The following is a 72089-nucleotide window of genomic DNA, read 5'->3' as shown; positions in this document are numbered from 1 at the left end:
TTTATTCCCATCCCTAATTGCCCTTGAGAATTGTGAGCTGCCTTCTTGAACTGCTGTAGTCCCTGTGGTGTAGGTATACCCACAGCACTGTTAGGGTGGGAGTTCCAGGTGTAGGGATGCCCTCTCTTAGCCTCGTGATCTTCTTATCCCTCTTTCTAAGCTGTGATTGGTTGGAGGGTGGGTGCTGGGTGCTGGTGGGGCAGGGCCTCAGGCATCTCCTGCGACCTGGAGGGACTTTCTGCTTCTTCCTGGGGCAAGGAAGTTTGCATCAGCGTCCAAGTCACATATTCCTTTTGCCCAGCCACCATCCACTTGGTGAGCTGACTGTCTCAGGCCACCTTCATTTGAGCAGAATTTCACTTCTAAAGGCATTTAGAATGTCATAGCGATCACATGCTTTCATTTTAGCTCCCAACGACTATTTCCAAATAAGAATCAAGATATCTAGAGAACATTTAGCTGATCACATTTGCATCCTCCAGTGTCCTCTTTGCTCACATTAGGTCCATGCCAGGGGACACTGTCACTGCTGCTGCCAACACCAATGGCATCAGTGGTGTTGATAACCCTTGGCACGCTTGTCTCTCACACCTTTACCAGACTTTGATCTCCTGAGAGCAAAACATAGGGAAATCACGTTTGGGGAGGCGGTGGCGTAGTGGTATTATCACTGGACTAGCAATGCAGAGACCCAGGGCAATGCTCTGGGACCTGGGTTTGAATCCCATCACGGCAGATGGTGAAATTTGAATTCAATAAAAATCTGTTGACTGTGAAACTATTGTTGATTTTCATAAAAACCCCTCTGGTTCACTAATGTCCTTTCGGGAAGGAAATCTGCCTTCCTTACGTGGTCTGCCCTACATGTGACTCCAGACCCACAGCAATGTGATTGACTCTTAAATGCCCTCAGAGATAGTCTAGCAAGCCACTGAGTTGTATCAACCTTCTAGAAATTCTAAAAGGAATGAAATCAGATGGACCACCTGGCATTGACTTAGGCAATAGGAATGACAATGGCAAACTCTGTCCTGTGGACCCTGTAAAGCCCTCCTTACTAACTTGAATAGATACTTTGCGTCAGTCTTCACGGTGGAAGACACGAGTAACATCCCCAAAGTTCAAGAGAGTCAGGGGGCAGAGGTAAGTATGGTGGCCATAGCCAAGGAGAAGGTGCTAGGAAAACTGGATAAATGACCTGGACCAGCTGGATTACAATCCAGAGTTCTGAAGGATTTAGCTGAAGAGATAGTGGAGGCATTAGTGGTGATCTTTCAGGAATCACGGGAGTCAGGGAGGGTCCCAGAGGACTGGAAAATTGAGAATGTAACCCCCCTGTTTAAGAAGGGAGTGAGGCAAAAGACTGGAAATTACAGGCCAATTAGCTTGACCTCGGTCGTTGGTAAGATTTTAGAGTCCATTATTAAGGATGAAATTTCAGAATACTTGGAAGTGCATGGTAAAATAGGCCAAAGTCAGCATGGTTTCATCAAGGGGAGGTCATGCCTGACAAATCTGTTAGAATTCTTTGAGGAGATAACGAGTAGGTTAGACAAAGGAGAGCCAATGGATGTTATCTACTTGAAGTTCCAGAAGGCCTTTGACAAGGTGCCGCACAGGAGGCTGCTCAGTAAGATAAGAGCCCATAGTGTTAGAGGCAAGATACTAGCATGGATAGAAGATTGGTTGTCTGTCAGGAGGCAGAGGTTGGGGATAAGGGGGTCCTTCTCAGGATGGTGGCCGGTGACTAGTGGAGTTCCGCAGGTGTCAGTGTTGGGACCACAACTTTTCACTTTATACATTAATGATCTAGATGAAGGAACTGAGGGTGTTCTGGCTAAGTTTGCAGAGGATACAAAGATAGGTGGAGGGACAGGTAGTATTGAGGAGGCGGGGAGGCTGCAGAAGGATTTGGACAGGTTAGGAGAATGGGCAAAGAAGTGGCAGATGGAATACAACGTGGGGAAGTGTGAGGTCATGCACTTTGGTAGGAAGAATAGAGGCATAGACTATTTTCTAAATGGGGAGAGAACTCAGAAATCTAAAGTGCAAAGGGACTTGGGAGTCCTAGTCCAGGATTCTCTGAAGGTTAACTTGCAGGTTGATGAGGTAGTTAGGAAGGCAAATGAAACGTTGGCATTTATTTTGAGAGGTCTAGAATATAAAAGCAGGGATGTGCTGCTGAGGCTTTATAAGCTCTGGTCAGACCACATTTAGAATATTGTGAGCAATTTTGGGCCCTGTATCTCAGGAAGGATGTTCTGGCCCTGGAGACAGTCCAGAGGAGGTTCACGAGAATGATCCCAGGAATGAAAGGCTTAACGTATGAGGAAGGTTTGAGGACCCTGGGTCTATACTTGATGGAGTTTAGAAGGTTGAGGGGGATTTGATTGAAACTTACAGAATACTGAAAGGCCTGGATAGAGTGGATATGGGAAAGATGTTTCTATTAGTAGGAGAGACCAGGACCCGAGGGCACAGCCTCAGAGTAAAGGGAAGACCTTTTAAAACAGAGATGAGGAGAAACTTCTTTAGCCAGAGAGTGGTGAATCTATGGAATTCATTGCCACAGAAGGCTGTGAAGGCCAGGTCACTGAGTGTATCTAAGACCGAGTTAGATAGGTTCTTGATTGGTAAGGGGATCAAAGGTTACGGGGAGAAGGCGGGAGAATGGGGTTGAGAAACATATCAGCCATGATTGAATGGCGGAGCAGACTCGATGGGCCGAATGGCCTAATTTCTGCTCCTATGTCTTATGGTCTTATGGTCTAACATCTGGGGTGTAGTGCCAAAAGTGGGAGAGCTGTCTCACAAACTAGTTAAGCAACAGCTTGACATAGTCATGCTCACAGAAACATACCTTACAGACAATGTCCCAGACATCACCATCACCATCATCAACAGAGGTGGCGGCACAGTGCTATACATGTGGGAGGGAGTTATCCTCGGAGTCCTCAACATAGACTCTGGGCCCCATGAAGTTTCATGGCATCAGCTCAAACATGGGCAAGGATACCTCCTGCTGATTACCATGTACCGCACCACCCCGCCCACCGCGCCCCCCCCCCCCCCCCAACCCCCAATTGATGAATCAGTGCTCCTCCATGTTGAACACTACTTGGAGGAAACACTGAGAGTGGCAAGGCTGTGAACGTACTCTGAGTGAGGGAATTCAACCTCCATCACCAAAAGTGGCTCGGCAGCACCACTATTGACCGAGCTGGCCGAGTCCTAAAGGACATAACAGCTAGTCTGTGTCCACACCAGGCAGTGGGAGAACCAACAAGAGGGAAAAACATACTTGACTTCATCTTCACCAACCTTACTGCCACAGATATATCTGTCCATGATAATATTGGTAGGTGTGACCATTGCACAGTCCTAATGGAGACAAAGTCCTGCCTTCACATTTAGGATACCCTCCATCATGTTGTGTGTCACTACCACCGTGCTAAATGGGATAGATTTCGAACACATCCAGCAGCTCAAGACTGGGCATCCAAGTGGGCCATCAGCAACACCAGAATTGTACTCAACTACAATCTGTAAGCTCATGGCCTGGCATATTCCCCATTCTACCATTACCATCAAGCCAGGGGATCAACCCTGGTTCAATGAAGAGTGCAGGAATGCATGCACCAGGCATCCCTAAAAATGAAGTGTCGACCTGGTGAAGCTACAACACAGGACTACTTGCGTGCCAAACAGCATAAGCAGCAAATGATAGACAGAGCTAGGCGATTCCACAATGAACGGATCAGATCTAAGCTCTGCAGTCCTGCCATATTCAGTTGTGAATGGTGGTGGTCAATTAAACAATTCACTGGAGGAGGAGGAGGCTCTACAAATATCCCCAACCTCAATGATGGGGGAGTCCAGCACATCAGTGCAAAGGTTAAGGCTGAAGCATTTTCAACAATCTTCAGCCAGAAGTGCCGAATTGATGATACATCTCAGCCTCCTCCAGAGGTTCCCAACATCATAGATGCCAGTCTTCAGCCAATTCGATTCACTCCACATGATATCAAGAAATGGCTGAAGGCACTGGATACTGCAAAGGCTATGGGCCCTGACAATATTCTGGAAATAGTACTGAGGACTTGTGCTCCAGAACTTGTCAGACCTGGCCAAGCAGTTCCAGTATAGCTACAACACTGGCATTTCCCCAGCAATGTGGAAAATTGCTGAGGTATATCCTGTATACATAAAGCAGGACAAATCCAACCCAGCAATTACCACCCCATCAGCCTACTCTACATCATCAATAAAGTGGTGGAAGGGGTGATCAACAGTGCTATGAAGCAGCATTTGCTTAGTAATAACTTGCTCACTGACACTCAGCTTGGGTTCCACCAGGGCCACTCAGCTCCTCATCTTATTACAGCCTTGGTTCAAACATGGACAAAACAGCTGAGTTCCAGAGGTGAGGTGAGGTGAGAGTGACTTCCCTTGACATCAAGGCAGCATATGATTGAGTGTAGCATCAAGGCACCCTAGCAAGACTGGAGTCAATGGGAATCCGGGGAAAATTCTCCGCTGGTTAGAGTCATACAAAATACGATGGTTGTGATTGTTGGAGGTCAATCATCTCAGTTCCAGGACATCACTGCAGGAGTTCCTCAGCGTAGTTTACTAGGCCCAACCATTTCAGCTTCTTCATGAATGACCTTCCTTCCATCATGAGGTCAGAAGTGGGGATGTTCACTGATGTTTGCATAATGTTCAGCATCATTTGTGACTCCTTAGATACTGAAGCAGTCCATGTCCAAATGCAGCAGGACCTGGACAATATCCAGGCTTCGGCTGACATTTTGGCAAGTAACATTCGTGCCACACAAGTGCCAGGCCATGACCATCTCCAACAAGAGAGAATCTAACTATTGCCCCATGACATTCAATGGCATTACCATCATTGAAACTACCATCAACATCCTGGGGGTTACAATTGACCAGAAACTGAACTGGAAAAGCCATATAAATCTGTGGTTACAAGAGCAGGTCAGAGGCTAGAAATCCTGCAGTGAGTAACTCACCTCCTGACCCCCTAAAGCCTGTCCACCATCCATAAGGCACAAGTCGGGAGCATGATGGAATACTCTTCATCTGCCTGGTTGAGTGCAGCTCCAACAATATTCAAGAAGCTTGACACCATCTAGGATAAAGCAGCCTGCTTGATTGGGACCACATCCACAAATATGCAGTCCCTCCACCATCAATGTGCATTGGCAGCAGTGTGTGCCACCTGCAAGATTCACTGCAGGAACTCACCAAGCCTCCTTAGACAGCATGTTCCAAATCCACGACCACAGTAATCTAGAAGGACAAGGGCAGCAGATACATGGGGACATCACCACCTGCAAGTTCTCCTCCAAGTCACTCACCATCATGACTTTGAAATATATCACCATTCCTTCACTGTCACTGCCTGAAAATCCTGGAACTCCCTCCCTAACAGCACTGTGGATGTACCTACACCATATGGACTGCAGTGGTTCAAGAAGGCAGCTCACCACCACATTCTCAAGGGCAACTAGGGATGGGCAATAAATCCTGGCCCAGCCAACAATGCCCCATCCATGAATGAGTTTTTTTTTTAAATTCAGTTTTACAGACTGTATTTTAGATTAGTTCAGAGCATCACATTTCAAGACACATGCTTTCAATTTAAGAACAAATGCTGAGATTTTAAAACACTATCCCTTTCGGGAAAGAATCTCATGTTTGGTATTAAGCTGTGATTTATATCTATACTTCAAGCTTTGTCCTCGAAACAGAGAGAGAGAAGGGGAAAGAGAGAGAGGGGGGGAAATAAAGAATTGGGGGAGAGAAAGAGGGGGAGAAATTCAGAGGAGAGAGATGGGGAAAAGAGAGAGGGGAGAGAGAGAGGGGGGAAGAGGGGAGAGAGAGTGGAGAGGGAGAGGGAGAGAGATGCAAAACCTTGGCCCCTGCACAAGATAAAGGCAGGTGTCTCAGTCCAGGGCCTCTTCTCTGTGCTTTGTGCAACCTCCCCAGCACACTGATGGTGCGTCTTCACAGTCACTGACATGTCCTTCACGTCTGAAGGTGATGGTGTTTATCATTGCTGCCAGAATGTTCTTGGCCGGCGGCACAGAGCTCCATCACGCTCTCTGTGTGCTCCCAACACTTTTGAGGTGTGGCTGGCCTCCCATCTCACCAGCATCAGTGTCCGATGACAGTGTGGGCCTTGAGGGTTCAGTTCATGAAGGATCAGGAGATGTTAAAGTTTCCCCACTTATCTCCATGATAAGACCCTGTTCACAAAGCACAAGTGAACTGCCATCAGACAGATGGGAATCAGCCACTGCCATAAGCTATATGAGGATCTATGGAATGTCTCCACTGCATCATCCTCCTGGAATGTAGGGACTGTGGGCATCCACTTCACCTCCATAACAAGGGTCTTATCATAGAGGGTATGTGCACTGCCATTAGTCAAACATTCACAGATGTAATGTGAGGATCTAAGGTGTCTCCTCACTGCATGTCGTCATTATCCTCCACAAATCTAGCAGTTATGAGGGCCTCCCAAGTGTGCCTGCCTCATTTGGCCTGTGTGATGACCCCATTGCCATCATCCTCACCTTTGAGGACCTCCTCACCCTCACCCCCATCAATATTCTCCTCCTCCGAGGAGAACTCCAGCTCCTCCACCTCCTCTCCCCGTTGCAGCGCCAGGTTGTAAAGGGCACAGTAAGTGATGACAATGTGTGACACCCTCTGTGAACTGTATTACAGGGCTCCAGCAGACCAGTGCAGGCACTGGAGCCTCATTTTCAGCATCCCAATGGTTTGCTCCACTAAGTTGCGAGTTGCAGCATGAGCATTGTTGTACCTTCACACTCTGAGGCTACTGCACGGGTGTCATCAGCCATGTTCTCTGTGGGTAGCACTTGTCCCTGAGGAACCAACCCTGCAGCCTCTGTAGACCCTGGAAGACATCAGGGATCTGAGACCTACTAAGAATGTAGGAGCTGTGGACACTTCCTGGAAACCATGCGCAGACCTGCAGGATGCACTTGTGGTGGTCGCACACCAGCTGAGCATTCAGTGAGTGAAAGCCCTCCTGGCTAACATAGTTGACTGTTGCCAGGGAGATCTGAGCACCATGTGCGTGCAGTCGATGGCACCCTGCACCTGTGGGAAACCTAAGATCTGGGCAAATCTGATTGCTTTTGTCTCCTGGCTTTCCTGATCCCAGGGAAATGCACCAAGTTGTGTGCCTTCACGAAGCTGGCATCCTGTCCTCATGGATGCATTTGTGGGTGGAGGCTTGTGAGATCCCACACAGGTCACCCGTGGAACTCTGAAAGGAGCCACTGGTGTAAATATTGAATGCCTTAGTTATTCGCGTGGCCAATGGCAGTGGATGTCCTCCATGTCCCCAAGGCACCAAACCCTGTAGTGGGTAGCAGATGTGACCAACCAGTTTCCTAGACATGCGCAATCTTCGACAACACTGGTTCTTGGTCATCTCCAGGAATGACGAGCGCCATCTATTGATCCTGGGTCCAGCTAAGCACCTACAAGCAATAGATCACTGTGGCTCTTCAGTGGCGTGTGCAGGAGCCTCAGCCACCCTTGCTTCCTAAGGGTGCTCTCCCTCTGCCCAGCCGGGCGCCTCCATCACATTCTTTTCCTCCGTCTCTGCTCTCTGTAAGCCATGAGGCATACAGCTAGGTCACCAGGCTCCATGCTCCTGATGTACCCCTCCTGCAGGATGAAAGAGAGAGATGCATGGGTTAGCTTGGGTATACTGAGAACCTCTCTTGGTTAAGTCTGAATGCCCCTTAACACATGCCGGAAAGTGCTGGCCACCAGAGTTCAGTGCGCTGTGTGGCTGCCCGAAACCCCACCTACCTCTGCCCCACTCCACCTGACCAACTGGCGGCAGCTCTGTCCACTACACTGCATGCTCTGCTCTCAGCTCAGGTGCTGGCATTCTCCTAAGCCGCACTGCAAGGCTGTACTGTTATCTTGAACCATGGGGAGACTGCTCCAAACCGAGATGCTGACATTGCAAGGGGCTGTGAGCACCTCCACCAGTGACTGTTCCATGGCCAGCTTTAGTAAGGAGATAGTACAGCATGCCCAGTTGTTCAACTGTTCTGAAGTCCACTAAAATGCCCAAGGAGTGAAAAGCTCTGGAGCACTTGGTGGCACTTTCAGGCTTTGAATGGGCAGACAAGCTAGAGACCTGACTCTAAGCACATCAATGTGGCTGCACCTGAACTGTCCAGGTGGGAGGAATACTCACTTCATACAAGGGTTCCCTAATGTGTGATTACTTCCCTCCCAACCCCATTCCCCGCACGTACTTGTGTACTACCATCAACTGCGGCGCAGCCCTTGCCTCCCCTAACTCACCCTAACTGTGGTATTGCTTTTGCCCCCCCAACTCACCTCAACCGCAGGGCAACTCTTGCCCTCCCAATTCACCTCAACTGCAGTGCAGACCTTGCTCCTCCAACTTGCCTCAATCGCAGTGCAGCCTTTGCCCCTCCAACTCACCTCAACCGTACAGTAGCCCTTGCCACGGTGCTGCACTATCTGCCAGCCAGGAAATTGCAAATTGCCTCTGCCCTCGCCTGAATGCATGGTGCCTCAACCGTGAGGCCCAACAGGCCACCCTCAGGAGTGCTGTACAGCCTTACTATGCACTCACCTCTGAATTTATCTCGAAATGCAGCTTGCCAAGTGTAAACCTTATAAATGCTGTTGTGAAACACTTTAATGTTAGACTCAAATGTTCTAGCATTGTTGGGGGGGGAGGGGGGGCGGGGTGGGGTGATTCTGGCGAGCTGGGCTTGTAATGATATGCAAATGTATTACAATAAAGTTTTTGACGTCCGGCGATGGGAAACGTGGCCTACCAATGATAGGCAGAGCAGACGATTGCAAAGATGTTTCACGATGGCGTGAAACCAATTTTTGGCCTTCCCGCCATATTGTCCACTCATGCCTGTCATGACACCCAACGCCAGCGACACAGGGAGTAGTACATAGGGTCTACTTGTCCCTGGTGTTGCAAAGAATGGGTCTAGCCACACTGCTGCGGAACACTCCAAGCAGCTGGACTGTGCCGAATCACCTGTTCCTCATGAAAAAGTTTGTGCAGAGAAACACTTTGACCACAAGTCCATCAGACAGTTGTCTGGCACATTATGTCCTCGAGGCTCTGTTGGAAAAGGACTCAGTCAATCCTATCGGATGGTTCCCTAAGCGGACAGTCAAAATCATTTTGCAGAATGCCTCGTCACCAGAACTTTCAAACAAGCACCAAAATCTTGCTTAACTGTGGTGAGAAGTGCTCTCTGTCAGATCCTTCATGCACGCCCAAAATCTCCGTGCCATCATTTGCTGCCCTCAAAGCAGCTGCGGTGGGGAAGAGACAATCGCACATCCCTTTTTAGAATGTGCCTTTGCAAAGCAGACATGGAGAGAGATGTAGTGGTTTTTGTCGAGGTTCATCCTGAGCAGAGCTGTGACTCAGGACTTTGTTCTGTCTGGTCTGTTCCCAGAGACACACACCGAGACAAACATCAACTGCAGCTGGAGGATCATTAACTCGGTGAAGGACACTTTTTGGTCTGTCCGAAACTGGCTGGCCTTCCAGTGCAGAGTTGTCCCTGACCAAGTGTTGCAGACTGGCGCCTTCCAAGTCCAAGAGTATGTGCTGAAGGATGCACTCAAGCTTGGCACAGCCACCACAAAGGCACAATGGGGAAAGACCAGTGTGTAAGGCCTTTAAGCTATAGTACACCGAGGGGCTGGTATCAGTATAGAGCCCCTTGAGACGTAAGCTTGTCCTTGAATGTATGTCATTCATACAATTGTTTTAAGTCACCTCAAAGTGCAACATGCTCTGTGGAAAAAATTGAATGTTTATTGCACTTCCTGTTACGACCGTTTGAAATGTATTTTATAATGTTCTTTTGGATATTTCTTTTTGAATAAAGTATATTTTTGCAAAAAAAAACTCAGCCTACCTTGCCTATCTATGCTGGTTTTCTGAAAGAGGTGTCCAATTTCGTCCCAAACTCCGGCTTTCTCCCCATAGCACTACAAATTAGTTCTCTTCAAGACACATGTCCAACTGCCATTTAAAAGTTCCTATGCAATTTGCTCTCACCATCCTTTCAGGTAATGTATTCCAGACCTCAACCACCTTCTCTGAAAACATTTCTCCTCTCGTTCTTTTAGGTGATTTTAAATCATGACCTCGGTTGTCAGTTTTCCAGAGGAAATAATTTATCCCAATTTGCTTTAACAAAACCTCTCATAATTTTGAGCACATCTATTAAATCTCCCCCTAACCTTCTCTGGTCTAAGGAAAACAATCTCAGCTTCTCCAATCTTTTCACCTAACTGAGTTTCCTCATCCCTGACATAATCCTGGTAAACCTCCATTGTAAATTGCCATGCCCAGAATTGTACTCAGCTCTCCAGCTGAGCAGTCATTTGTAAAGGTTTAGCATTACTTCCTTGTTGTTGTACTCAATACCCCTATTTTCAAAGTCAAGTAGCCCATATGCTTTCTTAGTCACCTTATCAACTTGTTTTGCCACCTTCAAAGAATTGTAAATATGTAACCGCAGGTCCAACTGCCCTTGCAGCTCCTTCAAAATGTATCATTTAAATTATATTGGCTCTCCATTTTGTTCCTCTGAAAGCGTATCACTTTACACTTATCTGCATTAATTTCCAGCTGCTGTCTGCTCATTTCATCAGTTTACCTACATCCTCATTAGGTCTATTACTATTGTATTTACTAGTCACTAATTTGCAGTCTTGGTATCATACACAAACTTCCTATACCCAAGCCCAGGTCATTTATATAAAACAGGAAAAGTTCCAGTACTGACCCCTGAGAAGCTGTGGGCTTCTCTCCAGTGAGATAAACAACAGTTTACCACCACCCTAGATTCCTTAATGAATTCTGCACAAATATAACCATTGTCTCTTTAATACTATGCTCTTCTATTTTTTGAAGAAGTTTGTTAAGTGGTATTCAACTAAATGACTTTTTAACACTATACCTTCAACATCTTCATCAACCCTCTCCTAATTCACTGACAAATTCAATTAAGTTTGTCAAACACAATTTTCCTTTAACATGTGCATGCTCGTTGTCCCTTATTAACCGATGCTTCTCCATGTGAGAATTAAGTTATCCCTTGATAAGGGGGCTGATTACCTTAGATGGCTAGTGCATGGTTCAGAATAATGCCAGCAGTGCTGGTTTGATTCCTGTTCTGGCTGGGGTAGACCTGACTCTTCACCCTGCTCCTGAATGTGAGAAGCAATAGCAAACTACTCACTGCCAAAATAATAGTTCAGGAAGAAGCATCAGTAGACCATGAACCAAAGATCTGTAAAAACTCAGCAGGTCTGGCAGCATCGGCGGAGAAGAAAAGAGTTGACGTTTCGAGTCCTCATGACCCTTCGACAGACCCTTCTGTCGACGGGTCATGAGGACTCGAAACGTCAACTCTTTTCTTCTCCGCCGATGCTGCCAGACCTGCTGAGTTTTTCCAGGTAATTCTGTTTTTGTTTTGGATTTCCAGCATCCGCAGTTTTTTTGTTTTTACCAAAGATCTGTCTTTGGCCAGAGCATTTGTGAATGAATGAACAGTCTTTAATGGTTCTCCCACCACTGGTGTTAAACTGATTGGCTGTCGTCACCAGGTTTCTGCATCTCTTTTTTGAAATGGGGTATAACATTTGCAATCCTCCAGTCCTCCAGCACAGCTCTCATATTCAAGGAGAACTGAAAGATTGTGGTCAGAGTTCTGTTATCTCCTCTTATCCTCTTCTTTTATTCTCTTTACCATTATCAACATTACCCTCTTCTTCTTTGAAGACAGAAGCAAAGCACCTCAATCAAGATTAACTTCCTTCCTTTTGTCCCTAATCATTCCTAATCCCTTTAACTGCCCTTTACTTGTTATATGTTTGTAGAAGATTTGGGTTAACATCTCAATTAAAATAGGTGACAAAAAAATTTCACTGGAATGTGGATGCAAGCCAATTTGCGAAGAGCCTAATTTCAAAGTATCATATTGTTTTGTAGAAGCCAATATTGGGATCGCTTATACTTTGTTTGGATGCCAGGATTTTTTTGTTTGCATCCATCATGTTCTGATGACACTCTCACTAATTGCCAAAGTCATTGCGTTAGCTCACTTATTAAGATAACCACATGCCCCCGTTTATCTTTCAGAAATCATTGTAAAGAAATTGGGCTGAGTTTTCATTCGGTTGAAAAGGCAGGATCAGAGGTGGGCGCGCAGACAACTTCATGCTCCTGGCCGGCGTGCTGGTCTGCCAGTATATCCGCACCGTATTTTCATGGAGGCTGCTTCAGGGTTGTGATGGCTACCTACCTTTCAGAGGCTAATTAAAGTGCCTTTGAAGCCACTCATCAGACACAGTCCAGAATTTTCCAGTTGGCAGACTGGCACCATGTTGAGGCTGAAGCCTGGTCAATCAATGGAGGCCACATCACCTGATGGCACACCAGGGGGTGAGTGATGCCTAGTTTATGCAATTGCCAGCAGGCCACAGATGTGACTTTGGCCATTGTGGAGGGGCAGCTCCCTCATAATGATGGCCTCCGCAGAAGCTGAAGCTAGTTTTAATTTTTGAGTTTTTTCCAATACTGACCAACCCGTGAACTGAAGTTAGTTGCTTGAAAAGGAACTCTGGAAAAATACATCATCAGAATTATCATTACCCAAGGGAGAAAGGATTGACAGAAGTGTGCCTTGCTGATGACAATCATACCCGTGAAACTCAGAGGTGTAAGCTGCTGTCGGATAGGGCTCCTGATCTACCCTGCATGAATAAAGAGCAGCATACTGTGGAACTATGCAGCTAAAGAGTGCCACGATTGTGCAGGGATAGGTACAAATGCTTGTGATTGCATTAGGTGTATCTTTGTTGTATTAACTATTTCAAGTGAAATTTACCTTTTTACTTGAAGTATCACTTGCCTGTAACTTTTTGGGCAGAATTTTACATTCTCCCACCTTTCCACTCACCCCGGCCTCTCCATAATTTTATGCTGGGTCGGACGAGGCCTTAGGCTGGCCCGCCTGCCCTTTCCACAGTTGAGGTCCTTAAGCGACCAATTATTCACCACTTAGGGGCCATTTCCCAATTTTCAGGCTGGCAGGAGGAGTTCCGGGGTAGGGGGAAGCCCTGTAGGGGCACCTTGCCTCCCACCCTGTCTATTTACCAATGTTCCACCGCCCCCCCACCACCCCCCCCCCCCATCCCTGTCTATACCCCCCAGACCTCACCTACCCTCCCGTCCCTGAAACCCCAAAAACTTACCTGGTCCTGGATTCCCAGGATGAAGGCTCTGGGACTGCTTGCAGTTCCAGTCCTGTCCACTGAAGCTTCTGGAACTGCAGGGACTAGAGAGCTGCCAGCTAATCAGGTTGGTTGGCAGCTCTCTGAGGAGGGACTTCATCCCAACGGAGAGGGCGGATATCCTGTCCCCAACCAATCATGCTCATTGGAGCATGAAATGGCTGTGGGGCAGGCAGTTTGGGTGGGGCTGTGTTTGCCGCCAACTCCTTGGACTGTGGGAAGGAAAATTCCACCATCCAAAATCTCCTGGCCTATGTTTAATTTACATTGATTCAGATTTGCATTAAAGTAAAAGTTGCAAAAAGTGTAATTTCTTCTTTGGGGTCATTTAGTAAATTTGGTTATTTTGGTTTATGTGATATTAACAATGTGAATTATGAGTTGATGTATGAAGTATGCTTGATGGAGATTATTAGTAGGTGATGAGGGGGGGTGTGGTATATTGTGTGGTGGCTGAGGCTAGTAAGGATATGACCTAGATGACTCCTGTGAGGTCATTAAACTTCTTTTGCATCCAGGTCCTCAGGACTACAATGCTGGCATTGACCATGGCAACTATTTGTTCTGTCGAAGGGTCATGAGGACTCGAAACGTCAACTCTTTTCTTCTCCGCCGATGCTGCCAGACCTGCTGAGTTTTTCCAGGTAATTCTGTTTTTGATTTGTTCCCACTGACTTTGCAGTGAGTTTGTACCCTGTAAATGGTGGATCCCTCCTCTGTCCTCCTCCTGCACCAAGGCCTTCAGTGCTGCATTTGTGAACCTTAATTGGAACATTGTTTCTTCCCTATTGTACCAATAGTTAGTGTTCTAGTGTTCTTCCTGCCCAGATGCCCTGCAGCCACTTTTAACCCCTGCTGCTGCCAGGATATACTTTCCCTTTAAGAAGCACAGGCTGGATTTAAGCAGTGCGGGTTAGCTTTAAGTGGTGCTCACCTTGCATGAACTTGGGCCCCTGCAGAGGCATACAACAGCTCAGTAGTGTGTTCAGTGCTGGGCTGCAGGCTACTACCACATAAATTACTAGGCAGCAGAAAGTTTGTGTGCAGCCTGCACCGAAAGCATTGGTTAATTGTGTACCTCGCAACCCCCATGTCTGTTTTCCAGTCTTATCCATTTTTTCCCCACTGTGTTCGCAGCCTCAACTAAATTAACAAGGAATAATGGGTGCTTCCTAAGTAAGAGAGAGGGACAATCAAAAGGGAAAAAACACTTATATTAGTGGCTTCTCCAGCTCATCTTCAGAAGCAGTATGAGAGAATGCCAAAGCTAATTTTACCCTTGTGGTCAGTTTGTGCAAATCACAAAGAAGGGAGAAGAAGAGAGCTGTATTATGCTCTAAAAAAAGTCTCATCCTAAAAATAATACTGCATGACTTGTGGGCAATTATTGACATAACTAGATTGTTCATGCTTTTGTTGCTAGAGAATGTGAAAAATTCATAAAATTTAGCTTGTGATGTTAGGTTTGGCTGCATGATAGGAATATCTTTGTTCAGGGAAATCACAAGAGGATATAAAGTTAGATAATCTATTACAGGAATGCGTTTGTACTCATGGTGTTCGGAAATGCTGACTCACTCTGCTTCATCTCAGAGAGTCATATGAGATGTTTGTTATGATCACATGCTCCAATCACCATGGTGGTGGCATTGTCAATGTCATCTTGGGAATACGCACTTTGACTATGCTTGCAGTTTAAGTACTGTGAAATCATGGGCTTTTGTAAACAACTGTTATTAAGTTAACTACTTGAGTCCCAAATTTTCTCCAAATTTTATGGTAGGAAGACTCACTTTAACCACTTTACATCTACAAATAAAATTACCTTTGACTACTGCAGGGAAGAAATATCAAATCACCAGAATAGCACTATTATTTTGCAGAAACAAACTTGAATCAAGCATGTTATGCTAATATGAGCTTTTACTACATTAAGATGTGTAAAGCCTTCCGTGTGTCATTTGTCTTGATAAATGTAAGAGATGATAATTATGGTTAATAACAGGGAAGACTATAATGAAATTCTTTTTGCATAGAGAAAAGTAATTAAACTGATTCAGAAAATTAGTGTTAATGGTACAGGATGCAACACTGCTGTGTCAATATGTTGTGAAACCATTTTATAAACAAACAATCATGCTATCAAAAAAATCAAATGTTCTTGCATTTAAAAGGATCCTTGCCGGGTATTTTTAAACTTTCACTATGCTGCTGTTTCCTAAACTATTCAAAAAGCAAATTATAAGGCAGCAAGTATGATAAGGAGAATTGCTAAGTCATTTATCTTTTAACAAGAAGGCTGTAAATGAAAAGCTTATACCATTAGTTTGAAAGACCATTGTATATCCATGAATTTTGTGCTTAAAGGTTGTTCTATTTATTGGGTGCCATTTAAGAAAACCTCACTCCAAGTAAGAATGCATAAGTTAAAAGGAAAAGTGTTATGTAGCAACATGCTTTGTAAAGAAACACAACCTGTGGCTAAATCTAGCCTTCAATATTGTATTGATCTGAGCATTGCTGCTGCCAATACCTGCCAATTAGAGATCAGTACGATAAATATCAATCAAATAAATTATTGTTATGTTTCATCAATTCTGCCTAGGCAATATGTCGTGGCTAGTAAGCACCAAAACATGTCTCTTCGTGGGCTTGTGGTGGAACGCAGTAATGGGTTGTGTTTTTATCATATCATTTGTTCATGCTGTGATACCTTTGGAAACATTTTCAGAGTTTTTACAGTGCTAAGGGCTGAATGGTACCACCCAGTTGTTCCTGAAAGCTTTCTGGTTTCTCAACAAGGAAAACTGCCAAAAGTTGTCAGACCAATTGACAATGGTCAAAAGATCGTTTGCACTTATTATTTTGTGTCTTAGCTTTGTTTTAATTTAGACCACCCATATTACCAGTGTAAATCTGAAGTCCCAAATTGGAAAATGAGTCTTAGTTCTGTTCCATAAAAACTTCAGCCATTTTAGTGCCGCTACATTTTTTCACTATTTTTTCCAATGTTAGAGAAGGTGTCAAATCAGGATGTTGTGGGTGGAAATTGAGCATCCAACCCAGACGCAAACCCATCCATTTCCACCAGCCAGTTAGGTTGAAATCAGGTTTATAGCTTCTATCATATATTATTAATAAATTATTTTCCATCCATTCTAACAACTGGTGGGACTTCAATATTTTTAAATATTCCCAAATGTCATGATTTTCTGCCCAAGTGAGATTTACTCCAATTTATTGGAGGGACAGAATAGGTTTACCAAACTGATGTAATATCAAAGGGTTGTGAAGGGTATATTTGAAGAGTTCTTATCACTTCTCTGTTAATTTCATTTTGCTTTGAATTCCCTGACAACACTGACCCTCTGCCCTCAATTGACACAAAGAACCACAGGGCTTGTAAGTCAGCACTCAGCTGAGAATATTATACCAGGCAAAGACTGAAAATCTGACAGGACAGATACCAGCAACCAAAACATTCCAGCCAGAGCCACTCATTTAGTCATTTACATTATTGCATAATGGTCAAGTTTATGTCATTGTTGAAATCAGATTCTCAATAACTTCTCACAGTTCAGCAGAACAAAATAAAAAACTGTAAGTAGTGCCATGCTATATCACATCACATATAAACAATAAGAAAATAAAGAGACAAAATCATAATTTACCTGTCCGGAATAAAAAAAGGATAATTGCAAATAAAGTGAGCACATTTGTACAGTCGAGACATTTAAACTGTCTGAATTGTGTCACCTGTTGAGGTGAAACTGTAAATGAATAAATCAAAGTTTAAGGGGTTTAGCAATGTCATTTTGGTCTCAATGTGCTGTAATGGCTTGAAGCAGATTCCAGAATGTGCAAATTTTGCTCTTCTTTTGTCTTGCCTCCATTAAAAGTGGATTGGGGTTTTAAAATCTCACCTGACCACAACCCAACTGTTTTTGGGGAGTTAAATTCAGCCCATTTTGTCTTTTTTTAAGTCTAATCTCCTTGCTTGTCCATGTTTCACTACAGCTACATGTGCTTCTTGTCAGAAGTTAATAATTATAGAACTTCAGACTATATTGAATGCCTTTATCTGTGGAGGAAACAAGATATAATACATCAGATGGGCCAAACCCCATCACAGTCAACCCTCTTGTCTGTTTAAAAAGGCTTTATTATTTTCAATGTGTTTTGAACATAGATTAAGGGAATTAAATAGATGAAGGGGAAAAAATCCTCAAAATATACTCTGCAGAGAATGGCAGAAACTATTTATTATGTTTACTCATAATAGTTCATATATCTCCACGTGCACTGAGCAGGCTTCATTAACTCACATGACTGAATACTTACCTATTGTTATGTAAATCTCCAGATGGTTAAACAACATTATAGCAGCAAACTGAAATATTTTACAAGTCAACCACAGCAGTTATTATTTTGCCTGCAATATAACAAATCAATTTTTGAAAGAGAGGTGACATTTTATAATCATTCTTACTTTTTTTCTTGAAAGGTAGATGGTGGAGGTCAACATTTTAATGTTCTACATTTATTAATAAACCATTTAAATAGTTATGAATTACTTATGTCCTGGCACAGACAGCACACTGGCTAGAAAGTTCCTCAGTGATTATCCTGCTAAACCATAAGTAACTTTGGCAGGAACACATTTAATACACTTCTGCTAAAGTTACAGCAAAGAATAGGAGGGGCCCCAGGAAATTATGGGCATAATGTTCATAACATTGGAGAGAATATTAATACTTTAAAGGTGTCTTGCTAGAAGCTAGATACGCTGTGGTCACTTTTCATGTCCATTTGTTATGGCACAGCCGATGGTAAATGCTGAGCTGCTCAAATCCCAGCAGGAAACTTGAAACAATTGCCACAACTGCTTTGCAATTTCTATAAATTTTGAGATGCGTTCCTTGAATTTAATAGTAATAAGACTATGGCGTCTTATAGGTCTCTTACAAAACTAAATTAAACCTTTATTAATAGAAGAAATGATTTAAAATACGTACATAAATTTACAAATTACTACTATGGGGCAGAAACTTTTGCTCGGCATGCAGGTCGGTGCCCGACCCGCTCGAGTATGAAATGATGCACGTTGATGTCGGCCAAGCGTGCTGCCATCAATGCGCAGTTATGCCAGCAGCACACCCGCCGGCAATTAAAATGCCTGTTAAGGCCATTAAGTTATCAATTAATGTAAAGCTTTTGCTGCCTGTCCAACCTAACAGCAATTAAAAATAAAATAAAAATTTTAATTTTACATTAATAACATGTGTCTGACAGAGTCACATGAGGGGAAATGTTTTATTACATTTTTATTTGAAAATATTTTTCATAGCTCTTCATCTCCCTGAAGCAGCACTGTGCTCAGCCTGCTTGCCCTCCTCCCCTCCCCTCCTCAGTGCTGCCACTCACATTTCACACTGGACGGCCCTTAACTGGCCCGCCAGCATGAAATCGTGGTGCGGTGCCGATCGCGCACGACGGTCGGCTTTCCGACCGCTTCTGCCCGCCCTTGCCGAGCACCCCTGCCAAGGGAAAAATTCTGCCCATGATATCTTCTTCTAAATCCCCTAGTTAATCTAACTCCCATTTATACTTTCATTAAGGCAACAGTAAGACATAGATTTTCAAAGACTCAGGCAAAGTAACACACAATATCCTGAAACAACGGATTCAAGTCAGTTTCCTAAACTTCAGTTCTTTGTAGTCAGCAGCTTGAGGCTTAGATGCTGACGGTTTTTCCACACTTGTTAGATATTAGAATGCCTTAGAATGCCTATCATTACACTCAGCCTTCACTCCTTTATAGATATTTTCCCCTTTGAATGCAAATTCCTTAGCAAAGATTAAACTTCTACACGTACATCATTGATAGCTAAATCTGTTCTCCCCAATTTATTTCCACAAATGGATTTATGTAACTGCAATAGCTTTTCCAAATCACTTTGACACTTGTCTGGAAGGTAACTCAATATTACATTTAAGTTTTCAAGTACCCCCTCATTAGCCAATCTGATTAGAGGAAAATCAATTTCAGAATCCTGCATTTCTATCTCTTTCTCATTATCTACGACCACGAATACATTTTTTTGGTCCTCTTCCCTGCCAAAGTGCTTTTTAAGCATATGTGCAAGACATAACTGCTTCTTTTTTTCTATCTGGAGTACTTATTAAATAATTTACTTCACTCAGTTTCTTTTCAATCCTATAAAGCCCACTAAACCTTGCCCTTAACAAGTCGCCCAGTACCAGTAACAGAACTAGCGCTGTCTGCCTTCACTTTCATCACTTGCTGTGAGATCTTTACATGTTCCCCAGCCAACTCACATGCACTGTCTAATCTTTCTCTGAAATCTGATACATTATCCAGGAGAGTAGTTTCTGCATTTTGACCCACCAATTTCTCATGAATAAATTTCAATGGTCCCTTCATCTCATGGCCATAAACTAGTTTAAAAGGACTAAAATCAATCACTGCATTAGGAGTGTCCCTAATAGCAAATAACAGGAATGAAATTCCCCCAACTCAATCCTGTGGATAATCCTGACTATACACCCTCATCATAGGTTTTAGACTTCATGCCATTTTTCCAAAGCCCCTTGTGATTCAAAATGGTAAACTATTGACTTAAGTTGTTTTATCCCCAAATTGTTCATTTCTTCCTTAAGCAACTGTGACATGAAATTTGAACTCTGATCTGATTATATTTCTTCAGGTAAACCATATCTTGTAAAAAAATTGGTTAACTCTTCCACAATTTTCTTTGTTGTAATATTTCTCAAAAGGTATTGCTACAGGAAACCTGGTAGACACATCCATTATTGTTACTAAGTATGGATTTCCATTTTTAGTCTTAGGAAGGGGACCTACACAATCCATCATGACCCTAGTAAAAGGTTCTTCAAATGCTGGAATAGGAACTAAAGCTTCGGCTTAATCACTGCTTGTGGTTTCCCTATCACCTGGCATGTGTGACATGTTCTACAGAACTTGACTATATCCCTATGCAATGCAAACCAAAAAAATTGTTTTTGTATCTTCATCTGCGTCTTTCTAATTCCTAAATTTCCCCCCAATGGATTTTCACGAGCAATCCTCAGAATCTCATTTCTATATCCAAATGGTATAACAACATGATGTACCTCCACCCCACCCCCCACCCCCCACCGCAGCTTTCATTTGCTGAAGCATGATAAGGCCTCAATTTTCTCATTAAAATATTACCCTTAACATAATAACATGCTGGAATACATTTTGTCTCTGTTTCTGAGTAAGCCATCTGATATAAATGTTTTATATGTGAATCTTTGCTCTGTAACTCCACTAACTGCCTTGAGTTAAATAATTCAGCTGAACTGTCCTCTGTCCTATCCTCCTGAACAATGTTGTCAAATACAGTGTCAGCCAATTGAACTTCCACATCTTCCCTCTGCCTTTTGAGCTCCTTGTTCTTCGTGTTTCAACTTATAAGCCTATGATGTTGTTATCACACAATCTGGAAACAATCCAGGATTCTCTCTCTGCAACAATTCTGTTGAAAACGCTTCTACAGGCTGATCAACTACCATAGGCATCAATCACATCTGTGATCCAGCTATATCATTGCACAACATAAATTGAACCCCTGCAATGCACAATTTTTCCATTACTCCAACAATCACTTCACTTATTTTACACTTGCTCTTTACATTTACCTTCCACAATGGAATACATGAACCCCACTTATTATCACCTACTCCTGCAATACTCCCTCTAAACAAGAAATGTCACTACCCCACAACATTAAGTATTGACCAGCCCCAGTGTCTCTTAAAATTTTAACATCTTTACCTACTCCACCCTGTATACATGGAAAGACTTTCCCTTCAGACACAAAATCTTTAAATGTTTCTGCTCCTCAGAATTCTCTTGGGTAAATTGTGAACACATTCCTACTTCTTCACTTATCACTGATTCTTCCTGTTTTACCTGTACACAAACCATTGGTTTTTCCTGTGCCTGACTCTCAGAACCCTCAGTACTTTTACTTCTAGAACGTTTCAGCACCCCTATAATTCCAGCAGATTTTCCCTGCAACTTCCAATACACAGACTTCATGTGTCCAACTGATTACAATGAAAAAGCCTCAATTTTCGAACGTAATTTCTACCCTCAGCACCTTCCTTTTTATTCTGAGAAAAAAACTTCCTGGGAATTTCCACCTATTCCTCTTCGCTGACTATCCACCTTCATTTTACCTTTCCACTTTCTATCCTTCTCTGATTTAACAGGGTGACAAAAAAAGTTTAGTTCTATGAATGAACTCATAATCATCAGCTACCTCTGCTGCTTGTCTTACCATTTCAACCCTTTGTTCTCCCACATGAGTTATCACTACCAAAGGAATTGAATCTTTAAATTCTTCCAAAAGAATTACCTCTCTAAGAGGTGCATATGTTGTCTCTATTTTTAATGCCCGTATCCACCAGTCAAAAATACTTTGTTTTACTTTCTCAAAATCAATATAAGTTTGCCCAGGTTGTTTTCTCATATTCCTAAATTTCTGCCTATATGCCTCAGGAACCAACTAACATGCACTCAAAATAATATTTTTTACCACATCATAGTTCACTGACATTTCTTGTAACAGTGAAGCATAAGCCCACCAACCTGGATTGTAACAACAATGTCCAGTTTTCCTGTGACCATTTCATCTATTTAGCTATCTTCTCAAATAAAATGAAGAATGCTTCAACATCTCTTTCCTCAAAATTTGGAAGTGTTGTACAAATTTAAACATCTCTCTACTGGGTTCTGATCTGGAAATAAGTCCTTCCTCATCGATTGGTATCTTTTTATTAAATGCCTACATTTTAAACTAGAATATTCTCTCTCTCTCTCTTTTTCTCCTTCCTCCTTTTCTAACCTTGCCATTTCTAATTCCCTCCCCTGTTTTATTTCTCTCTCCTGCCTTTCTGCCTGCTTCCTTTGGAATGCCCTTTCTCTTTCCTTTTCCTTTTCTGCTTCCTCTAGTTCCATTTTTTTTATTTGCAACTGAATTTGAGCACATTCCAATGATCCACTCCTTGGAGATCTCAATCTCTTAGGTATTCCTTCCAATTTCAAATGCTGTGCTATACTTTCAATTATGTTTGCTTTCTTTGCCCCTGCAGATAATCCCAATTGTAATGTATCCACCAATTCCATTAATTTAAGCTTATTTACCTTTTGTAATCCAGCCAAAGTTATAGTTACACCTCCCAGGCAAGTCCTAGCAACTGCCAAAGCCATATTGCATTCTCATCATTTCAAAAAAATCCCTCACACCAACTGCTGAATTCAAAGTGCTTCTCGTACTCATAACCTTAAGATTCACCAACTCCAAAGCAATCAAGGAATCACAAATATATCCCGCAAAGAGCCCCCAACTTTGTTATGGCACAGCCGCTGATAAATGCTGAGCTGCTCAAATTACAAAGGGAAACTTGAAACAGTTGCCACAACTGCCGCAATTCATATAAATTTCAAGATGCGTGCCTTAAATTCAGTAGTAATAGACCACTGCGTCTTATAGGTTTCTTACTAAAGTAAATTAATCCTTTATAAATAGAAGAAATGATTTTAAGTGCATACATAGATCTACAAATTACTATTATGATAACTTCTAAACCCACTAGTTAATCTAACTCCCAGTTACACTTTCATTAAGACAACAGTAAAACACATGGATTTTTTAAAAAAACCATGAAAAGTAACACACAATACCCTAAAACAGTCGAATTCAAAGTGAGTTTTCTTAACTTTAGATCTTTGTAGACAGCAGCTTGAGTCTAAGATGCTGAAGGCTTTTCACACTTGTTAGATCTTAGAATGCCTATCCTTACACACAGCCTTTACTCCTTTATACATATTTTCCACTTTGAATCCAAATTCCCATTGTTTCACTGTGTCTTTGGACTTTGCCTCTGTAATATTAAAAATCTCTCATAGTAGCAATTTTATCAATAACTTTTGGGAAAAATAAACACTGGGCAGAATTTTGCCCTTGGCGGGGGTGCTCGGCAGGGGCAGTCGTGAAGCCAAACACCGCCCTCGATTGGCACCGCACCACGATTTTATGCGGGTGGGCCAATTAAGGCCTGTCCAGCGTGCAATGTGAGAGGCATTGCTCATGCTGCCTGTGCGGGCTGGGGGAGGAGGGCGAGCTTCGCATATGTGCACAAAACATGTGCATGGAGCTGCCTCAGGGAGAAGAAGCACTGTCTAAAAAAACTAACAAACAAAATGAAAATGTCATAAAACATGTCTCCTCATGTGACTCGGTCAGGGACAGGGACATGTTTTTAATTCAAGTGTAAAATTTTTATTTGCATTAGGAATCCTCATCCCGCCCATGGATGAGGTATCATGCTTGGCCTTTTCACCTACTACTCTTCAGCCATTAGATTGAATGGGCAGTGAAAAATTCAGCACAATTGTTAACTTAACGGCCTTAATAGGTCTTTTACTTGTTGGCAGGCACGCTGCCGTCTCCAGCACCCGCCTGCCGACTGAACTATCGTGAGAGTGCGCGTTGACATCGGCATGCTCGGCCAATGTCAATGCGTTTTATTTCATGCTCGGGTGTGTTGGCTGCGCACCCACACGCAGAGTGAAAAATCCTGCCCACTGTTTCTTAACTTCTCCTGGCTGGGTGAAACATTTCACCCCCTCTGTTGAAATCAATCCAGTCTGGTTTATTTAAATATGCAAATATTCTCTTTACACCTGTGTTTACCTACTTAACATTTCAAACCTAGCTTTTCTGTTACATCAAAGCCTCCAAACTAGCAGCCCTTAATTCAATTAATTCCACACACATGCACACACACGCACACATACACGCACATGCACACATACAGACACACACACACACATGTACACACACACAAATCCCCCCACTATTACTCTACAATAAATTCCAATAATATTATGACAATTATTATATCTTCCTGATAATTACGTGCAGTGTGTGCCAGGGCACAAAACCCAATGAATAAAGGGGCAGATAACTGTAACACAGGGTCTCTGCTTCATATATGCTTTTCTATACCTGGAGTTATGAATAATTAATCAAATAAGCTCACCCACAAAATTGAGTGTAAGTGTACAATGGCTGCAGTAGCGTCACCACCACCTTCTAAGAATATATAAACAATAATTGAAGCTTTGTCACTCTTAGCCACCTTCTCAAGAAGGAATAAAAACAGAAGTTTCTAACCTCTGCTTGCTGTACGGTCTCTCAAATGAAAGTACTCTGGATTGATCACAATCTATTCTATGAACATGATCTTGCAGATCAAAAGTGACTACAATCTATGCTGCAGTTTAGCTCAGACAGGCAGCAAAAGTAGCCGATTGTGGAAATGTCAATCCGATACTGTGGGGGGATGTTCTGCTTAAGTTGGACTCAGTATATTGCTTGTGTGGAGAGGAACGTGTTTTGCTCTGCAGCTAGTCCCTGTGATACCTGATCATGAGGTGTTTGAAACTGTATGTCAAAAATGGAAAAATGTTTCATTCTCAACCAAAGATATTTTTCACCTTATTAGCACAAGGTTTGAGCAAATACATGTGTAAACAGTGTAATCATTTTACAATGAAGATTTATTTAGTCTATACTAAAGACCTAGGGCAAGATTTTGCATTCTGAACCAAAACCCCAATGTTGGGTCAAATAGGAGTCCCAGATCTACATTTTGTCGGGAGCAGACACTCGGCAGTGATTTGCCCATGATTAGCAATTTTAGTGTTCAGAGGACATGCTCACAACCCAATAAAGACAGTGGACAGACTCTCAAAGCTGGAAGACCAATCGATGGCCTTCCAGCACAGAAGGGGTGTCTGCCATTGTAGGTAAGTGCATCTACATCTTGATGCGCTCTCTCAGCAACTTTAAAAACTTGAAACAAAAAACTGGCCTCAGCTGTCGAGCCACTATTGTGGCAGGGAAACCCCTCCACCGGGCAGCAGGTGACTGCAGCTACAGCCATATTGGGCAGGAGAGGGTCTCAGAGTCTGCCTGGAGAGCTGACCCCATACTCTGCCATTGGCAGACATCTCTAGGCAGCTGCCATTCTGCAAATGCTGTGGGGAGGGGGTGGGATGGGGTTGGGGGGTGGTGGAGGGGACGGGGGTGGGCGGCGGGGGGGGAGGCCTGATAATTGGCCTTTAACTTATCTCAACTGGCTACCCGCTGTTTCTGCTCAGAGTGCCCAAACTCTAAAATAGGCTCAATGTCCTGATTTTATGCTTGTTGCCTAGTGAGCTTTTTTTGTAGTTAGCGGAGATCTGTGATGTTTACCAGCAAACTGGCATGCCAGCTGCGGAATTATGTGCCCACCCACCTTTGTTTTTTTTGCCCTATATATGGGCGCAAGCTCTGGCCCTAATTTTCTACTAAGGTGTGACAGGCAAAAGACAGTTTTTCTCAGTTAGCTTATCCCAATGTATGGTAGTTGCTCAAGGTTATGCTCGGATCATTTTCATCTTTCTTCTGCCTCCATGCCAAACCTTTATTTTTCTAATCCTTGTCCAATCACAAAAGATTTTTTTTTAAAAAAACAGTTTGTACTTTTTGCACTATATCCATAAATGTCTTTATGGTAAAATGTGGGGTAGGATTACATATTTGCTGCCATGTTTTATTTGCAATATCACTAGTTCCTAAAGCAGGAATTCTTTGTCAATACCCCGTTGAAAAAGCTTTTCAGACAAGTGCTTACATGTCTTTCAAATAACTGGTTCGAAAATAAGTTCCATTAAGATGTATATTAAAGCTCATTTATGCAAAACATCAAAGCAGTTGTTACAATAGAAGCTGTTCCCAGTGGATTAACTTTCCTGATTCTGTAATATAAAATATGATTTTTTTTAAATGAGAAAAGAACACAAGGACATTGTTTAATGATTCTAATCCAGTAATAGACTGAAGAATGCAAATCTTGTGATATTACTGTAAATCACATGGATAGAATGCATTCCTTAGGCACTTAAAGGTAAAACTAACCCTTTCACTGAAATTAAATATTTGGTATCACTTTTAATAAAATCTGTCAGGCAGACGTTTGACAGCTAACTCCAAAGTACTCTGCCATAGTCCATTAGTGGCCTTGACAAATTTATTTCTTAAAAATAATGAATAATAGCTTCTTAAGCTGCACTGTAGTCTGTGGCCGGAATTTTCCAGCCCCTCACCCCGGTGGGATCTTCCATTCCTGCAGATGTGAAAGGAGATTTCAATGGCTCACGCTGGAAAATTCCGGTCTGTATTTTTAATGCATGTACTTCCCAATATAGTTCTGGGTTAAATCCAGTTCTCAACTATACATTTTGAGAATTCCAATATAGCATATACTTCTTGTCAATCCGTGAATCACATCGCAATCAGGAAACAGTCCACAAACTGTTTCAGTTTGAGGATAATGGGAACCTGGGAAAATTTAGGGAAGTAACAGATAATTCCTGTCATTATCTATTTATATATGTCAAGATATTCACATTATGGTTGATGAAAATTTAAGAAGGAACTTGCTGGAGGGTGGTTTGTATCACTGATAAAATAAGCTTTGAATGTGTTGGGTTTAACGTATTTATCATTTCATAGTAGATTTTAGTATAACCTTGCAATATATATAGATTGAGAAACAGAGATTGGGAAATTTTAACTCTTTCTGATGGTTAGGAAGGAAATAACGGAGCAGTTGAAATGGAATGCCAACCGTTTCCTGTGCTGATCTGCGATTTTAACAACACTGGTTTGGGGACAAGTAAGACAGCCATAGGACAAATGGAATTTTAACCTGGTCTTGAGTGGATCGTTCACTATAGTCACCCTATTCAGTGAAACTGTTGGGATGCCAGCATGGCCAATGGTAATCCTCGATGATCCTCCGAGCCTTACAGGGAAAATCCAGGTCTCTGCTGCCCCAGGTTCCAGCCATCCATAATACCACCCCTCCTAGGTTTACCTTGCTGCCAACAGCCTTCTCCTGATGACAAGGAGTGGACTTGAGGTTTCCTGATCTTCATCCGCCCTGACAGTCAAGCAACTGAAATGGTCAAACAGCAGATCAGTGGCAAATGAGGCCTGGTGGTTAAAATCTGTTGGGCCTGTAACTCAAACTCCCTCATGGGATTGCAGTTCATTCCCACTTTCTAGTCAGTTAAATTTGACCTTTGAGAAAACATTAAGGAGGACTGCAACCTTGCAGTGGCCATTAGTGTTAGAGATTGTATTCAAAACATATATACTACCCACTTTTGTATCAAGCAGGAGATCATTCTAATTTTGCTAACATAAATGGACATTACAGTTATTGGGTTGTTTGTAAATTAAGACTTATTTATTTACAAAAATAATGAATACTTACAATAAATAAATACAAATTTAAATATAATCATAATAATTAAAGCATTGTGGATATTTTTGCCTTTCCTATGACAAGAAACTAGTTTATCTGTTCCAGTCATGCTGCCAAGAATTGAAACACAGTTTTCCTGTTATTTACCCCTCGTATAGGGTTGTCCCTTGTTTTGTCCAGATTACAGTAAAAGACAAGGCTGTCTTGTCAATGTTACAAACATGATCCAAATTGTAGTCCTGCAAAATGTCCTGGAGACAAACATATTCCATGTGTCAGCATATTTATTCCAAGTTCAAATTATTTGTACCCAAGTCCATGTCGAGCCTGAAACTACAAATTGAAATGACTGAACCACCTGTTGCCGGGGATGAAATTATCTAAACTGATTTACTGCTTCCTTGACACGAGTCCTATTCACTCATGTGCCAGGCATGAAGATCAGGGCTTATTGATATGAATAGTAATAAAAGTTCATTAATACTTGTTGGTGCTTGAGAAATTTGCCAGATGAAGTGTGACGGAGTTTATGTCAATTGTCAAAAACTGCAGTAAGTATTTGGTATTAATGTGCAGAGAAGGACTCTTTTGGCTCTTTTGTTGATCGAGGTGGGATTTCGACATTAATGCCATATGAGCTTGGTCTAAGTGGGTATGTGTGTATGTATAACAGTGGAAAACATGCTGCTGTACAGATTAAAAGCAATGCGAAATTAAACTAGTTAAATGTAACTCAACTGAAAAATCCTCTTGTCTAAAATTACATTCCAGTCAGTTCTGAGGAGTATCAGTAGTCACAAAGATAGTAAACCATGTGAACATATTGCAGAGATCCACCTGTATCTGGCACACAACTGACGCAGGGTAATTTGCATCAGCCACTCACAACCAGTTCTGAACTCAAGTCCCTTGTGATTAACATGTGCTTTTACCATCCTAATCTCCAGTCAGTAGTGAAATTGTGCACTGCGTAAGCCCAGATGCGGTCCACTAGTCATAAGACCAAATAAAGCCAGCAAGGGACAAAGTCTGAGCCACTAAACCAGTGTGATTTTTTAACTTCCAGAAAGATGTTCTCCCGAAAATCTCAAGTTTTAAGTCAGAGTACAAAATGATCTCCATAAAATAATTTAAAAAATATTATTTTTAGAATATTTGTGTATGTGAAATTTAAACCAGATGAGACTTTTTATCATTGTAGAACTTTAAATTAGGAATTAACCAATGTTGGTAATATTAGTAAGGCAAGGCAATGGCAATTCCATTCCTCTGGGGAGAATTTTCCCCATGTCAGGTGGGCCGTGCGGGAGTGGGCATGGGTGGGCACAGGCCCGATTGCTGTTGGCGATTGGGTCCACACTGCTATTTTACACGGGCAGGCCGATTAAGGCCTGCCCAGTGGAGTTCACGGTCCCCGAGGATAGCGGGAGTGGGCGGACAGCAGCGGGAGCGCTCAGCCCGCCGGGTCCAATGGTGACCCGGCAGCCTGTTGAAATGAAAGCCTGGCAACCTTTGCAAGGCTGCTCACAACGGCCAGGAGAAGAGCACATCAGAGGGACAATGTGCATCATGCAAGGCCGGAGGGAAGGCCATCGGGGCAGGCCAGGCCGGAGGATAGGGCGGTGGGGCAGTGTGCCCCTCATTTCTCGGATGAGTGCCCAGCTGCCCTCCTGGAGGAGGTGGCAGTGCAGCGGGAAGTCCTCCTTCCAAGGGATGGGAGGTGGATGCCTCCCAACCTGACCAAACGTGGGTGGCCAAGAGTGTCAGCTCCCATGATGTGGTGCGGCGCACATGGGTCCAGTGCCGCAAAAGATACAACAACCTCCTGCGCTCAGGAAGCGCGAGTACCATGTTGCCTCAGGTCACTTAATGCAGCCGTCACCCTTTCTCCCCAGCCCCCGCCCCGCGGAAACTCTGAGTACAGTAACGGCATTGAATCCCTCATGGCATGTATCCCTTGTTGGGTGTGCCAGCAGGTATTGCCCACACCTAGTTCATCCTGGGAGGGTTGAGCTAGGATGTGTTCTGCACCCACAGCATGTGTGACACTGACATCCAGAGTATTGAACGGGGGTGAAAGTCAAGGATTTGCACCTAGGCAGAGTGCTGGAACTGGGAAGCATGTTGAAGTCAGGGTGCTAACCTGCTGGGAGGGGAGCTTCCAGGTGGCAGGGCACCATTCCATCTGCTGGTGTTTGTGCTCCATGTGCTTGTGCCTCCTTGCTTAGCAAAGTAACACCTTGCAGTGCCACATGTGAAGGAGGCAGCATTTGGGCAATGGGGGGGTGTCAGCCCTGGCTTGTTTGGGTGAGTGTGCAGCAGCTGCGGAGTGATGAAGAACTGGATTCCTACAATGTCCCACTCTGGCTGGGTTGGCAGGGATGTGATGAGAATTCAGGTGCAGGCTGGACTAAACAATGCTCTTCTCTCCTTCTCAGGAGAAGACTGTGCACAATTCCACAGAGTGGATGCAGACTGGTGGAGGCCAGGCCCAGTTGATGATCCTAACACACTTTGAGCAGCAGGCCATGGATCTGGAGAGGCGCCGTGCCCCCAGGTCCAGCAGTGGCAGTGAGTCTGGGGTGCCACGGGGAGGTATGTTTGGTGAGCACTCAGGTCACTATGTGTGTCCCAAAAGCCATGGCACTGCTGAATGCTCCATGATGGAAGTTAGCAACATGGGTCGACCATTGATTACGGAAGGATGAGCACACAATGATCCGGGGGAGCGGTATGCAAATTGACATTGTCTGCACTGTAACTAATCAAATGTCATTTTCCCTCTTTTCAGCATCACCGGAGCAGGGCCAGGAGGAGGAGGCAGAGGGCCCACCTCTCACCCCTGAGGCCCCAGAGGAAATTCACTCACCAGCATCACACTATCTCAGCCAGGCAGGCACCAGCGCAGATATTAGTACCTCGACGGTAATTAGATCTTCGCTTAGTGTCTCGGGGCACGGTGGCGAGGGCACTTCACACTTGCTTGAGGTGTGGGCAGGGACAGAGAGTGACCAGGGCGCCGGCAGTTGAAGGACTGCTGGGGACCAGGTATATGCTCGGTCGGTGGCTGATGATGTGCCTCTGGAGTCGTCCGTGTTCTGCTATATACTGAAAAGTCTCACCAACATGAGAGGACACTCCTCATAGCTACCAGCTATTGGGCGAGCATCTGGGCAATGGGAGGATGAAGAGGAGGAGGAGGAGAAAGAGGGAAAATTGAAAGAGGAAAAAAGGCGGCAAATTAGGCCGCCCTTTCTGGCTAGGCTGTCCGTAAAGAAGTCATCCAAGTGCAATAACATAACCCTAACCCAAATTTCCCAATCACAGATTGTCCCACCCTCTTATCTTCCCTCTGTCACTGACCATCACAGTGTCCACTTGGCCACAATACAAGAATAAAATCCACCACAAAATAGGCAATCTAGACCAAATGAAATCATGCTGTATTGCATGCAGACACCAATTAATCACCCTCGGCAGAAAGGGGCTGCCAAAATTGGAGTTTCCCTTCATCTTCCTCCTTTTCTGCCTCCTCCTTTTGCATGCCTCACACCTGAAAGTGGTGGCATGGGCTGTTCACTCAAGATGGCAATATTGTGAAGAATGCACAAGACCACAATAAAATCTTAAGACCACTTTGTCGAGCACTGCAGAACTCTTTCAGCATGGTCCAGACAGGGGAATCATTGTTTCAGGTGCCACTCTTCTGCTTTATTACATTTTGTGTGACTCTTATTGTACTTATGCTGTGCACATTTGCGTAGATTTTCATGAACCCTGTTGTCAATGGATAGCCCTTATCGTCCAGCAGCCACATTTTAGTTTGCCATAAATGCTGCACTACAGCATACTTTGAGGACAATGCAAAATGAATGTATTGTGACTGCCACCAGGAATTGGGCATCGACCTCCATGATGTGCTGCTTGTGGTCATGTACCAGCTGCACATTTATGGAGTGGAATCCCTTTCATTTCAGGTTCATGGCAGAGTTGACATGAGGCACATGCAATGTGTGCAGTCCATAGCACCCTACACTATCTGGAAGCCGGAAATAATTGCAACCCTCATGCTCATTCCACCTATTACTCCTTGGCAAGTAGGAATGAAATTAAATTCTCTGTCTTGGCATAGAGAGCCAAGTGGTCTCCCTTGTGCAGCAATGCCCTGTGAACTGTCAGATGTTGCTAATGCCTCCGGCAACAGCCTGGAAGGAGCCAAATGCATGAAAGTTCATAGTCACCATCAAAGCCACTGACAATGTGATCCTTGCCTTTCTCTGAGGCTTCAACTGTTGTCAGATTTCAGTGGCACCCTCCTTAGTGAAGTGGGTAAATCTCAAGCATTGATTGTTGATAAAATTCAGGTAGGAGAATTCATTCTGAATAGTCTGAGCAGACATGGTCCCCTGCTGTGAGCCCCTCTCCACCCTCCTCCTCCTCCTCTCTCTTCTAACAGATTAAGTGTGACCACTTCTCATTCTCCCTGTAATGCTCAATTCCAAGTGGGAGGCTTCCTTGGCCATCCATGTCTGGAAGCAATTGGTTTGTGCATAAGCCTTAAAGTTATTAACAAAAAGTGCTTTAGCACCAGCCAGACCACTCCCTGTAGACAGTTGAAACTTTTAACAAGTATGGCAAATCACCCAAAATGAAGAGGATTGTAGCAACCATCAGAAGGAATAAACCAGCAACTAAACTGCAAGAAGTTAATGATCCCTTTAAATAGTGCTAGTCATTGTGGTGGGAGGGGGTAGGGTCCTTCATCCCATTGAATGAGTGTTCAGCTGTGGGAGGTTAAAAGAGGGCAGACTTGGAGCATGGAGTTCCAAAATAGCAGGGCTGGTGTCAAACCAGAGTGGTATTGATGTCATGGTCTGTCTGCCCTGCATACCTTTAGCGAACGTTGTATGTTCATGTGTGCCAATTAATCCTTTTAACAAGCTAGCTTCTGGTGTTTTTTGTGGCAGAAGTCTGTACATGCCACGGATGTCATTTTCAAATGTTGAGGGATCTCATAGTATTCAAATAAACAAGTGCCACCAAACCCAATTCTACCCCCAAGGACTCTCCGCTGAGGTGTCTTCTTTCCTGTAGCTCTGGCAATCTGATACAGTCTCGCTGCCACAAATTCCTACTCATCACAGTCCCAACACTGTCATTTCTAATTTTTATTTATTTATTTGTGCATAGTAATTTAATTCTGTATATAATAGAATTACTGGATATCTGAATTATATTTAGTAGATGGATTTAGCTTGATTCAGCTTAATTTGTAACTAATTAGTCTTGATTTTTGTTTATTATCTTCTTTATTTTAGTAGCCCCTTGGCTCCTATTTATTATTTGCATCTACCACATGTTTATTCAATACAATTCATTTATGCAAATAATTTATTTAATTGGCCCACACTGAAGCTGATAAAATACTAGTTGGAAAATTGAGGAGAGTGCAGTTCATAGGACTCACTCATGTGGTACTCATCTGGTAAATTGACAGTAATGCAAAAGTCTCTTAAGCTGGAATTCTGTTTATTGTCCAAGTCAGGGGGATAAATGATGTGTTAGGACTGTAAATTGTACCATAGAAACAATATGCTGGATTATGCTTTTTCAATACATGATCCTCCAGGGGTCCACAAGGAAACCAACTCTTTCAGTGCCCCCCAGCCTTGACTCACCCGCTCCTGTCCACTGGCTTGACATCATTGCTATGACGTTTAGGCAAGAGTCTGGTGTTGTGTAGTTCAATGACTGTGAGGAGTTAAAATGGCTTGGGCTTCACATCAGCACATCAGGGTGAGCTTGATGATCACCTTGTAGTCCCACACTAGCCACTCACACTGAGTTAAAATCGTGGTTGATAGTGCTCTGTCCCCATTTCGTCATAACTAATGTTTGAAATTGAATCTTTCCTCTGGTATACATTAGGCCATCAGAAGTAGAATAAGAGCAACCTCTGAAATTCTGGAAAATATAAAAAGAATTTTAAAAATTACACTTTGTATATATCTGTCTTGCCTTTTGTACTCATCTGTCATATTTCAGAGTGTTACACTTTGCCACAGATACAAAACTATCTTGAAAAAAAGTAAGAAAACCTATTGCTTCATGCTGTTTTCTTCTGACCCAGAGCCAAACATTTACAGGTTGGTACAAGGAACCACTAAATTATAAATTTTTTTCAAGCAACTACAAGCATTAAAATGTGCCCATTTGGCACACCTTTTCACAGTAGCTGCGGCTTAAATAGACATCCTAATCAAGTTTCAGCCCATCCATCAGCCGTTTTTGGAAGCTGTGCTAGATTTTTCTTTGAGTTTATAAGTATCATATTACTTCATGTGCACCATGACTCATCTGGATATGTAATAGGTATATGTGAATGCTGAGTGAGCTTACATAAACCGTGACTTAACTGGGCATGTAAACTTCGTAGGTGATGATAAAATGCTTCGTCTGCGGGTTTGTGCTGCATGAGGCATTGCCATTCTCCTGGGGTTGCATCTCAGCAATCCTAGTAAAGTGTTAGAGAACAGATTGTTGTTCAGCTGTGACACCCTGGAAGCCCCTTGGAGCACTGGTATCCAGAACCATGACAGCAGCAGTCTGAGCTTCCACCACAGCACTCAGGCATTGGATGGCTGCTGCTTGTGTTGTAATGGAAGATGAGCCATCAGCTACCAGACACTGCATCATGGTTGGCTCCACAAGTTGTTAGTAGAGCCGAGCACTCCTTCTGTGCTGGAAGGTTTTACGCAGAGCTCCAAGATCCATGTAAAACCCTGCACCAACCTGGTGCCAAACTCCATTCATGTTCCTCGACATTGAATGCAGATTTTCTGGTAGGCTCCCCAGTATACAGAGGATTTTGTTATGCACACTCATTGGCTTTTTGCTGTAGCCCCGCCCATCAACGTTCTCACCTGAGTCTTCTGCAGCAGAGCTGGTGTGCGGCCTCACCCTCCAGTGAGCTAGCTGGCACCTGCACTTTTCTTTCCCTTGCCCTGGCTGTGGTGCGCTTGGGGCTGATGTCTCACCACGTGCAGATTCTACCTCTATCCTATCCTCTAAATTATTCACAGGCCCAGATCTTTGCTCACGGGTTGGGTGTGCACAAATGGGAATTCTCCCATCTGTGCGCGCCTGGCCTTTAAAAATGGTTGCCTGCAGTTCCGATTTTCGATCTGGGGAGGCGGGCTGGATTAGAAGCTGTGGCCACCATCCCTGGAACGAGTGTGAAGGTTGCCGGGTGCAGAGGTGGACTGGACTGGCCTGCCTCTATGCTCTGGCACTTTGTTGAATGTAAATATAAAATGATTAAAACAAAAGACAGCCTCCGGCCTCCACCCACCCCAGACACACACTCTCCACGCCCCATCCATGTCAACCGATGCCACCTCATGCCCCTTACCCACCCTCCATGGTCCCTCACACCCCTTATGCTAACCCATGCCACTCCCCATGGCCCCCCATGCCCTCTATACCCCCATATCCTTGTGGCCTTTTAAAGCTCCTCCATACCAACTTAGTGCCAACCCATGCCCCTACATATCACCCTTTGCCCTTACCCACCCATGTCAACTACTCACCTAGTATCCTTTGACAGCTCTTTGACAGCTTTGACAGTTTTTTGACAACTTGACAGTTCTTTAAAACTTTGACAGCTTTGCCAGTTCCAATGAGTTTACGCACTTTTTTCACACAACTATGTCTACTTTTAACAATTCCAAAGGGTTCCTTATCTCTCCCCAGGTGTCTTGGGACCATATCCAAAGGGGTACCTTACCTCTCCAATGGGGTACCCTGGCTATCCAAAGAAATTCACTGAGTTCAGACCAGCTCTTATCTGGCCAAATCTGCACACTACTTCTGGTCTACCAAAATCCCCCTACCCAGTGGAGGTAGCTGATGATTTAAATGCCCAACTGCCTCGGAAAATGCACATGAGCAAACCCCAGTCCAACTCAAGTCCCACCCCTGCGGAAATAGGAAGTGTTGGAGGACGGGACTTAGGATTTCTGAGTTTGTCCACCATTTTCAGCATGATGGAGACTCTCCATCATAGCGAAAATCTGGGCCACAGCGTCAGTATCTGAACTGGTGGTTGTGCACCTGAAATCAAGTGACAGTATGTCTTCATCAGTACTGTATTCCTGCTCTTTCACCACTGCCTAGGCAGGTTGTAGCTGTGGGGTATCTGAAACAAAAAAGGACAAGGGTTGGGTTGCAGTAAGGAGAGAGGAGAAAGTAAGAAGTGCATGTTTACACCATTTGCACCTTGTGTGTGAGAAGAGGTATGGGGGATGCGGGGAAGTGGGATTTGAGAAGAAGCATTAGGTCTGAGGAAATTGTCAACTTCAATCACTTCAACCACACTGGTCGTCGCAACCTCAGCACTTTTCCTTTCCCCCATAGCCAACATCATCTCCTCAATGGGAATTAGTGCATACAGGCTCTCCTCTCCTCATCCAGTTAGTCTCTGCTGTCTCTGGTTGTGCACCAACTTCTCCTGCAAGAGGATGGGAAGTGGGTCAGGAGTGGTGTGCAATCTGTTTGTGTGATGTAGCTGGCAGTGTGTGCAAACTGTGAGATGTGGGTGTGAGGCTTGCAACAGTGTTAAATGGGTGAGGATGAGGTGAAAAATATGATGTTCATTAAGAGTCCTGATTGACAGAGAATATTTATAGTAGAGTGATGGCGATGTGGTGAATTGAACAGTGGCTCAGGCTATCGGTTCAGTTTGTAGAATATGACATTTGAAGTGCATTCACTGAAATTCTTGTGGCACTTCTTTGGGGAGGTGGTGGCATAGTGATATTGTCACTGGACTGGTGGTCTCGGACTGCTTAAACTGGCAACAATGCCCTGTTAAGAAGTAAAGACAAACCACAGTGAATTTAAGTTTGTGAGTGCAATATTCAACAAAAGAACACAAAATTGAAGTTTGAATTCAATAAAAATCTGGAATTAAAAGTCTGATAATGACCATGAATCCACTGTTGATTGTTGGAAAAACACATCTGATTCACTAATGCCCTTTAGGGAAGGAAATCTGCCATCCTTACCTGGTCTGGTCTATATGTGACTCCACAGTAATATGGTTAACTCTTAAAATGCCCTCTGAACAAGGGCAATTAGGGATGGGCAATGAATTCTGGCCTAGCTTGAGATGCCCACATCCCATGAATGAATACATTTTTAAAAACTACATCCAGGTTCTTGGGGCTTGACTCCTGGAATTGACATCTGTAGCTACCTAGTCCCACTGCCTTCTCTTCATGGACTGGTCAGGTGGGCAGAAAAGTGGTAAATACAATCCAACCCAGAGAAGTGTGAGGTTACTACAGATCATGTGGTCTTGCCTAACGACTACATCACCTAAGCCATAAAAGTTTACTTCTGAACCTGGCTTATCAAGAAGACATAATAATGTCAGTCTGAATTCCCAGTAATGACTGTCAGATCTATCTGTGAGCACCCCTTTTCCATTGTGGTGAGTGTTCTTGATACGTAATCTATTGGCCATTCCATGCCATTGTCCATCCGATGAGTGAGCACTGATCCCGCTCCTTAGAGAGGTGCATCACATGTCAGCACCAATTCTTTTGTCTGGCCTTAATGCACTAATAGATTAGACAAGTTTCACCTTTTATGAAAGCTTCTTTCTGGGGTGCCTCCAAAGACCAATGTTAGTTCTTTTTGAGTAGAGAATGCAGGGGGGCCAGCACTGTAGACAAACTGGGTAAGAATCACCCATAATAGTTGATCATACCTAGGAATGATTTGAGCTCTGAGGCGTTATTTGGGGCAGATCCCTCTGTTATGGCTCTCACTTTCTCCTCAACCAGGTGGAGGCTCTGTGAATCTACTTGGTGACCCAAATAGATTACCTCCCTCACTTGAAATGTGCACTTTTCTTTTTTTAAATTAACTCCAGCTTGCAAGAAACATTTTAAGACATCTTCTAAGTTTGCCAAATGCTCTTTTTCAGTGAATCCTGTCTCAGTTTACTACAACCTGGGACAGTCCCTGCAGCAAGCTTTCCTTTGTTCTCTGAAAGATGGCACAAGTGGAGGAGACACCGAAAGGCAATCGTGTATATTGGTACAATCCTTTGTGGGTATTAATTGTGACAAATTTCTGGCAGGCATTATCTGTCTCTAGTTGTTGATAAGCATGACTCATATCAAGCTTTGTGTACATTGTCCCTCCTGCAAGCTTGGCTTACAGGTCTTCAATTTTTGGAATGGGGTGCCTGTCTAGCTTAGCTACTTTATCCACAAATTTGGATGCTTTGTTCAAGTTTAAGGGCGGGGACTATGGGTGCTGCCCATTTTGAGAACTGAACAGCTTGTATAAAGCCTCAGTTTCTCTAGTCTGTTCGGTTCAATGTTGATTTTTTCTCACAGGGCATATGGCACTGGTCTCGCCTTCATGAAGCGAGCGGTTGTTTCCAGATCCACGTGAATCTTAGCCTGCAGGCCCTAGATTTTCCCCAGTTCGTCCTTGAAGATGGTGGCATACTTTCTAAGTAGATCTGGTAGCCCACTTGCTCTCAACTGGAAAATTTCAGCCCATTCTAAATTAATCTCCTCTAACCAATTTCGCCCCAGGAGGCTTGGCCCTTCACCTGCTACCAACATCAAGGGTAGCTTTGCCGACTGGCTTCCATAATGGACAGTTACTCTGCTTATGCCTTTTACTTAAATGTCTTCACCCGTATATCTTTTTAGCTTGGAGGCTGTTTCTTCTAAACTTAATTGATATTCACCATCATTCAAATATCTGAAGGTATGTTCCTCAGTGGCTCTAGTGGAAGCTCTCGTGTCCATTTCCATTCTAACAGGTTTAGCATTTACTTTCACAGTGACAAATATTGGTTCTGTCTTTCCAACTTTCAGATTAAACAACTGTCTGAATTTGTTGTTTCAGGCTCTTCTACATTGTAGATTTCATTGGGCTTCTTATGTTCACGAGCCTGCCTGAATCTTTCCTTGCAATGTCTCATAGTATGTCCATTTCTGTGACAATGGTAGCATTCGATTTTTTTAAACAGCCAATCGCTAAAATTTTGCTTGTTTCTACCTCTATTAAAATTATTCTTTGATTTTGCTGCAATGTTATTTTTCTTCATTCTTCGGCTAGTGGGGGCTGTTTCCTATTTCTCGGCAGAGTCTCACTTTTTCGCAACACTTTCGGCTGGGGTTTCCTGCCCGATGTGGAGGACGGTGCCATTTTGCGCACCCTGTATTGCTTTTGAATCTCTTATTCCGCTTTCCATGGCAGGCGTTATCTCTAGCACCTTCTTGAAATCCAGATTCACTTCAGACAATAATTTTTTTTGAAGTGTCCTCTTTCACACCACACACTAAACAATCCCTGAGCATGTCGTTCAGAGTCATACCAAACTCACAATTTTCTGTTAGCTGCTTCAAATTTGTCAAGAAGCATGCAATTGTCTCACCCGGGGCTCTATTTTACAAATGAAGCCCAAACCTCTGCATCATGACTGAGGGCTTGGGTTGAAAACGACCCTTCACGAGGTCCACCGATTCATTGAAATTCATCGAATCTGGGGCACTGGCTGTCATCAAACTTCAAATCAAACTGTAGGTTTTGCTCCCACAAGTACTCAAGAGGATTGCTTGCCTCTTCTCTTCCCCAGTAGTCTCGTTCTCGTGAAAAAAGAATGTGAGGCATTGTATGTATTGAGACCAATCGTCTGTGGCTGGTTCAAAAGGATCAATCCTTCCAAATTGTGTAATTTTGAGAGAGGATAATGACTTCAATTCTAATGGAGCTTGCTGCTTACAATCACTGGGCGAGGTACAGTGCCGATTTCTTCTTAACTTGATTTCTTCTGTTCAATCCTGTTTTATCCTCATTGCCAGTTTGTTGTAGGGTGGCACTGTTGTACTATTCGTGATAGATTTGATCTGCAGACACATCTTGTGTGGAAACTTTAAGTTTATTTACAATATATTAAGCAGCAATTTATTTACAATATACACGTGTGCTTTCTATTCCAACTCTATCTCCACATTGACTGCTGAAGTAGCCTGCACTACTCCCTGACTGGTTACTACAGAAGATGTGATCTTCCTTAACAAGTATCATTCTTAAAGGTACATTGCACACTAAATAAAACCATAATTATCACAAAGGCATGTGGAATCCTTTCACTTATTAGCCAAGTCGTAACACATAAGAGCAGGGAGGTTATGCTGGCATTATATAAAACATTAGTTATGCCACAACTTGGGTACCGTGTGCAGTTCTGGTTACCTCATTACAGGAAAGGTGTAATCGCACTAGAGAGGGTGCAGAGGAGATTTACGAGGATGTTGCCGGGATTAAAAAAGATGTAGCTATGAGGAACGATTGGATAGGCTGGGGTTGTTATCCTTGGAACAGGGGGAAGTTGAGGGGAGATTTGATTGAGATGTACAAAATTGTTAGGGATCTGGATAGAATGGATGGAAAGTTGCCTATTTACCTTAGCAGCGAGGTCAGTGACAATAGGACATAGATTTAAAGTGATTGATGAAAGGATTAGAGGAGAGATGAGGAAAAACTTTTTCACCCAGAGGATTACAGGGGTCTGGAACTCACTGCCTGAAAGGGTAGTGGAGGCAGAAACACTAAAGTCATTTAAAAACCGTCTGGATTTGCACCTGAAGTGCCGTAACGTGCAGGGCTATGGATCAAATGCTGGCAAGTGGGATTAGGCTGGGTGACTTGTTTTTCAGCTGGCATTGACATGATGGGCCAAATGGCCTCTTTCTGAGCTGCAAACCTTCTATGATTCTGTAATTCATGTGTCTGGAGGGTATCCTGGCCCCTGGGGATACAGAACATCTCTCTCCTTTCCGCTTCCTCCACCAAACATCCAGTGTAGCAGTTGAAAACCTGCTGGCTTGCTCCTTCCCATGGTCAGCTGTTCTTCTCTCTTTACCAGGTCAGATTCAGCGCAGAACAATTCCCAGCACCTGCTGCATCTGCAATACAATGTCCCTTTAAAACGTGCAGGCTCGCTTTAAGAAGTGCAAGTTACCAACAATACTGGACTCCCTGCTGAAGCTGCCAATGCACTGCCTGGGAAGCACTGGCTGTTAAAATTTTAAAAATCTGAATCCTCACCCTAACTCGCCCACTCCCAGGCTTAATGAAGACGGACAAGGAGCGTGCAGCCAACCTTTCTCCCAGGAGACAGCTTGGCAAATTAAAGTTGTTATTGAGCCCAGCAGCCTCTGATTTGACCCATGTAGCATGTTTTGCAGTAGACAGCGGGGTATTCCCAGGCTTTGGAAATCTGGTAGCTGAAGGGAGCAGAGGAGAACTTCACGAGGAGGGTAAGTGCCTTTGGGCCAGGAGGAGCAGGAGTGCTTTCCCCCTGCCCCACCTCCAAGCTCAGACTCCCATCAGACCCCCACTCCTAAACAAAGACCCCCGGTATCGGACTATCCCACCTCCTTCCCCATTGGTGCTGCGGTATAAATTGTAGCCGGTAGCGTCAGGGACACATAAAGCCAGCTTTTCAGGTACTTAGAGGCAGTGTGAAGTGAAAGTAATTGTAAGCACTGTACATGCTTGGTACACTACTAATGAAAGTCATCGTGGATCCTCCCACTTTGATTGACTTGATAAGATCGTGAACTCTTACCTGCAATTTTTCCAGGTTCAAGATATTGTGCTTGTTTTTTGGCACTGATGGGCAGCTTCATCTATTCTGCCTGGGAACCTAAGAAATAGGACCAGGAGTAAGCCTTTCAGCCCCTTAGGCCCTGAGCTGATATTGTTGAGTACCTATTGTACTCAGTCACAAGAGAACTCCCCATTCAGCCTCCAATCTTACAGAAGAACCTCAATGGCCCAGTCATAAAACAAGGCTGTCCTGTGGCCTACTTGACTCCTTTCCATTGAAGCTTGCTGTTTGATATCTTGCCCATTAATGTGCGAGCTCCCAAACAACCATGGTGTTTGGTCACAAAATTAAAATTAGCCTGATTCCCATAAATCCATGCAGGTTGTGCCTGATATATGGTGCATAGTCATAGTTAACTTTTAAAGATAATTCAGCAACATAACCTAATTTAATTTTGTGGCAGAAAATAGGCCATTTTTTGATGGAGTTATTTTTAATATCTTAACACACAGAGAGGCGGCCCAAACATGAATAGCTTAATGCTGACCCACTTTATTTTCAAATGGGGCTTTGGACATGCAATCCCCTATCTAAATAAATTAACTAGTTAATCTGCTTTCTTGGGGTAGAGAGTAAAGATGACCCAATTCTACAGAATATTCTGTCTCACTGTTGTCGCAGTGCAGTTGGGGGAAATGCAATTGATAACAATTTTCATTGTTCTATGTTTCTGATGAATAGTCTGCCAATTTATTAATTTTTGTGATTCGAGCTGTGGAAGTACAACATTTTCCAAACTTTTATTTCTTACAAGCTGGAGCATCCATTAGTGTGTCTCCACAATAAGTTAATCACAAGCTCTGCATTATCACTTACAGAATGTAAACAATGACTTAAAACAATAACTAGGAAAGAAAGAAATAATTTAGAGAACATTACGAGAATTTTAAGATGCCAGACTCATGTTGCTTACATGTAAAATGGGCACCCAACCATCCAATATGGCAGCCAGTGTGTGCTGAAGGCGCTAGGGTGACAATAGCTGCATTCAGTGTAACCGTGACTACATCAGGCCGAACCAATATAGGTTAAGTATCCTTTATCCGTAATTCCAAAAACCAAACATATCCAAAAACTGTACTTTTTTGAACCTCATCAACCTTTAGCACGGAAAATCTGTGATCTGAGCTGACATGACCCGAGCCGGCACGAACCTCGCCGACCTCGCCCATGATTTATTATTCAGTGGTACATCTCACTTTTCTAGCCATTTTATTTACTTTAGAATATAGCTAACCAAAGCTTAGGCCATTGTAATGTAAGCAGGCTTGGGCCTATATATAATGCCTGAAAACTGAAATGGTCTAAAATCTGAAACGCAGCCGGCCCTGAAGGTTTCGGATAAAGGATATTCAACCTATACTTACTTGAATGTGGAGGCAGGATTTGCAGGAGTGCTTTTCCCAGCATTGCAACAGCCCCAAAGATCGATGCCCCTGCTTGCACAACCCCCCACCACCCTGCTCCATCCTGAACATTTGTCCCTCCATTATGTTGCACCTCTCTTCCCAGGATTGACCTGGTGACATTGCTGGGGAGGCAGCCGGCCCAATTCATCCTTGTGGAGTTTACAAACTGCCTGTAGAAGCCTGATTACATGGGTAATCAGAAATACACTGATGAGGCCCGGGGCCTAATTTTTGGGGGAACTTGGGCCTTCAGCTACTGACATGCACTCTCAGTGCACAATCCATTTCGGGCCCAGAAATAGGCCAAGACAAGTTTCTGCTCCTAGTTAAGTAATAAGCTGGGTAGAAGTGGGTGGAGGCGGAGGGAAATATTGTGGGGGAGAGTTTAATTTGACTGGGAAAATTGCATTGAGCTACAAAAAATGAACTTTTAGAAGCTTGTGATGAATAAGAACACAAAACATGCTGATCTTTCTTCTTCAGATTTCGGCTGGAGGCAGCTCTAACCCACAGCATCACGATCTCCACCATGGGTAGGGTAAGGAAGCAAGTCCTGAATCCACCCCAGCCATAACAGGGTTCAACCATAATGCTGTTGGCACCAACCTGATCTACACTGGCCATCCATTTCTCAAGGAGTCCAAGTTGCAGTGGAACATACAATTTTACATCCATGTTGTAGCCTGGAGCTATGAATTGTAATGTTAGAGGCTCCAATTTCTTTTCATCACATCTCTGACTAGGAATCTCTCCCGCTCTTACTTTGAAAGGATTTACAAGTTGATACTCAACCTGTTACGAACGCAATTTCCTTGGCCAGCAAGAGTTGAATCCAGAGCTTCTGGCTCAAAAGCAAGGGCACTATTGCTGTACTATGAGATCTCCATGCCATTCCTTATACAATCTATATCACTCAGACTATCTTAGTTGATGCTATACTCTATCTTGCCCACCTAATTACCAAATCATTGTTAAAAAAATCACAAAACATTAATGGCAATCAAATGGATGTGTGTAGTACGAAACAAAGAATGGACAGTACCTAATTATACTACAGTGCATTGAGGAAAACCCTGTGAGGTGTCACCAAGTGTGAAATGGCATTCATAAAATCATAGAATTTTACAGCAGAGAAGAAGGCCATGTGATCCATTGTACCTGTACTGATTGTGGAGTAAGCAATCCACCTCAGCCCATTCCAGAAATGTTAGGACTCCTCTTAACCTTCTTTGTTCTAACAGAAAGTACTCCAGTCTCTCTCATTTCTCCTAATCACTAAGCTTCTCATTTTGATACCTTGCTTCTAATTTTCTTTTTCATTGTCTTGACATTCATGCAAAAATAGAGTGGCAAAAACTGGAGTTGCCTAGCCAAAGATTTGCATGGATTTAGTCTTAACTCTGCTATGACGCATGCAGCCATCCAGAAATTGTGAAAGATTTAAGGGTAAATGAAATGTTAACTAAACCAATGGGAGTAAGCCTGTGATCCGCCATAATTAATGGTCTGCTAATTACATCGGCAGAATTTGCACGTTTCAAACCTGTGTGATTCTGCAATTTTATGACTGAGTTATTAATCATGAAAAAATAGGCAACCTTTCATTTTTCATTAAGAGGAATTTCACTTCCTGACTGAGGTCGATCTTAGCATTCAGCATGCAACATATCCCAGAAACACAGAACAATATAACCTAAAGCTTGTGAAGCCTTTGTATGGAGAGCTTGGACGAAATGACCAGGGCTGTATATGAGGAGCCATTGACTAAGGCCTGTGAAGTTTCAAAGGAAGATTGAATCCATCTATCTACTTTCACACATATTTTTTACTTGTTAGGTTGCCATGATTGGTGCCTGGACATTGGGAAAGATCTATTAGCACAATTGCCTCATTGTTGGGTAAATCCTAAACTAGAACGTCAATTTTGGAGTGTATATGTAATTTAAGAGACAAATAAAATAATGGGAGTGGGTGGGTGGTTGGGGGGAGTCTCATTTTAGCATAATTCCAGATGATAAATCAGAGGAAGCCACATGAAAACAGTAGAGCCCCAGGGTAATTCCTGTTTCCAGGAATTTCCTCAATGCCTCATAAGGAGCAAAATTCCTGGCCATGGAGGTCAAGGGGTGGGACCAAGGATAGAGTTCACTCAGCAGTCACTTTGAACCAACAAAGATCAGAAGTGAATCTTTTCATCATTCATAAAGGCAGATGTAATCCCTGACAAAATCACAACCACTCAATCTATGTCCCAAATGAACAGTCTGTGAGAGCATTGCTCATTTTAAAAATTATTCTTTCACAGGATGTGGGCTTCACGAGCTAGGCCAGCATTTATTTCCCATCCCTAATTGCCCTTGAATAGGTGGTAGTGAGCTGCCTTCTTAAACCGCTGCAGTCCATGTGTGTAAGTACACCCACAGTGCTCTTAGGTGGGGGGAGTACCATGATTTTGACCCAGCAGCAGTGAAGGAACGGCAATATTTCCAAGTCAGGATGATGTGTGTCTTGGAGGGGAACTTGCAGATGGTGGTGCTCCCATTGATCTGCTGCCCTTGTCCTTCTAGGTGGTAGAGGTCATGGGTTTGGAAGGTTGCTGAAGGAGCCTTGCAGAATTCCTGCAGTGCATCTTGTATATATTACATACTGCTGCTACTGTGCCTTGGTGGTGAAGGGAGTGAATGTTTAAGGTAGTGAATGATGTGCCAATCAGGTGAGCTGCATTGTCCTGAATGGTAGCAAACATCTCATCCAGGCAAGTGGAGAGTATTCTATCACACTCCTGACTTGTGCTTTGTAGATGGTTGACAGGCTTTGGGGAGTGAAGAGGCGACTCATTCACTGCAGAATTCCCAGCTTCTGACCTGCTCTTGTAGCTACAGTATTTATATGGCTGTTCCAGTTCAGTTTCTGGTCAATGACAACCTCCAAGATATTGATAGAGGGGGATTCAATGATGGTGATGCCATTGATTGTCAAGGAGGATGGTTAGATTCTTTCTTGTTGGAGATGCGCATTGCCTGGCACTTGTGGATACAAAAATTGACCTGCCACATATCACAGTAAGACAGGGACTGCTACAGTATCTAAGGAGTCAAAAATGGTGCTGAACATTGTGCAATCATCAGCGAACATTCTCACTCCTGACCTTGTGATGGAGAGAAGATCTTCGGTGAAGCAGCTGAAGATGGTTGGGCTCAGGACACTACACTGAGGAATTCCTGCAGTGATGTCTCAGGACTGAAATGATTGACCTCCAATAGCCACAACCATCATCCTTTGTGCTAGATATGATCCAACCAGTGGAGAGTTTTACCCCTGGTTCCCACTGACTCTAGTTTTGGTGGGGATCCTTGATGCCACACTTGGTCAAATGCTGCCTTGATGTCAAGAACATTCTGTCGCCTCATCTCTTGAGTTCAGATCTTTTGTCCATGTTTGGACCAAGGCTGTAATGAGGTCAGGAGCTGAGTGGCACTGGCAGTACCCAAACTGAGTGCCAGGAAGCAGGTTATTCCTCAGTAAGTGCCACTTATGGCACTTTCAATGACCACTTACATCACTTTGCTGATGGTCGAGAGTAGACTGATGGGGCAGTAATTAGGCAGGTTGGATTTGTCCTGCTTTTTGTGCATAAAACATACCTGACTTACCTGGACAATTCTCCATATTGCCTCGTAGAAGCCATTGTACTGGAACAGCTTGGCTAGGGCCACGGCTAGTTCGGCGGTACAAACCTTTGGTACTATTGCCAGAATTTTATGAGAGCCCATAGCCTTTGCAATATCCAGTGCCTTCTGCCATTTCTTGATATCACATGGGACAAATTGAATTAGCTGAAGACTGGCTCCTGTGATGCTGGGGACCTCCAGAGGAGGCTGAGATGGATCATCCACTCAGCACTTCTGGCTGAAGATTGTTATGAATGCTTCAGCCTTATCTTTTGTACTGACATGCTGGACTCCCCCATCATTGAGGATGGGTGCATTTGTGGAGCCTCCTCCTCTAGTTAGTTGCTTAATTGTCCATCATCATTCATGACTAGATGTGGCAGGACTGCAGAGCTTAGATCTGATTAGTTGATATGGGATTGCTTGGCTCTGTCTATTATATGCTGCTTCTGCTGTTTGGAATGCAAGTAATCCAGTGTTGTAGTTTCACCAGTTTGACATATCATTTTTAGGAATGGCTGATACTGCTCCCGGCATGCCTTCCTGCACCCTTCATTGAAATAGGGTTGATTCCCTCAGCTTAATGGTAATGGTAGAGTAAAGGAGATGCCGGGCCATGAGGGTACAGATTATGGTTGAATACAATTCTGCTTCTGCTGATGGCCCACAATGTCTCATGGATGCCCACTTTTGAGTTGCTAGATCTCTTTAAAGTCTATCCCTTTTAGCATGTGCCTCACAACATGATGGTGAGCATCCTCAATGTGAAGACAGGACTTTGTCTCCACTAAGACCACGCAGTGGTCAATCCTACTGATACTCTCATGGGCAGATGTATTGTGACAGATAGGTTGGTGAGGACAAAGTCAAGTAGGTTTTTAACTCTTGTTGGTTCCCTCACTACCTGCCACAGACCGAGTCTGACAGCCATGTCCTTTAGGACTTGACCTGCTAGCTCAGCAGTGGTGCTACCAAGCCATTCTTGGTGATGGACATTGAAGACCTCACCCAGAATACATTCTGTGCCCTTGTCATCCTCAATGCTTCCATCAAGTGGTGTTCAACATGGAAGACTACTGACTCATCAACTTGAGGGTTGGGGGATAGTGGTAAATGGCTATTTGCAGGAGGTTTCCTTGCCCCTATTTGATCTGATGCCATGAGCCTTCAAGAGTCAATTGTTGAGGACCCCTAGGGTAACTCCCTCCCAAACATATACCACCGTGCCACCACCTCTGGTGGGTCTGTCCTGCCGGTGGGAAAGGACATAACGGGGGATGGTGATGTTGGTGTTTGGGACCTTATCTGTAAGGTATGATGTGAGTATAAATATATCAGGTGGTTACATGATTAGTCTGTGGGACAGTTCCCCCAATTTTGGCATCAGCCCCCAGCTGTTAGTAAGAAGGACTTTGAGGGGTTGACAGAGTTGGGAGTGCCATTCTTGTTTCTAGTGCTTAGGTCAATGCCTGGTGGTCCGTCCATAAGACCATAAGACCATAAGACATAAGAGCAGAAATTAGGCTATTCGGCCCATCGAGTCTGCTCCGCCATTCAATCATGGCTGATAAGTTTCTCAAACCCATTCTCCTGCCTTCTCCCCGTAACCTTTGACCCCCTTACCAATCGAGAACCTATCTATCTCGGTCTTAAGTACATTCAATGACCTGGCCTCCACAGCCTTCTGTGGCAATGAATACCAAAGATTCACCACTCTCTGGCTAAAGAAGTTTCTCCTCGTCTCTGTTCTAAAAGGTTTCATCCTTTTTAGGCTTCGTAGTGTTTTGATACAATTGAGTGGCTTGCTAGGCCATTTCAGAGTCAACCACATTGCTGTGGGTCTGGAGTCACATATAGGCCAGACCAGTTAGGAACAGCAGATTTCCTTCCCTCCATGGGCATTGGTGAAACAGATTTTTTTTTTAACAACAATTGACAATGGTTTCATAGTCACCATTACTGAGGTTGGCTTTTATTTCCAGATTTATTAACTGAATTTAAATTCCACCAGCTGCCATGGAGTGATTTGAACTTGTATCCCCAGAAAATTAGCCTGGGCCTCTGGACTAATGGTTCAGTGACATTATCATTATGCCACTGCCTCCACATTGGGCTTCCCAGGGGGACAATTGGGAAGACAAAGGACAGACATAAATAATTAATGGTCTCATGATCGGGATGAAGTATTTTTATCACCAGGGTGGATATGGCATCTATTCACCCTGTTGCATCCGTTTTTCAGTGAACTGTTCCTCCCTGCAGGCTTGATTGGGTATTCTCATCTCCCAACCACAAATACAAGGATAACAAGAGTTTCTTTCAGTATTCAGTAACCAATTTAAAGTAATGCCAATACAGGCATAGCCACAACACTCCTAAAATATGTATAATGTAAAGATTCTTATGATGTTACAAATTAATTATCTCCATTGTGTTATACCTGCATCTATGCACATTGATCACAAGAGCCAACACTGCGAAGAGCATATGGTGCAGAGATAGGTTTCATGGGGATGGATAAACTACTAAACATGACATACTTAATATTTTAGCTTTATCTCTCTATTTGTTTTTCTTCAAATTCATCTGCTAAATTCTAACCAGAAGCATATTAATGTGAGGCAAGTTGAGACAAATGCCTCCTTTATGATAGGTTGATAACAGACTAAATCAATTTCCCCTTAACAGTTCACATGATCATTGCAGTGTAAGCATACAAAATGCTGTTAAATAGTTATTAGATATGTTATCATAATCTGAGCACACTTAAGTATAGTGTGACGCACAGAAGAATAATAAAGATAAGTAACTTACTATACATGCCAGGCTGCCAATTCACAAGTAGTCATACTATAAATAGAAGATATAATGTTATCTGCATCCTCAGCATGATGTACAAACATCTCTGCCCAAGGGACTAAAATGGCCAGTTAAAGAAAATAACATTCAAAGCGAAATACTCAGAATCTGGAGTAAAAACAGAAAATGCGGAAATACTCATCAGGCCTGGAAGCATCTGTGGAGAAAAGAAACAGGGCTAATGTTTCAGCAACCCAACTGATCGGCAGCCCATTCATCACTTTAAACATTTACTCCCTCCACCACCAACGCACAGTGGCAGCAGTGTGTGCCATAAACAAATTTCACTGCAGCAGCTTTTCAAGGCTCCTTCGACAGCACCTTCCAAACCTGTGACCTCTACTACCTAGAAGCACAGGGCATCAAATGCATGGGAACACCACCACCTGCAAGTTCCCCTTCAAGCCACACATTAGCCTGTCTTGGGACAATATTGCTGATCCTTCACTGTCGCTGTGGCAAAATCCCTGAACTCTCTTCCTAACAGCAGTTGGGTGTATCTACATCCCTGGACTGCAGCGGTTCAAAAAGATGGCTCACCGCCACCTTCTCAAGGGCAATTAGGGATGGGCAACAAATGCTGGCCTAGCCAGTGATACTCACAGCCCATGAAATGATGACCTTTTGTCAAAACCATAAAAAAAAACTACCAACGTTATGGTAAACTTGCTCATTTAGAGAGTGATCAAATATTGTAAAAATCAGTCATCCTTATTTCATTTTTCTTATTCCTCTTCAAAACAATTCATTTAAGATGGACAACAAGGCTTTTTTGATGGCTCAGCTGGTTAAGACAAGAGGCAAGAGATCCACATGGGGCAATATGGTCCTATGTTTAAGCTTCAATCTGTGCTTAAGATGGATGCCAGTAGCTACACCACAACTAGCCTCATCATCTCTGGATCAGAGGAGGAATAAGTCCACTATCTCACTGTTGATCCAGCTGCCTAATGATATGAGCATTGGGTGAAAACAAGTTAGGACATGTCTGCTCTAATTTCCCCATTGCCCTGCAAATTTCTTCTTCAGATATTTATCCAATTTCCTTTTGAAAGCCCAGATTGAATCTGCCTCCATTGCAATAACAGTCAGTGCCTTCCAGACCCTAACTGCTCGCTGCGTTAAAGAGTTTTCTTCCTGCCATCATTGGTTCTTTTGCTGACCACTTTATACCAGTTTCCTCTGGTGACCTTTCTGCCATGAGGAAGAGCTTCCCTCTAACTCCCGTGTCCAGATCCGTCATGATTTTGAACACTTCTATCAAATCTCCTCTCAGCCTTCTCTCCTTTAAGAAGAATAACCTCAGCTTCTCCAATCTATCCAAGTAACTGAAGTCCCTCATCCCTGGAACCATTCTCATAAATCTTTTCTGCCCTCGCGTTAAAGCTTTCACATTTTCCCTTAAGTATAATGCCCAGAATTGGACACAATACTCAAGCTGAGGCCAAACCAGATGACTGAAGCTATTTCAAAATATTGTTAACACATCTTCCCCAGCCAAAAAAAGATTAAAAATGACAAAGTAATTTTAATCGATAGAAATTTAAACCACACGACCCTCAGTATCATTGAGACTTCATGCCATAATCCAATTTCATGAAGGAGATTACCAGAGCAAATGCCACTCGTATTTAGAATTAATGAGGATGGTTTACCAACAAAGCAGTGAACACTAAACAATTGCTGCTTCTCTTTTTTGCCTAACATGCTCCACATTCTGTCGAAGGGTTATGAGGACTCGAAACGTCAACTCTTTTCTTCTCCGCCGATGCTGCCAGACCTGCTGAGTTTTTCCAGGTAATTCTGTTTTTGTTATGCTCCACATTTGCATGGACAACATTTTAAATTTAAAAATAAGAGATTTTGAAGAAGCTATGGCATTTTGTAGGTAGTGTCAGTGATAATTGGGAATGTTGGATGCTGGAAAGAGTGATTCTGTGATGTGCCCACAGCCCAGTTAAAATGACATCTGCCCAAATTAAAAGCAGTAAACAATTTAAAAGTCAACATTATTATAGAAAAAATATAAAATCAATGCCAGATAACCGGGATAAAAACATACTTGGATAAATGCTGCTAACTACAGGAATTCTAAATTCTCTCCACAACACATGCCACTGAACACTTGCACATTGAATAATACAACTTGAACACTTAGTGGTTTCAGAATTTGTAAAGTTCCCTGCTTCTTGCTTAACAATTACTTACTAAGCAGTAAACAGCCTGGTAATCACAGTACGAGAATATTGAGTCCTCATGTAAGAGAACAGCATTGAAGCCCTGCCTCAAATACCAGCTCTTTTAACTTATTTATATGCATCTTATTTATCCTTTTCTACTTTTCCCTAGGTTTACTCTGCCCCTTTTGACTCTATGCTGAGGTACAGTTCCATGAGTGCCAGTTGTCCTCTGGTGAATCAACACATAGAAGTTGGGTTGACAGATGTGACTTGTATTGCCCAGTGTGTTGGACAGTAACCCTGCAGGATTATCCAGCCTCAATATAACATTTTGGGCATGCACCAGGCATTAGAAATATCTCTAATGATGTGTGCAGCCATTTTGGGGTGGGGGTGTGGGTTATGGCACACTGCTGCAGGATTTAAAGGCTGCATTAGCTTACAGGGCCAGGCACCATCATTTTCGTTCATGTTCAGAGGAGGAAAATCCAGCTTATAAAAAACATCAACTCTTTTCTTCTCCGCTGATGCTGCCAGACCTGCTGAGTTTTTCCAGGTAATTCTGTTTTTGTTTTGGATTTCCAGCATCCGCAGTTTTTTTGTTTTTATGACAGAATGGCAGTCAGGTTAGCAGGACGGCAGAGAGTCTTTGTGTTTTCTCATGTAACACTGAAAGAAAACTGCTGTGGGAAGTAAGGGAAAGGAAAGGAGACTGATATTTTTTAACACAGTGTGACATAGGGCCCAAAAGAGAGAACTGCCCAGAGGTACTGGAAGGAGACATCTGAGCTAATGTTACAACACGTCATCACCAGCGGTCCCTTGATTCAAGGATGATGGGTCATAAGTTTCTGCCATGGGTCTTCCTGTGACTGAACAGTCCAATTCTCGACCAGCAGATCTTTGCGTACATGGGGCAGGACATCCCAGTAGGTAGTGGGATCTGGAGTGCAGCATTTGCTTCCTTTTTTATTCCTTCTCTGCCGCCACCCTGCCTCACCATTAAAGTGTTTGGACTCAAAGCGTGATGTAGAGTGATGGACAAGTTGTTGCCTTTTTAATTGATTGGCAGCAAGCTCCTCCCAGTCAATAATGTCAATCCTTCAAGGAGAGCTTCAGAGTGTCTTTGTAGTGTTTTCTTTTTCCTCCCCTGGAATGCTGGCCATTTGTTAGTTGAGAAAACAGGACATGATGGGGAAGATGTTTTTTGGCCATCCAGACACAGTGCCCAGTCCATTGGAGTTGATTTTGCAAGAGTTTTTCCTTAATGTTTGTGGAGCTAACTTCAAGAACACTAATGTTTATTTGATGGTCCTCCCAATGAATCCAGAGGATGTGGCAGAGGCATTGCTGATGGAATTTCTCTAGCACTCTTATTTGTCACTGATACACATTCCCGGTCTCACTGCAGTACAAACCTGCTTGGGTCAGGCAGTGGCAGCACGGGGTTAAGGACCTAATAGCCAACCTGGTGAAGGAAGCAACCAACATTTTTCAAAGGTGGTTGTCTGGAAACTACACCTTACTTATGTACATCTTTCCATTTTCCCTACTTCTCATGAATGAGAGCAACATTTACCAGAAACTGATTTGCAGAACATGGTCCTAAAGCACTAATAAAAAATTCTGAACTCCCCAATGTAACAAAAAGGGATTTGTCTTATTTATTGACCTTGAAATAGTGGCCTTCATCATTGACCTTTAATCAGTGCCAGTTTTCAGTTGTATGCTGTTTTTTTGAGTTATCAGCTTTTTGGGCACCTTGTCAACATTTTTGTAGCTTGACCTATGTGTTAAAATAAGGGCACCATGGTAATTTTCACCTTCACAGCCTGGGCAGTAATCTTGCCAAGCGTACCACCTTGCCTTCCATTTCCAAGCAGTTAAAATGAAAATATTTTGGAGGAACGGTGGGAAGAGTGGCTGGTTTTTAAACATTTAAATTAATGGCAGGTAAGTTTTAAATAGTGCCCAATCAAGTCAGGCATGGAATTGTGCTGCAAAATTAATATTGTGGGGGAAGTGGAAATCACCTTTTGCCACTTGCAAGTCGGGCCATGGTATGGGGGGAGGAATGTTTTTAAAAATCTACCAATTTTCAAGTTTTCAAGTGCATTGACTTCTGCAATTGATACCTATTTGATATACATCAGCAGTATATTGCAGTGCCGGTGTGACAAGTGAAACATTGCTTTTCTTGTTTATTTCATAATGTATTAAATAATTGTGGACAGCTGAATCTTTTTGATTTGTATTTAACTAAAAAGGATGACAACTGAAAAAGGATTAACTTAAAAAGAGGCAAATTCTGGAACAAATGTCCCATCATTCAAGTAAGAAGAATAGATTTAGATGAAATTCCCTGAATTTAAAAATGATCTATACACAGGAGATTTTTAATCACAATAAGATAAATTTTCACCCCTATGGGTCTGGCGTAGATCAATGATTCTTGATTCTGTTGCACTCTCAATTCTGTGATCCTTGATTGCCCATTGTGTGCATGTTATCTTAGCAATTGGCACCAAAAGAATTGAACTCACATGTGGTCATGCAAAGTTGGCTTCAATGTTGTCATTCAAAGCATGAGTAAAAGTGTAAACTGTTTGTTAAAAATGTGCAGGGCAGCTTTTGAAAGTGCAAACATCTTTAGAACAATAGGCGAATGTGGGGGATTTTAAGCGACTGAGGACAGGCCAGATAGATGATTAAATTATAAAAAGTGGCTTACCCCAATTCTCTCCCGGCGTTGCCATAAATATCAAGGCCATACAATTGGAGAGTGAAAACTGAGCTCTACTTACAAACACTTCAAAATCTATGCAGACTTTCTGATTAACAGCTGATTTTTTATCACTTAAAAAGATTCTGATTGCTATCTACTTTTTTTCAAAAGGTTAGAAAGTTAAAAGTCATCCGGCAAGCTGCTTAAGAGCCATAAAATATAAAAAAACTGATCTGTTTCTTCGGTTTGACAGATCCAAATCTGAACATTTTGATTGATAATACTGTAACATTTGCGATGGAGGGGAGAAAGCTTTAGCTGCTTTGCCTTTGATAGATTTTATAAAAGCTTCAATCAACCAGATTATGAGAAATGGAACTTGTTGTCCAGCTGCATAACTTGATGGACAGCATCCATTGCTTCAATGTTTGACCTTATATGTCATGAAGAAATGTATCCAGCTAGTTCCACTAGCTAGACAGGAACCATTAAAATGACAGCATTGTGTTTACATTTTCATTTGGAGTGACTCCAGTAAGCTCACCAGTAATGTCAGCTCTATACAGGTACAAGCCTAGATCTTCCAGTTCAGTGGAATTGGAGCCCTTACCACAAAGATACAGCCCTGAATCCAGTGTTGGGGTTAATTACATAATTGTGGCAGGCTTCCCTGTCTTTTGAGCAGTCTATCCAGTGTGAAAAGAGAGAATAGCAGTGTCAGCCAACTCAGTGCTGTCAAGATAAACCCACAGAAACAATGGCATCTCGCTCTGGGCAATCAATTGTTCAGCAATCAATTGCACAGCCTTTTGGACCATTTAAATGCAAAATGGCCCTGCAACTCCCATAGTAAAGCTCATTGCCCGGGTCAAGCACCATGTCCCTGGTTGTGGTAATTTGGGGTATAGTCCCTCCCTTCCGTCAATCGGGGTGCACTGCAGGGCCTCCAACCAATGAGCATTTAATGTGCGCAATCTGGAGGGGCGGGGCTTCCTGACGAGAGTCCTGGTCGAGTGTGAAAGCATCCGTAAACCTCTCAGTAATGAAGTTAACTGTTTCTTGATGAAACCTGAGATAAAGGCAAAATACTGTGGATGCTGATGCTGGAAATCTGAAACAAAAACAAAAAAGGCTGGAAAAGCTCAGCAGGCTGACAGCATCTGTGGACAGAAAGGCAGAGTTAACACTTCAAGTCCATATGACTCGAAAGAAGAGTCACACAGACTCAAAATGTTAACTCTGCCTTTCTTTCCACAGATGCTGTCAGACCTGCTGAGTTTTTCCTGCATTTTTTATTTTTGTCTTCATGAATCCTGTCTGCTCTGTCAAGTCATCACATTGGTATTCACCATTGCTTTGCCAAAATGGCAAGAAATAAATCAAATATCATGTTTCTCTCATTTGTATTTTGGTACAAAAAGATCATGGCGGGGGGGTGTTGGGGGGGGTGGTATCACTGCGTAATCATTATAGTATTGCAATAGCATCCAAATCCTACTATAGCAAGCTGTGAAACTGAATTCAATACATTTGTTAACTTGTGGGCCGGCATTAGAAAAATTGACCGTGAAATTAGTCCAATTGTAATAAAACTTCAATTAGTTATCAACCTTGAGCACATTGACTCTGAGTTGGTTTAGCCAACTATTGCCAGAGCTTCCTGGACCACATCAGGTCCCACTCTCTGCTTTCAACACTATACACAACTCCCCAATCATCTTTAAGGGCATAGATAGCCAATGAATTCATAAAACTCTCCACTGTCATCTCTGATAAGTGCAAAGAGTGCACGGGCTTCTTTGTCCCTAAGATTTAGACATTGCTCAGCTGCCTCTGTTGCTTTCCCCTCCCCCTTGTCCATCAGACCAAATCTTACCTCCAGCCCCACCCCTGCCTAAGCTCTCTAGTTTCTCTCATATCTCCGCAAAATCATCTCAACCCTGAAACCCCCTTGACCCACTCCCACTAAAAAGAGCGCCCAACATCCCATCCTGACTCCCATTCTAGCTGACATTGTAAATGGTTTCATCTTTTCAGCTACTGATTCTCTCTTTCAAATCTGCAACCGTCATTCTTCTTCTCAGAAAACTTACCTTTGCCCATCTTCCTTACAATGTTCCATGCCAATTCCAAAATCCTTTCATCTCCAAAGTCCTTGACCATATTGGGGGAGAGATTGGTATGCATCGTGCCTATCTTTTGAGTATAAAACAGGTGCAAGGCTTGTAGCAGTGAGATGACCTGTGCCCAATCTGGGTAGACGTCAGGCCCGCTGGCAAATTTGTTGGCCCTTTCTCAGGTTTCCTGTGCAGACAAATTTAAAGTGTTAGGCACATAGACATATGAATGAGGGGTTTAAAATCTACTAAAGGACCCCTGTTTAAATTGTTGGAAATGAGTGGGGCACATGTTGACCTGCCCCTTTCAGGGTTCTTCAATGGCTCCCACAACTGCCAACTGCAGGTATGAAAAAGTGAATTATAAAAAAAAAAAAATCCTGTGAAGCCAGGAAGTGGATGATGGTCCTCGGACTCCACAGGAGATGTGATTGAATAACTCCCATTGCTTGCTCCATTATCCCCTATCGCGACTTAACTGCAGACCTAAGGCCAGTGAGGCAAACACCCTGACATTGATGTCTTCGTCAGCTGAACTGCCTGTGAAGGTATGACTAGTGCCAGTGTGCTAATGAGGCCTAAGGATAAATTTCCAGTGATTATTGGGCATCTTGCTTTGGGTATGAGTTGGTAGTGCAGTGTTAAGCCTGGACACAACAACAGGAAAGACAAATATCTGCCATCTTGCTTCTTCCAAAGTCCATGCCCATCTCTCCCTCAACATTGTTCGATTCTCCCCATTCTAATTTCTGCCCCTGCCACAGCAGCAGAATGGCCCCAGTCAAAGTCAATATAGGTTACCTTTAATGGCTGTCTTTCCTCATACATTATTGTTCCTTGTACACCTCATGCTCTTTGTCATCTTTGACATGGTCAATCACTTCAACTTCCTCCAATATGTCTCCTCCATTGTCCAGCTCAGTGGGACTTCCTTTTCTACTCTTATTGATCCAATCAGCTCCAGCAGCTCCATCATTCAAGGGTCCCCCCCGGCAATCCCCCACCACCACCATTACCATCCCACCCCCACCACCCCCCCCAACCCCCTCCCCTCACCCCCGCCCACGCTCCCCCACACACACTTTCTGTTTCTCATCTATTCATCTACAAGCCCTTGGAAATATCATCTGCAAGCACTGAATCAGCTTCCACATGTACACTGTTCACACAGACCGCTACCTCTCCAGTGCTTCTTCTGGCCCTTCCACTGTCTCTCAAGTTGCTTGCCTGATATCCAGCCTGAGTTTTCCAAACCATACCCTGAGCGTTACAAAGACCATCTACTTCCACATAAAAGTAAGGATGTTATGCTTCAGTTATACAGGGCATTGGTGAGACCACATCTTGAATACTGTGTGCAGTTTTGGTCTCCTTATTTAACGAAGGATGTTATTGCATTAGAGGCAGTTCACAGAAGGTTTACTAGATTGATACCTGGAATGAGTGGGCTGTCTTATGAGGAAAGGTTAGACAGACTGGGCTTGTTTCCACTGCAGTTTAGAAGAGTGAGGGGTGACTTGATTGAAGTATACAAGATCCTGAATGGTCTTGACAAGGTGGACGTCGAAAGGATGTTTCCTCTTGTGGGTGAGTCCAGAACTAGGGGGCATTGTTTTAAAATTAGGGGGTGCCCTTTGAGGACAGAGATGAGGTGAATCTTTTTTTTCTCTCAGAGGGTTGTGCGACTTTGGAACTCTGTGACTCAGAAGGCTGTGGACACGGGGTCATTGAATATCTTTAAGACGGAGGTAGGTAGATAGGTCAGTGTGGCTGGCAACCATGCCTGAAGTGCCATCCAGTGCAGGAAGAGGATGAATGATCTCATCTACTCGGCCAGGGTAAGTCATCCTTCAGTAAGAACCCTTCTGAAAAGGGTCATACAGATTCAAAAACGTTAACTCTCTTTCGCTCTCCACAGATGCTGCTAGACCTGCTGAGTTTTTTCAGTGTTTTCTGTTTCTGCTTCAATAAAGTGAGCTGGAGTGTTGTGATATTGTCACTGGACTGGTAATCCAGAGACCCAGGGTAATGCACTGGGGACCTGGGTTCAAATCCCACCATGGCAGAGAATTTGAATTCAATAACTATCTGGAATTAAAGTCTAATGATGATCATGAAGCCATTGTCAATTGTCATGGAAACCCATCTGGTTCACAAATGTCCTTTAGGGAAGAAAATCTGCTGTCCTCACCTGGTCTGGCCTACATGTGACTCTAAATCTGCAAAAATTTGATTGTCTGGGTCTCTCCTCCTGACCCTTCTGCTCATGCTCTGGCTCCCTTGAACATGTCCCTCCTGCTGGAGCTGCGCGCAGAATCATTTCTCCCTCCTTCTCCTCTTCCATTGCATTAGGATCCTGAAAAAGGCAGCTCTGTGCCCTGGGTCCATGTGTGCTTTTGTCTTCTCTCTGAAAGGAATCATTGAAGACACTAATTATTCAAGGGGCAAGAAAGTGAAGCTCAGAAGATGACACATTTGGAGACTGTAAGGGTCCATAGTTTGCCCTGCCCCACTTGCAGGGCAGCTGATGCCACCTTGTCCCTGAGACACTAGCACACACATCGAGGTGACCAAGATGGCATCACAGATGTGCAACACCTTGAGACCTGCATGGGATGTTAAAGTTTAATTGAGGTGAGTGACCCAACCTAGCTCTGCGTCCCAATCTCTGATGTGGCATATTAATGACCAATCAGTTGCCCATGGTCAATGAGTGGATGCCCATTTGCCTGTTGGGAATGTCAATTCCGGTGAACATGTGACAGGCCCTCTTTGATGGAATGCCACATATGATACAGCTGTGCCTCCTTCACTATTGCCTCCAGTCCCAAATTCTACATTCCTATGTGTTACTCTTGAGATGCAGTGACTGTGATGTGAAGGCATTGAGTTCTGGGTAGCCCTTTAACAGTGCTAATGAAGCCATTGGCTTTCAGTGGCTTTCATCGCAAGGAGGTCTTCCTCCTTTCTTTCTAAGCAGATTCCTGTTCACTCCTACTGCAACAAGAGGTTAGAGGGCAACCCAGAAAGGCCCACTTCATATTCACCCTTCTCCCTCACTGCCATTCCACAGCCTTCCCTCTCATTGCCCACTAGTGTTCGTCAACCCCATCCTCGCCTCACAGTCCACACCTGGTTGAAGTGTTTCTGAAAATGGAGGCCTGCATGAGTACGAATGGTGTTCTTCGGAAAAATGTAAGCAATGAGCAGGAGCAGACCAACCCTACAGCCCCAGCAGTGTTGCGTTCATCACTACAAGACTCATGCAGTGCTATGGCAGGTATGTTATGTATGTTCCACTCACCTTGAATTTACCAATGACCTGAGGTCCGACTTGTGCATACCACCCCTTCTCAAACAGGTTTGAGGCTGACGTAATTTCTCGCTGGTGTGATGGAAGATTGGAAGGCCTGGCAAGATTCCGGTGAGCAGCTGTTTTAATGTATATTCATGACATGTTAATTAATGCAAATGGCTTTTGCATCACTAGTCGGTGGGATAACCAACCTGCCATAAACCCACCATCGGGAGAATCGCAAGCTGCTTTCACACTGGCGGATTTCCAACTTTTTGCCAGCCGCTGGATTCTCCGCTCACGCCTGCCACGAGACCCACCGCAGGTGGGATGAGAAAGTTCCACTCCAAGTGTGGTACTGGGATTCCCAGCAGGATCAAGCATTCTCTCGCATCAAGGAGGTGCAGCTCTCCACTGACATTCTGGCCCATTACAACCCGGCCCTGCTCACTGCTGTCCATGGGCCTCAGAGTGGCTCTCTTTCAGGAGCAATTGGATGGCAGTCGGGTGACCGGTCTACTACGTTTCTAGAGGAGTGTTGGACACATAAACCAGGTATGCTGTCATCGAGAAGGCAGCTCGGGCAGTTACACGGGCTTGTGAGAAGTTTTCCAACTATTTCATCAGCCTCAAGGTTACCATTGAGATGGACCATAAACCACTGGTCTCCTTGTTAAATGAAAGGAAGCTCACAAAGGTGCCTCCTTGGATCCAGAGGTTTCACTTATGCCTCATGAGATTCGCCTACCAGACCGTCTAAGCCCAGGGGAAAAAAATCAGACAATGGCATATATACTTTCAAGAGGCACTGTGGGCTGCTCTTGGGTAGCGGAGAGGCATCATGAGCCACCTCTTCAATGGATAGCCCTTGTCACCCAGCAGTCATCCATCCTGTCAGGCTGGAGCACTGAAGAGCCTTGGCACCTGGGAGCATCTCAGGATATACGCGTCAAGGGAGCTGCCTGGGTACCTTGCACAGACTTGCAGAACCTGCATCCTGTGATCACACACTATCTGCACATTCATGGAGTGGAAGCCCTTCCTGTTGACAAAGGCACCCGGCTGACCTGCTGGCGCCTTGATGGCCATATGTGTGCCGTTGGTGGCACCCTGGACACAGGGGAACCCAGAAATCGCTGCAAAGCCTCTGGCTCGCTCAGCCTGGCAGGCCTCGTCTGTACAGTAAAGAATAAATGTCATGACCCGCCTGAACAGAGCTTCTGTCACCAGCTTCATACAACTGTGGACAGCTGATTGGGAGACTCCACACAGATCCCTCACTGAGCCCTGGAAAGAGCTGGAGGCATAGAAGTTGAGGGCCACTGTGACCTTCAGAGCCACTGGCATGTGGTGTCCACCCCACAGTTGGAGCTGATCTCAGGTCCAATTATTTGGCAAATGGAGGTGAAAGTCTCCCTTGAGAGGCAGAGCCTCCTTTGGCATTGCACCTTGGACATATTGAGGTAGCTGCATCGCTGCCTGTAAACCCTGGCAGCAGGTTAGTGGCATCTTCTGCGGCCCCTTCCACCTTGTTTTACCTGCTTGCCCTGTGCCCCTTATGCTGTGCCTCTCCTACCATTGGTCCCTCCCCTGGAAGCTGCATAGGGACACCTGGCCTTCTCTCCCTTCTGCCCCTCTCATCCTCCTCAGAGGAGATGCCCCCAGCAGAGACCACAATCCCCATTACCAGGGTACATAAGAATGTCTGATATCTGAAAGTGTCGACACGCTCTGAATCCTCTGGGGGTTTGGCAGACAACAACGTATCCTGAAATGAGGCCTGGAAATACTAAGAATGAAACCTCGAACAGAGATGAAGCTATCCAATACCAATAAACAACCAGCTGCAAACTATCTCCAAAACTGCTCACTACTCACATTGATAATGCTGCCAACCCTTTTTATCCCGCCCTTGGATGACGTTTGAGGAAAGGTCAGCTGCCTGCCTGCCCGTTTTGCCTGTGCAACAAGCAGAAAATCGCACAGAATAGGTAAAATCTGAGGAAATTGCATTATTAAGGACTTTAAGTGGCCTGTTAATTAATGGCGGACCCCGTTTCATCACCCGTGTGCTCCTGCCGAGCGAAATATTGCGAGAGTGTGTGATTACGTCAGGATGCTCGCCCAATGTCATTGCGCACTATTTTACGCTCGTTCGGGTTGGGCGTGCCCAATGAGGAAAAAATTCTGCCCTATGACTCTAATTTAGCCACTTCAGAAGCTTTCATAAGTTCTTTATTCCTGTAAGGATTTAAAGACCAAGCATTTCAGCAGAACAACTTGTTTCAAAAACGACATTGGCCCATGATACTTATTTAACTTGACAGTAGTGCATTTCCTGTTATATGCATGCTGGAAATTTTCTGCAAATTTTAACAAAGAAGCAGCATAATTGCAGCATAGCGCTATTTTAGGATCAAGGAAACGCGGAATCTAAAGGTGGCTTACCAATGTTCTTATGCAATTCTGACATTTCCACGATATCTTTCGTTAATTTAATGGGACTGTTCACCAAAATTTTCTGCCACTGATTAACCGAAAATCGCCCTCAAGCAAAAGTACAACTCAGGCAAATGTTCTGAACTTACACCTGCTCTGCATGGGTTGTAAATTTCTGCCTAAAATTTGACAATATTTTTCAGCTATTTCTTTGCTTGCTTTTCACTGAGCCCTGAACTCTATTTTCTGCATCTTTGATTGCATCCAAATGCTTTGCATTAAAAATGGAAACAAACTTCCTTGCATACTTGTTGTTCATAAAGGATGGTTTGATGGTTTTAAACTTTAATTTTCATGCATAAAGAGGGAGCTCATGAAAGAATATGATAACAGCTTGGCACTATCCTCGGGCCTCAAATGTTTTCACTAATTTCCACTTATTTTATGCACTGAGTTTATCATCTGGCGTAAGCTAATGATAATTCTTGAGGACATTTTATGCGTCAGAAGTAGTTTAAGGCCATCAAACCATCCTTTATGAACATTAGGCATGTGAAAAAATGTTTCAATTTTTAATGCAGACCATTCAAATGCCATAAGGCTGCATTCAAGAACACAGAAAATTTCAGTACTCAGTAAGGAGAAAACAAAGAAATCACAGGGAAAAATGTGATTTTTGGGGGTAAGTTGCAGATTACTTTGTTTCAATAAAGTCCAAGACATGACATTATTATATATTGGTGCTATAAATTGTTTTCAATGTTGTTGACCATTCCCATTCTTCTCCAAAGCCTCTGCCTTGTTGTTCAGTCCAATGATTCACTTAAATATAGCCAGCAAAATGACAGCAGGGGCTTATTTCACCTTCTCTGTTCTATCACCCTTCTTTAGGTGAAATCCTTAGCCCTCTCCCCTTCCTTATCTATATGTTGCTCTTCAGCAACATCATCTGCAAACATGGGGATAGATATCTTTCACATGTGTGATAATCTGATAAGGCACTCTAGCTCTCATTTCCATTGATCTGTTGACTACTTGTTTGACATCAATTACCGGTTAAGACACAACTTCCTCCAGCTTTCAGGATATCACTGCAGGGGTTCCTCAGCATAGTGCCTGAGGCCCAATCATCTTCAGCTGTTTCATCAATGACCTTCCTCCATCTTAAGGTCATAAGTGGGGATGTTCACTGATGATTGCATGGTGTTTAGTTCCATTCGCAGTTCCTCAGATAATCAAATAGTTCATGGCCGCATGCAGCAAGACCTGGACAACATCCAGGCTTGGGCTGATAAGTAGCAGGCAACATTTATGTTATACAAGTGCCAGGGGATGTCCATCTCCAACAAGAGAAAATCTAACCATCTTCCCATTGACATTCAGTGACATTACCATTGCTGAATCCCTCAACATCAAAATCCTGGAGGTTACTGCAGCTACCAAATTAGGTTAGAACTTGAGAATCCTGTTTTGGGTTGCTCCTTTCCTGATTCCCCAAAGCCTTTTCACCATCATTACGCAAGTCAGGAGTGTGATGGAATGCTCTTTGCTTGCTTGGATGAGTACAGCTCCAACAACACTGAAGAAGATTGGCACCATCCAGGACAGAACACTCTGGCAACTCAATCACCACCATAAACTTTCACTTCCTTCAAAACAACAACGACAACAATTTATATTTGTATAACACCTTTAGTGCAATAAAACCTCCTGACGAGCTTCACAGGAATGTTACAAAGCAAAGTTAGACACCAAACCACATATGGAGATATGAGCTAGCGCAGACGGCCAAAAGCTTAGTCCAAGAGGTTGGTGTTAAGGAGCATCTAAAAAGAAAAAAGGGGAGGCAGAGAAGTTTAGGAAGGGAATTCCAGAGTTTAGGGCTGAGGGAGCTGCAAGCACTGCCACTAGTGGCGGAGCTATTAAAATTAGGACTGCTGGAGGCCAGAATTAGATGAGCACAGATATCTCAGAGAGTTGTGTGGCTGGTGGAAATTAGAGATAAGGAGAGGAGAAGCCATGGAGAGATTTTTTAAAATGATGAAAATTTTAAAATTGAAGCATTGCTTGACCTGGAGCCAATCTAACTCAGTGAACACATGGTGATAGGTGAATGGGACTTGCTGCAACTTAAGACACAAACCGATTAAACCAGTGCCTATGCACAGTTAGAGGCTTTAAGAGCTGGCTAGATTGGAAAGAACAGGGGCAATTAAGAAGATGAAGAACAGTAAATGCACTGCATCAATTGTGATAGTTCAAAAAGCAGATGGGCCCATTTGGAGTTGTGGAGATTATAAACAAATGTTAAATACGATGATTGAAAATGATACTTACCCACTGCCTTTGTCCTATCATAGGTTAGATTGAAGCAAGATCATGTCAACTTTTAAGAATTGTTTAAATAAGTGGTTGAAATAAAGAGGAATAAAGGGATGTGGGAGCAAAGTGGGCACATGGCATTAGGGATATGAATGGGTAAACACCAACATGGCTGGTTGGATCAAATGGCCTGATGAATTTCTATGTCATTCTATTTAATGGTTTGTGGCTCTGTTACTTAACAGTTACTATGTAAGCATGAGCAATTGTTGTTATTAATAATATACTCTATTTTGGATCATGAGATAGGGTGTAATGTAAATTAGTGTGAATAAAGCCTGAAGAGAGTAGTTTGAACAAAGCTGGTAAATTCTTGATGTGCTCAGTATTGTAAAGAACTATGGTAAGTACATTGCTTAATTTGTCAATCTTCTAAATTTTAATTGTTTCTCAATAGCCTCTCATTTACTTCACCCCTTGTTCTTACCTACAGACATTTTTGTTCTTTTGCTGCCCAAGCCACATGCTCGCTTCAGTAAATGTTCTACATTTCCAGAGAAAGCAGTGTCCTTGACTTAGAAATGTGATGAATTGAGTTCATACTTTCCTGCCCCTCTGCACATTATGACATGATGTTGTCGATACCTTTGACCTGATGAATGCAAAATGATCAATGACTTCTCAATGTACTGACGTCAGTTTTCACATTATGCGTTTACTCAAATGTTCAAATAATCTTTTCATGTAATTTTATTGTGCTAGATGCAAATTTAGCAGCAGAGTTTATTGACACGGATACCAAGCATGCAGCGTCGTAAACAGTAATTAATGGCTACTGCTATAAATTGTCGTCACACCAAGAACTAACATCCTATTCCTTTGTGCGTTCAATGCTTTGCAACATAAGTGAACATTGACAACTTTAGATCATACTGAAGTAATAAATGCATTTGAATATATCGACATAATAGTTAAAGCTTGTTCAAGAGCAATGTTGAACATGCACATGTGTTTAAATACCTAAAACTTTGTTTCCTGTTCCAAATTTTGTCCTATCAAAAATGAATGTTGTGTGTGTACAGCCGAGACTAGCAAGAACTGAAGATTAAAAGTTGCTCACAAGCGATGGAGAAATATTTCACAAATATTTACAAATAAAAATGATCTTAAGTGCACATACATCTGAGAAACCAAAGATAGGGATATTTTATATCTGATTCCAAAAATTAAACTATTAGATTAAGTGAACAACTTTTTATTCATCTGTTTATTCAGCTAAATTATAAATATTGAGTGTATTCAATTATTTGTGATTTTTTCAAATTTAATTTAGCACAATCTTCTTTTCCCCTACCATTTCCTCTATTTAATGCCAAAAGTACAACAGTATTTTGTTCTTTTGGGGTAAAGTCATAAGTCATTGAATGTATTTCAGACTGCACTAATTTTTCCCTTGGCATATCCTTTAATGAGTACAGTTTGGTGCCAATATCCTGAGCTGGAACCCACCCCACTTGATTAACTATGGGTATTGTGCCCCTTGGGTTCTATCATAGCACCCATATTAAGGCTACAAAGCTATGACAGCAGATTAATTCCAAAATTTCCACTAGTCACAACAGTATCATATTACTTTAATGGAACTGGAATCAATGCATCAAATTTCAGGTCATGTTCTAAGATATTCTGCCCAGCTTTAGTCACACTGAATACACTCAGTTACAATGAACACATATTCCATACCAAGTGAGATATTTACAGCAACATCTCCAGGAGAATCACAGTAAAGGAGCATTAAAATATCAAATAAACGAAATAAAAATTAAAAATAATTCAATTTACTTTGAATTTTTTGCTCCCTGAATACTGAATTGCTTTTGCTCCCCATCTACCAGTGGGCTCTCTGCCAACTGCTTTAAAGTCAGGTTGGGAATATGTTTGTTGTCTTGGTGATGTGCAGTGTAATAGAATAGGAAAAGCTACTGGAAGCATGAAGTAAGCAAAGAATAAGGTCTGTGTATTTGCGATAAGAAAGATCGTGCAGCAGGCATCAACTCTTAACTGGCAAATATTTAGAAGCTGACAAATTGCAATGAATGTAATGTTTTCTATACATATCAACTACACCAAAGTCCAGTGTGAAGAATGTTTATTTTTGCTTTTAGAACCATAACAATGCTATTCGGATTGCAAACAAAGCACAGACTGGAGGCTAAGGGATGCCTGTGTAAAAACAGTGTGGAAATTTCTGCTGATGCACTTTCTGAGGATTAGCTCCGGGTTACTTATAGATTTTGAAAGTTACAAAGCCAACTTTACTAATGATTTTGGTCTGAGCTAAAGTGTGGACTATATGGGGGTTAAATTTTCCAACCCCTGAAAATGGATCACAGTACACAAGCAACTCGCATCAGTTCATTGGGTTACAAACAGTGTGGTAAATTTGTGCTGCCTACTGCTTTACATGCGGCTGTCAGTGCTATCCCTGCTGTTATTGATTGCACGCATCAGCAAGGGGTCTAATATCACAAGCAGGTAGCAGTACTTAAAGTTGGGCTACACCTCTTAAAGGGGAGGTGCACTGTGGCTGCAAGAAATGGTGGGAGTATTTTCCCAGGTGAGGACATAAGAACATAAAAATATAGTAAATAGGAACAGGAGTAGGCCATTCGGCCTTTCCAGCCCACTCCTCCATTAAATGAAATCATGGCTGATTCTACTTCAACACCACTTTCCTGCATTATCCCCATATTCCATGATGTTTTTAATATGTGGGAATCTATTGATCACAGTTTTGAACATACTCAATGACTGAGCCTCCATAGCCCTCTGGGGCAGAGAATTTCAAAGGTTCACCACTCTCTGCATGAAGAAATTCCTCCTCATCTCAGTCCTAAATGGCCTAACCATTATTCTGAGACTGTGTCCCACTGGTTCTAGACCCCCAGCCAAGGGAAACATCCTTTCTGCATCTAGCCTCTCGAGCCCTGTAAGAATTTTATATGTTTGAACGAGATCACCTCTCATTCTTCTAAACTCCAGAGAATAAAGGCCCAGCTTATTTAACCTTTGCTCATGCAAGAATCCCTCTATCCCAAAAACCTGTTGAACCTTCTTTTCACTCTCTCTATGGCAAGTATATCTTTCCTTATGTAAGGAAACCAAAACTGTACACAATACCAGGTGTGGTCTCACCAGTGCTCTACATAACTTCAGTAAGACATCTTGACTCCTATGCTCAAATCTTTTGTAATAAAGACCAACATACCAGTTGCCTTCTTAATTGCCTGCTGGGCTTGCATGTTAGCTTTCAGTGACTCATCACCAAGCCCATTTGAAGTTCAACGCCTCCCAGCTTCTCATCATTTAAGAAATACTCCGTATTTCTGTTTCTTCCCACCAAAGTGGATATCCTCACATTTCTCCACATTGTTTTCCACCTGCCAAATTTTTTCCCACTTGCTTAGCCTCTCCAAATCTTCTTGAAATGTCTTTGCATCCTCCTCACTACTCACACTCCCACCTAGTTTTGTGTCATTTGCAAACTTGTAAATATTACATTTAATCCCCACATCCAAATCATTGATATAGATTGTAAATAGCTGGGGCCCAAGCACTGATCCTTGCAGTACCCCCTAGTCATGGCCTGCCAATCTGAAAACGAGCCATTCATTTCTACTGTCTGTGTTCTATCCGTTAACCAGTTGTCAATCCATGCAAATATTTCCCCCCAATCCCATGTGCTCTCATATTGTTTAGTAACCTTTTGTGTGGGACTTCATCAAACCACGTTCACCAGTTCCTCTTTATCTATTCTGCTAGTTACATCCTCAAAAAGCTCCAACAGGTCTGTTAGACATGTTAAACAATATTCCAGGACCTTCTACCTGGAACCTTCTAGTCCTAGTCCTCCTCCATTCTTCCACCTTCCATTTCTGTGCATCTTCCTGTGGCCCGTGAGATTGACCCACCTGCACAATTGCTGGTGGTAACAACTAGCCTCTCATGATCGCCAGATTGTGGAACATGCAGCAAGTCATCACAAATCGGGACATGTTCTCGTCTGAGTACAGCAGGGCACTTCCTGATTGGTCAAAGCTCCGTTTGACGATTCTGCTCAATGATATTGCAGGTGGCTGAGTGACTTTCACTGTATGAACATTCACCTGGTTTCTGGGTGTTTCTGAGGGAAGTCATGAGCCATGATATCAGAGAGTATATTTCATCATCTGGCAGTCATCTACGCACATTGCGCTGGGGCTCAAAGATCTGTGGAATAGAAGACTGTCTTTTTTAAAATACATTCATGGGTTGTGAGCATCACTGGGTGAGGCCAACATTTGTTGCCCATTCCTAATTGCCATTGAGAAGGTGGTGGTGAACTGCCTTTTTGATCCAATGCAATCCATGCGATTTAGGATTGTTTCATTATAAATGCATCGTGTTAGCTGCCTGGGTAGCAGGAATGCACCTGAATGATGTGCTGCAGGCGGTTGCATACAAGCTTCACATTGAAGAAATGGAATTCCTTCCTATTCCTATATACATCCAAGTTTAAATGAGGGGCCTGCATGGCACATGAGTACAATCACCAGCTTCCTGGACCAAGGGGAATCCTGCAATCCTGCAATCCTGTTGAATCCTAGAGTTCTCTGCCTCTGCTCTTCTCCAGCAATATGGAAAGATATCATCATAAATCATTTCTCAGAGTGTATGGAGCCACTGCGACCTTCCATTTTCAGATATGTACAGAGGATTGAGAGATGTGACTTATATCACTTGTGACCACCCATGAGGTTCCTGTAGCATAAACATTAAGTGCTATTATGATCTTGGCTGACATGGGAAATGTAGCTGTGCTATGACATTTGACTCTTTATTCCATGAGCCCAAAATCTCTGTGATGACCTACCTGCTAAAACACAGCTTCTTTATGCATTGGTCTTGGCTCATGTGAATGTAGGAGTAGTGCTCTAAATACCCCTGATGAATAGGACTTCCTTACCCTCCTGCCAAGCTGAAAATGAACCATTTAATCCTACTGTCTGTTTTCTGCCCATTAACCAGTTCTCAATTCATGCAAGTATATTGCGAGTAAACATTGCTCCAGGACCTTCAACCTGGAACCTTCTAGTGCTCTCCTGCAGCAACTGATGCTGCTCTGCTCTGTCTCATCTCCTCCTCCAACTCTTCAAGCAGACAAAGATGCTGATGACCCCTGCACCCAGTGACTTTTATAAAGTGCCCAATAAGATAGAGTAGCACTTATCCTCTTTAGGCCAATTGCTAAAAATGTCAGAGAAAAAGGTTGGTAGAATGTTGGTGAAGCCTTAACGAAGTGTTCCAGAAAGTCTCCCAGTGCGCATCAAAAATTCTCTTCAAATACATGTCATGGGCAGGGTTGGGAGAGAACTGAAACTCTTGTACACTTTTCTTTATTGTCCATAGTCAATGTGGTTTTTCGAAGGAAGGTGTGCGTACTTCTTACCCCTTTGCCCCACTGAGCCCCCTGTGCAGCCAATTTAAGTAACTGCAGCAAGCATTCATGGGTTTAAATAAAGAGGGTTATTTATTCACCCTGAAAATATAAACACTATGTCTTTCATGCGCACTCACACACAAACACACACTGAAAAAAGATTCACCTCAAAAGAATAGTGCACTTTTACCAGTTCAAACAAAGGAACAGTTCACAAGAAGTAGTCATAGCAGGCCTGTTAAAAATGGCATTTCACTCATGAAGAGTTAGTCTAGGTAGATTCAGATATAGCTAGAGTTGTATATCAGGATTATTGCTAGATTCTCTTGAAACGATGGATGTTCAGCAGATCGCAAAGTTGGTCACTTATAGATTTCCTTACAGGAGGTCGGGTTTCTTTTCACGTATAATTAGATTAGAAAACAGGGTGGAAGGCCTTTTAAGATATAGCAGCCTCCAAGTTTATAAAGGCTTTGGTGTTACTGCTTTGGTCCACAGCCCATATTCTGCAATGGTATTATATTCAGACTGCCTGTTTCTCTCTGGTCCTGGAGATAAAAAGGATTTTGGTATTTGGAGACAGTTTCAGTTATATGATCAGGCACTATTGTCCACATTGAATGGATTTGAAGCTAAAAGTCATTACCATACAATGTGGATAGATGTTGGCCATTCACACCTACTTGTGGTTAATTGGTTTTCTGCAGTTGCCTTTTGTTAAATTGCAAACTTTGAGACATGAAGTCCATTGATTTTGCTTTTGGAGTAAACCATGGAGAATGGTCGGCATGAATTCCACATAGGTGTTCCGTCTGGGTAGGCCCATTCAAGGCAAAGGCCCTTACGCAGAGTGATTCGATTAGGAACTTTCCAGAAGCTCGAGGCAGTATGTGCTGAATTTGCAACAGTCACCTGATCCTTGGCAGCCATCTTAACAGTCTTGTTAGTGTCTATTTTCAAAAATGAAATACAGTTCCAGAAGCCTCCATGTGAACACAGTCCATGTTTGAAGTAATGAGTAGGACATGCCTTTTCTGGGCATTACATACAGTATTGTCAGTGAACATTGAAAGCTGAGCATGGCTTTAGGGAGCACTCCTGAAAAAATATTTCTTTACTCCTGTTCAGCTATCGGTTAAGAGACCATGTTAATTGAAGCACTAACCACCAAAATTCCATGCAGTTTCTTTAATGCAGGCCCTTGATGATCCTTTGGACTGTTATTCATAGTAGAGGCTTCAACTCCTTTACCAAGATAGAGTCTTGTGTTAAATGAAGGATAAACTAGTGTTGCAGACCAAAAACAGAGAATGCTGGAAAAACTCAACAGGCCTAACAGTATCTATGGAGAGAGAAGCAAAGTTAACGTGTCAAGTACATATGACTCTTCTTCAGACTCTTCTTCAGTATCATTTGCTCAGGCAGGAGGGTGGTTTTTGGGCACTCTGCCACTTTCCTGCCTCCGCCCCGATTAAGTCTCTGGTGGGTAGGCCCATGGATGGCCTTCCTTACCCACCATCAATTGAGGCCCTTAAGTGGGAAATTAATGCACACTTGAGGGCAGCAATGTGCGGCTGCTGGTATTGCGCAAGATTGTTTGTCATGCTCCCCACATGGCAAGCCCCCCCGCCTGATGGCGGTGTTAACCCGGGGGACGGGGGTGCCTTGTTTAAAGTTACTCAGTGCCTCATCGATCAAGAGATCCAGCATCGGAAAGTGGGGTTGGGGGGCCCTGAGAGAAGTCCCCCTGTCCCTGCTGCTGACCCCCTGCCCCACAACTCCCAACCTGCAAACCCTTCCTGCCGTGACTCATGTGTGGTATACAATCCAGCGATGATCTTAGGCCTTGGGTGGGTATCATGATGGCAGTACCTCTGCCTCCCCGGTAGCATTATTTTTCAATGGAGCTACTGCCGTCTGATTGGCTGGCAGCTCTCAGCACGCGGGACATCCACCCTTGGGATCCTTGATCCTGGGGAAGGCCTATGCTGTCCAGTTAAGGGTTTGAGTGGCACATAATACAGTGGGCCTTCCCTAAAAGAGATGACGTGGGTCAGTAACCAGCTCTTCAGCCAGTGGGGGAGACACCCGTCACCTCC

This window comes from Carcharodon carcharias, chromosome 13 (genome assembly GCF_017639515.1).
Source record: "Carcharodon carcharias isolate sCarCar2 chromosome 13, sCarCar2.pri, whole genome shotgun sequence".
In the NCBI taxonomy this organism is placed as follows: domain Eukaryota; kingdom Metazoa; phylum Chordata; class Chondrichthyes; order Lamniformes; family Lamnidae; genus Carcharodon; species Carcharodon carcharias.
This window is presented reverse-complemented; position numbering follows the sequence as displayed.